This window comes from Cyrtonyx montezumae, unplaced genomic scaffold (assembly GCF_038088225.1).
Source record: "Cyrtonyx montezumae isolate F1298 unplaced genomic scaffold, pur_monq_1.0 scaffold_29, whole genome shotgun sequence".
Classification (NCBI taxonomy): domain Eukaryota; kingdom Metazoa; phylum Chordata; class Aves; order Galliformes; family Odontophoridae; genus Cyrtonyx; species Cyrtonyx montezumae.
Genome location: NW_027072033.1, coordinates 6426703 through 6487877, shown reverse-complemented (window position 1 = coordinate 6487877; position 61175 = coordinate 6426703). Strand labels below are relative to the sequence as shown.

The window sequence follows — 61175 nt, the reverse complement described above, 5'->3', positions numbered from 1 at the left end:
GCAAAGACTAACCTCCAATGGAATAGACAGAAGATGCATTTACTCCTACGACAGACAGTCACTGAACTATTACAGGAGAGCTGTGTTCAGACACTGGTTTGGTTCCATAAACGCTGCTGAGAGCCGACAGTGCCACGTGGAGACCTCAGTGACGCAGTCTGTCTGCTTCTGCTGAACAGCTACACTGTGAATGAGGGAATTCCTTTACTATGGAGATCAATGAATATGAAACCATGCATTTAAAAAACTTATCTGCATACTTTACAATCAAGAAGCTCCATCTTGATCAGAAAAACAGAAAAATCCATTGAGTGGTGCAGCACTTGAGATGTCTAAAATAAACACGTTTAAAGCCACTGCTGTACTCTGCTATTAGTGCAGACTTTAATACACCATATGAAACAATTTCTTATGTTTGAGATGGGCAGGTTATATAGTTGGGCCCCTCAGAATTTTAAGGGTGCAAGGTAAAGGATTTGTCTCTTCAAACACAGTAAGCTTTTTTTGGCAACCTAGAGAGAATCCAAAGCTCAGCAAAAAACTTCACAAGCTAATGATTTAGGAAGACAAAACCTGAATACAACTCTTTCCACCAAGCTGAAACAGCAAGGTGTCTCAGTCCAAAGATACTGAGTAGTGTTTCAACAAGTGTTTTCTGAAACTCACAGGTGAAATGCATTAGGTTTGACTGAAAAGTTCCAAATACTGCTGACAAGGAGTAGTCAAGTATCTGCAATCTCCAGACTCTAGTTAAAACTTATCACGAAGTAATAGGAAGGGTTTGTTATGTCAGATTTCTGCTGCACACACAAACAGCATCCTCCTGGTGAACTGTGTTCCTCACACACAGTTCCAAAAGCATTCAAAAGTTACAACTGCTTGAAACCAAGGCTGATGCTCTGCATCAGGGTGACAGAGCACTGGCACAGGCTGCCCAGGGGGGTTGTGGAATCTCCTTCTCTGGAGATATTCAAGACCCTCCTGGATGCCTACCTGTGTGATCTGGTGTAGGGAACCTGCTTTGGCCGGGGGGTTTGACTCAATCTCTTGAGGCTCCCATCCAACCCCTATGATCCTATGATTTGGAAAATAAGGCATATCCTCATCTATTGCTGCATCTGTGCACTTCTGAGTTCAAGGCAGTAGTCTCAGCAACAACAGAGTTGCTCAGAAGTTACAGCTCTGAAAGTGTTCTAACACTGTTGTGTGAGTAGACTATGGGCACATCAGGGTAAGGGTACTCTTCCCTCCTCCAGCTGAGATGATATTTTAGCTCAGACACTGATGCCAAATAATTCAGTTGAAAATGCACGAGATTAGAAATTTTGGGATGTTTACTAAGAGATATGAGTTCTGTCAATAGTACACATCAAGCTACTTGAAGCAGTCAGCTGCTAAAGGTACTGAAAACCTAATGCAGGTAATCCTATCGAACACTCACTTCTGAAGGGTTTTTTGTTTATTGGTTTGTTTTCAAATAAAAAAATCACCAAAATTTTAGAATCACAGCACAGTTTAGGTTGGAAGGGTCCTTATAGATCACCCAGTTCCAGCACCATGCTGTGGGCAGGAATGCTTCCCACAGGACCAGGCTGCCCTGAGGACCTCCAGCATCCCAAATGTGTTTTGAGCAGTCTGTGCCAGCTCACAGGGAGGTCCCCTCCATCCTCACCTATCTGAGAACATGTGATGAATCTAAGGGGTAAAACTTGGCATTCATACTTAGTATGTTAACGCTCACCCCGAGATCATGCTTCAGATTTTATGATTACCCTAGTTAAATCCATACAGATCTTACTTTAGACAGGAATGCTTCTAATCCAAACTGGCAACACTTGTGAAGAAATACTGACCTAGTTGTACTACGGACACTTCCTAGATGAACTCCTATAACACGAGGTGCAGAACTGTCAGAGGACATAACTGCCTTAACACAAGCAGAAAATCCTGCACTGCTCATTTTCCAACAAAGGATGAAGGTTTCTACAACTGATGTGGAAAGCTTCCCACAAGAGAAATCCTACTGACTGAGGACTGTAAGTTGCCAATTAACCATAGATGCTGTAAGAAACACTCTCTAAGAACTATGTGCAGTGGATGCAGCACAAGACATTTACCTATTCAGCTCCTGTTACTCTGTTCCAGGCATTTCTGATTAAATTCTGAGGAAAAAAATGCAGCTATGTCTCAATCCATAGAGTCGTATAATCCTTAAGGCTGGAAAAGACCACTAAGATATGTAATTAAGGAAAAGCAGTCCAAAAAGATACTTTAGTACAGCAAAACATTACAGAAAGCTGACTAATTTCTCTGTCCAACCACAAAAAAAACAAATTAGTACAAAACAATTGTTTAATGCCTTTGTGCCAACTAATGTAGCATGCACAAAACCTGGTCAGTATCAAACAATCACTGTCTGGTAGTTTCAGCAAACAGAGAGGTCCTCTGAACAGAGAGGCACTGTACCAGGGAAGCCTGGGTGAGTCGTGCCTGAGCTCTTACCTGCATCTCATCTATGTTTTTTTCAGATAGCAGTCATGCTGAAAGAAAATTACCAGCAAGTACTACAGTACAAACCAAACAGAATGACAACTTGATGGCACAGGGTCAGAAGCAGCTGAGGTCTGCCCAGAAGGCTGAAAGGACAACGCATGGAACCTGACTTGCAGATGCGGTATGAGAATGCATACAGCTGGACCAGGAACTCACATCATTACATACTGAGACCACAGTAACTATGATCTCATCTGGATTTACAGATTTCCAAAAGAACACACTTCAACTACGCTGAAGTAGCCAAAACACAAACATCTGAAGGTCCTGTTGATGTACAGTGCGCCTAGAACTTTGGCTGATACAAAGAAACTCGTCCGCTAAGGCACCCCGAGGCAATCTGACAGTGGGTTGGAGAAAACTTTGTTGTCAGTACCACATCATTGTGAGAATACAGAGAACGAATTTCTTTCAAGGGACCAGCTTCTTTGGGCAAGCAGTCAACAAGTTCGCTGCAGTGTACATCAAACCCCAACAAGCGGATCCCAAAGCCGTGTGGGGATGAAATCATCCGGCCATCAGGACTGAAGCAAAGCTCTTTGATGTAACCCCGGCCAACATTGGCCTCTTCAATGCAGTGCGTCAATCGCAGGGAGCAGCGAGGTGAGACAGGGCGCACAGGTGCTCCTTCCTGGAATTCATAGACACAAGTCCACTAATGGGAGAGAGAGAGAAAGGAACATTGAAAGAAGGTAAAGCACTGCCAACACACATTCACTCCAGCTGTGCATTAAGGAACCGACAGAGCAATGACCAACCCTGCTTCTTATCTGCTGTTACTCCACAGCAGGCATTTACTATGAGATGCGGAGAACCAGCAAGTTGTTTAGCATCTTCTGATCATAGAATCACAGAATAGTTTGTGTTGGACATTTAAGACCATGTAGTTATAACTGCCTGCTGTAGGCAGGGACACCTCTCTCTAGCCCAGGTTGCTCACAGCCCCATCCAGCCTGGCCTTGAGTGCCTCCAGGAAGAAGGCATTCACAGCCTCACTGGGTAACATGTTCCAGTTCTTCTCTGGCAGAAGAAGCAGAAGTTCAGCATCAAAACTTTTTTTTTTTTGGTCTTAGTTTCTAGATACAATCTTTTTCACCTGAAAAGAACAAAGCCTACTTCTCTGGGAAAGAGCTTGCTCTAATGTAGTACAACATTTAAATGAAATCTATAAAAAAAAGTAGAATTCAGTGTTGTGGAGCTTAGAATGGCCTTTTGTCATGTTATGCCCCTAACTTCAAAAGGGGGAAAGTCTTGAAACAAGACAAAAATGCCACTGGAAGAAATGCTATGAACAGGTCTATATCCAGCTTGTTACCTGTGGGGCAATCAGTGATTTTAATGCTTAATCTAATTATCTAATCTTAAATCAAATGTAAAATCAATTCAATTTACTAACTACATTTACATCATGTCTGAATCTGAATGCCCCACAACAAGACAGAAGAAACGTTCTTTGTTTTGTTCACTATCTTCTTTTGAAGTAAACACAAAAGGAACAATACAAATTAATACTACCAGAAAAGAATACTGCAGATACAAGGACTCTGGCACGTTTTAACTCAGTCAGTCAATAGTATGAACTAATCCAATACGACACTTGCATTTTCAGAAAATTCTATACAACGTAGTGGTCTGATGGTAAGTTTACAGAACCAGTACTGAAATCTCTACCAAGACTCCTATGCTTCCACTCAGTCTGCTACACATCTGTAGGCTGCCAGTACAAACTGAGGCTTCCTTCAAAAAGGAAAAGAAAAAAAAATTGTCAGTTATCAGATTGACTAAACTTCTTAAGCAAGTGTTTAATTGGTATTTAAATAATTGTTTGTAATTTTGAAAAAAAAAAAAAAAAGAGTATAAAATCTGCATCTTGGCAGACTAAACAGAACAAGTGTCAGAATAATAATACTGAAATAAACTTCAAAGAAAAGAAATTATTACAGGATGACTGTCCAGTGGAATATGAGTGTTCTGAGGCTTTGGCTAGTATTTGAGTTGTAAGTGAGCTTGACTTAATCTGCAAGTTACTTCCCTAAAAGCAGGTACTCCCAAACAAATCCTGCAGGCACTAGCTTTTTGTATACCATTCATAAACAAGGTTTTTGTTTTTGGTTTTTTTTTGCATTATTTCAGACTGCTTGTTTGTTTTAGTAATCTCAGCCATTACATGGTTCTTCGTAAATAAAATCTGGGGAAATAGGAAATATAATCCAAAACCAGCCTCAAAGTCCACCATAGCTTCTTCAAAGCCCTGTTTAGGGGAGTGAAACCTGCAAGCTGTGAGTGAGCTCAAGATGGTCTTACAATTTAGTATTACAAATAAAGACTTAGAATGGGTTATGCTGTGAAGATCATTGCACAGAATGGCTTAGGTTGTAGGGGCCTTAAAGGTTGTCAAATTCCAGCCCCCATGCTGTGGGCAGGGTTGCCACCCAGCAGATTGGGCTTCCCAGGACCCATTCAGCCTGGGCTTGAACACTTCCAAGGACAGGGCACCACAGATACTCTGGACAGCTGTGTCAGGGCCTCACTGCCCAGTGAGTAAGGATTATGGAGAGCAAAGACTGGATGCAGGCACAGTGAGGTGTTGGGTGGTATGTTTCAACAGCTGTGACAGTGGGTCACCTCCACCCATGCAGATCTGCATGACCAAGGCAAGCAGGCTCTTGCTCATTGCTGGCAAAAATGCATAACTAATGGTGGTGACTATGTCCAAAAATAGCGTGTTGTAGCTGACAGTTTGCTCTATCAAATTGTGTTCTTTGTAGCTGCTGTGGTTTCCATAAAAGTAAACAGGGGGCATTACTTTTGGAATAACCAACACAGATCAGCCAGTTCCTTCAGGGACATGAAGTCTCTTTCAGCATTCTGTAGTCCCCATGATGCAGCCTCATGTGACTCTACTCGGAAAAGCAAGAACAGGTAGCAGCCCTCCAGCTTTTCCACGCCCAGTAACCTCCTCCTGTTATCTTGAATGTGGGCACTTGGTAGACAAAAAACCTCTTGGATTGTCCAGGAAGCAAAGGGGCTCCTCAGTGACTCTCAGCACAGGAGTCCCCAGTAACTAACACCATTTGCATTTTTGTGGTGGATACCCTGCTCCACTGCAGAATACACACGCACCACAGTTTTTAAGAGGAAAGTTGGGATCACTTTTAAAAAATTACATTAGAAATCACTGTTGTTAATAAGGTTCAAACCTATGGTGTGGCAGTTTTAAGCAAATGCAGAAATATGCTCTGAAATTTTTTCATATCCACCAGAAAGCATTTGTCAGCACAGCAGATCTTCAACACTGTGACTCTGAAGGATACGCAGAACACTTGGAGGCCGTTAAATAATTCGAGGTTCCCTGCTCAACTTAAACCATACTCACTACTGTACAGCTGTGTAATCTGTCTTTTCCAAGTTCTTTTCTACTCTATTTGAGCAGGTACGTATTTTTAAGTCATACATTCGAGAGGCCAAGAATTGTTTGAAAACATTTAACTGATCTGTACACTGTAAGAAAAAGCTAGGCAAAAAGAATACTGAATAAAGGAGTCTTGTACAGGAACTCTTTAAAGCAGAAAAATATGTCACAATCCTGGTTTAATAATTATTAATATCTGCCTACAATTGAACTTGCTTATTCAAATGCAAATTTACCCCAAAGTCATATTTTTCAATACAGCTGTATGACTGACAGAGCTTACTCAACAGTAATTGCTCAAAACATTTTTGTTTTACCTCCTGGTCATCTGTATTACTTGAGCACCGAAGAAGGGTAGCCCACCCTTTTGGATGTAGCTGTAGGGATGTAATGCAATTGCCTCGGTCTCTCTCTCCAGGAACTTCTGGTGTTAAGACCTCCAAACTATTTCTAGGTGATCCACCTAGGAAGGGAAGTCAACTGTAAGTCTAAAGGAATTGTGTACAGAAGTTTCACCTTTCACTTCAGTCTACTGCTGAGACAAGGTGAAGGGTGTGCCAGCCTCATCTGACTGCCAGAAAAGATTTCAGCTTTATGAAAGGACAGATGAGAGACTACACTAACAACCAAAGCTATTACCAATGGGCTCAGCTCTGATTCCTACTAGATCCTTTTTTGAAATTTACCTTCCAGGATCCGTGTTAAATCATCCCATACCGTAAAAGCCCTAACTTTTCACACAAATACATCATTCAAAGAAAATCCTGAATGCCCTTTTCCTAAGAGCTACCAGTTCTCAAACTTGTACAATGGCCTCTTCAAATTCTGCTAAGTCTGCTCAGCTGTGGGTCGCTTGCCTCCTTCCCCATGCCCTGGCTTAAAGAGATTTTCACAGATAACTCCTGCCCTGGGGTCCAGATAAGCTTCCTTCTCTCATAACTGTTTGAACAATTCACAGCCATAAGTAACGAAAGCTTGACATTACTATTATTTTATATTAGCAAGCCATTTGCAAAAGATTTCTGAATATTTGTGAATTTGACAAATTTGTGCTGAACAGTATTCCTAGTTCTGAATTTAGGTGGGACTTGCTTTGTAGCAAGACTTCCAAAACCATTCTGTCAACATTTAGGATTAATATGCCTGTTCTTTTTCTATGCTGTTGATTTCTCATGGAGAAACAGCATGTGCATATTAGCATCACTAAGGGAAACAAAAAGCCAAACACAACTATGTTCTGCTCTGTTGTTTTCTTTCTCCCCAAAGGTCGCCCACATGAGGGGTGCTGGAGAAAAAGAAAGCAACAAAAAAGAAAACCAAGGAAATTGCAGCACACATGGTTAACAAGAAGAACACACTAATATACAATAAAATCTCACTGCTGTTTTCAGATTTATTGGAAAAAAACCAAAAACTATTAGATCTCCAGATTTTGGCGTGCAATGACACTTCACTGGTTTTACAGAAGCCATAGTAACACTTCTAAGAGCTACAAAGAAAAACAGCATTTCCCTTCTAAATTCGTTGTGTCCAAAAGAGCATAAGTCCCTGATTTCTTCTTTTATATTTATGTTTTCTTACCTTCTCGCTGTGAAGATCTTGACATCTGCTTCTCAGACAGAGGACCCGAATCATTCTGCTGACATGGGGAACCAACAGCTCGAGGACTGGATAGACTCGAAGATGTTATATCTGTATACATTATCAGCCATATGAGCAAAAAAGCTGAGAATAGCCCACATACTATACTTGTCCTTAACTCTCCCTAGCCTTGCTAAGTGAAGGAAAGGCATCTTATTAACAGAACACCTTCCCAAAGCTCCATTTGCAGTCACAAAGCATCGTTTCGTTGAGCCTCACACAAATTAAATGCCAGCATATCAAACACTGGGAACAAGGAGGAAGGTGCACTCCTTGCTTCTGATAAACTCCTACTAGGAGCTGGGATATGAACTTTTCTCCCATACAATCACAGACACCTAAACAGTGGAGTTTGTCACTATTTTACTGTTACTGCCACACAACAGCTGGGAACAGTGAAATTTTAGAACACGTGACCCATCCAGGTCTGCTGATTGAGAGCAACTGCAGCACCACTCAAGCCTAAGGTGACGAAGTTTCAGACTATGTACTACAGTACTGATACAAAAAATTGCCTTGCCTCAAGCATCACATATTTTGTAAATATACACACACGATTACCATCACTATTATCTTTCCTTTTTTTTCTGTCTCAGTACACTGTTTTTACCTCAACCCACAACTATTACCTCTCTTTTTTATTATTCTCTACCCCAAAGTACAGGGAAGGGGGAGTGAGTAGATGACTGGGCAGTACCTTATCTGCCTGCCAGGTGAAACCACAAGAATTCTATCACAGAGGCCTTTACTGACATTTCAACAGTATTCACCTGAACTTGATGCAGTCCTCCTCGCTCTTAAAATGGGGTAGCTGCCAACTTCTAGAGTTTTGTTCAGATCAAGGTCATGCAAAATTAGAAGATATCCAGAGGATGTTGAGATCAGCATTTTGGAACAGTCTGGTGTCAACCTCATTCTCATAAGGAAACGGGTGTGAAAAAACTTCTTGTGGGGACACCCATCTTCAGTGCACCTGGACAGAGGAGAGAAAAGAAAATAAAATCAAGAAATAATTGAAATGGACTGTGACTCAAGTCCCTAACAACATCTACAGGAGCCCAGGACACGCTAAGCATCTTTGCCGATTCTAAAATTCCTTTTCTATGTTGTTTTATCTTATTTAGATCAGATTTTAATACAAGTCAGATTTCCATACTTATCTCAGCAGTGAAGAAAACATTTTCAAAAAGGAAAAACTACACTCTGGAGTGTCAGCAAAGAAAACTCTCATTTTCTGGAGTATACACCAAGGTAGTGCAAAGTCTTGGCAAGGATTCGATACTTAACAGTGCAAGTGTGCTTACATACCTGTTTGTGTCCCAGATGATCACATTTCCATCAAATCCTGATGTAACTAGTAGTCTTGTATTGGTGTCATACTCAATGTTCTTAACCCAGCTGGTGTGACCGTGTAAAGTGCACACTTTTGTGTTCAACTTCCTCAGATCCCAAAGTGCTATTGTAGTGTCATCAGAACAAGTTGCAAAAAGTCGATTATCTAGAAACCTGAAAATAGGAGAGAAATACTGTGGCTAAACTCAGTATGAGTCATCTAGGACTTAAGCTAACTCAGGAAAAACAGAGGATGCAGAAGACAATTAACACATAGCACCAGCATATATGACAACAAAAAACAGTTAAGAAAACAGTACTGTGCTACTACTTCATATCCGGACATCTCTAGTAACAAGACAAGAAACCCGCAGAACAGCAGCAGCCTCTTTTCATCCTCCATCCCCCCTTATTAAGATTGTACAACCATCAACAGGACAAAGGCACACAAAGAAACTCTGTGACAACTAGAGCAGTCACCCATCTGGATGACAACACTCACCTTCACTAAAACTCAGTCTTTATAAAGCACAAATGTCCTAAGAGCAGCCAGCCTTGATGTCCCTGGGAAGATGTTCGAAGTGACTGCTTTGGTAGTCCCTTATGCTTTTCACCTTTCCTACCAGATCCCTTTGCTATTAAGAAGAAGCAATGCCAGAAAACACACAAATTGTACGTGCATTTCAGACTACACAAAAACGTATCCATTAGTAAGAAATTAAATCATATTCTTGACTCTCACTAATATCCACACACCTACCTTCACTCTTCCCCTAGCACTCTTTCAAAACACTTCTTCCTGTTGACCACCACAAACTTAAGTTTCCTCTACTGAAACCACATTTTTAAATAAATGTCACTTTTGTTATTCCTAATGGAAATCCTTTCTGACCCACTGCCTTTGCTGAAACAGTTTGTACCCACCAGCTTTAGTTAAATCCTCAAACTCCCCCTCACTTTGGAAGGCTTGTCTTTGCTTGACATAGTACTTGGCGTCTGACTGAAACAAACATGACTGCAATGTCTCATAAGATCCTGGCTTCACAATAGCAGGCAGAACATAGCACTCATGACAAAGCTTGTGACAGAAGCTAGTTATCAGAAACTCATTTCCAAATGTGGCCTCTCTGAGCTGCACAGAGAACTGCGGACATCATCCCTGCTGGAATACTGATGTTATCCATGCACTGGTAAATGAATAAAAAATGAACCTAAACCCATTTTTCTGTTTATTCCCTGCGTGGATCAGATGATCCCAGACTCCCTTTCCACGTTACAGATAACCTGATTACAACTTTGTGCAGACTGCTGAGACAAACCACGATCCTGAACACACTGTCACTGCCTTTAACGTTTTACACAGGATGTTTAACAGTTCTTTTCTGGGAGCAATAATCACCTTGATTAGCTGTCCTGTGCTTTGCTTCCTTTCCTAACCATGTGGTTTACGCTACATACAGTGCTGTTGCCTTGGATGTTACAATATTAAAATCTGAACACAGATATTATTTGCTTAATTCCCAAGAATCTTAACTAAATTTCAGTCCTTTGCACATCTTTTGCTTTAGAGCTCATCTGGCCTCACAAAGCCCTAAGACGCTGCTCATGGTGGCTCAAGAGCCTGGGGAATGAGCTACGTAAGCCTCCTGCATCCAATGCCTTTCTATACCACAGTCTCAATAGTGTCTATAAACAAATGAGAGGCTTTGGCTCCTATTTTCCTTTACCCGCAGTACAGCTTGTGCATTTGAATCTAAAGGCAGACATATGAAATTGTGTTTCTCAAATTAAAAAAAAAAAAAAAAGAGGAGCTATACATATCAAAATACTGTTTAGAATGAGAACTTTAGATCACCTTTGGAAATAACTATGGATTTGACACAAGCTACCCAAATTTACTGAATCCTTCAACACAGATGTGCATTTGAGGATAAACTCTGAATTGCAGTATAAATGCAACATTCTGTTATGATGCTGCAAGAATCAGAGGTGTAGTGCTTTGTACTCCACAAGATATTTGCAGAGTACTTCTGCATCCAAGAGTAATTCTGCCCTCCTCTCTGATGCACGAATGAATGCATACCCCATGTACAGTGCTCTGAGTGCACCACACATTCTGCATTTCATGGGTCTGGAGTTCTAAGAGATAACAGGCTTGTCACAGTGTCACGTAAGATCAGAAAGTGGAAAAGAGGTTGGGTCACACTACTGAGATTAATGCATTTAACAGATTAAGATCTTAGTATGTTCAGGTGGTAGTTCTTTATCCTGGCCATCCTGACTTCAGACAAACTTGAATGTATGTGATCACTCCAAACTGAGGCAGTATAATGCTGCCTGGCCACCTTCAAGCAGTTATGTGAGGAAAGAACATCTGATATAAAAACCATCACATAAATGGACAGGAACTACAATCAACACTAATCTTTACTAGAAAACAAATTGAGACAAATCCTTACTGCAGACAGTGCAGGTCTATTTAAAGAAACACTACATAAAGAAAAAGCTTCATTTTGAAAGAATAAATAGTTTTAAAAATGAAAAAGTCTTCATTTTGAAAGACTGAAGTTATTTTGCTGAGAAAATTGGTAGGTAAAATTATTTTGCTTGCATTACACAAATCAAAGTTTATTAGAGAAGCAGCTCTGCAGCCATTGCAGGATGGCAGGAGGTGCTCCAGAAGTTCCCTGAAGCCCATGGAGTATCTATCGCACAGGAACAGATCCTGGACTGGAGCTGCATCCCACAGAGAAAAGCCCGTGGTCTAGCAGAGATCTGGGCAGCTGCTGCCCACAGCTGAACCGTGCCCGAGCAGTCCATTTTTGAAAGATGGAGCTATGATACCGACCTGTGTGGGAGCAGCACTTGGAGAACTGTAGCTCCTGGAAAGCCCTTGCAGGATCAGTTTGGGAAGTGCAGTTTGGGAAGGACAGCAAGGACCAGGAGCAGAGTAACCACAGAGCAGAAGCACAGATGAGTCTGACCACAGCCATGTTCCTCATTCCCCTGCACTGCTTGAGGGGGCAGACAGAAGACAGTGGATACAAGGGGAAGATGGTTTCAGTTTTCTTTTAGTTTTCATTGCTCTAGTCTGTTATTAACTGGCAATAAATGAATCCCCTCTATGCTGAGTCTCTGTTGCCCATGACAGTAACTGGTGAGCAATCTCCCCTTCCTTATCTCAGCCCACAAGCTCTTCATCATTTTCCTCCCTTGTTTCGCTGTTGAGGGGGAGTGAGAGCAGCTGTGTTGAGCTTGGCTATCTACCAGTGTTAAACCACAACAGCAGCATGCCTGTCGAATGCCAAGTAACTATAAGGAAAAAACAACAAAACTAAAAGCACCAGTTTTTAAGAACTGAGTGAAACAAACTACACCTCTTCATGTATAAATCTACCATTCCCTTTGGTCTTGAACGATGCATGCACCCCCACTTCACTCACCACAAACAGGCTTCAGAAGAAACAGAAAAAGACTTAGGGAGTTGCAAACAGTTTGGAATGAAAAAGGAGACAGATTCTTTGAATGGATAAAGTCCTAACAGAAAGTGTGTATGATTCAGGCGTATAAAACCAACTGTCAGAGAGAAAGTCGATAGAGATTAACGGTCCACTGTTTCTACAGCTTAAAGAACAAAAGAAACCAGAAAACCTCAATCCACCATGTTCTCAAACCCTTCTTAAACACAACCAGAACAATTCTTTTGGAATTCTGACATGGAAAGGGCAATAACTAAATTTAAATAAGCTGAAAAATTGACCAAACCCAGGGCAAAACAGGTTTACTCCATGTGATCATACGCACACCCCCAACATGTGGAAGGGTAATGGAAGAGCAGCAGTACACAATTCCCTGTTCTGACACGTTTATGAAGACATATGGCATAGGGTGTCCCCCAATATCATTTAAAGGGCTGGAATGGGTTGTCCAGAATGTGGTGGAGACCCTAACACAGAAGGTGTTTCAGAGATGTGCAGACCTGCCACTAAGAGGCAGATGGTGAAGGGACTCAGTGGTCAGGTTGATGGCTGGACTTGATGATCCCGAAGGTTTTTTTCAGCATAGTTGATTCAAAGATTACAAGGAAAGCTTAAACGAATATATGTAACACTGCACTAATGACATATTACAGAATGAATTAAGCTTCCTTGTAGGTAAGTTTATGGCAACAAATGCAGACATCCAGGAAAAACACAGGATGTCGATATTCTAGAGACAGAAGAAAAAGCTGCATTTTCATGTTTGTGTCAAGTAGCTTTCATTTTTTTTTTTTTCTGAAAGACATCCAACTGATGTAAAATTTCAGTCTATTTTAAAAAGATGGACACTTTGTGAAAAACATCTATATACCTGAAGAACGTGTGAGGGCATTAATACCTCACACTTCATTCAGAACACTTCCCTCCTGCAAAGTTCTGAATGTCTTTTTGTTTAGTTTCAGTAGAGTGAAGAGAGGCAGCAATGTTGTTCTCGAGGTTATAAAACTGTCTCAAGTACACATTCATAAGTGAAAGTCTATCCTCAGATCCAGCAGATGTAAAAATAACAATTAAAAAACATCACATGACAAACACACAGATAATTCAGATTCCTGTGTTTGCTGTTTCCTACTTCATCCTGAGAAACAGTCATATGATTTAAGCTGCAAATGCTGAGGTTCAGTCAGATTGCAGAAAATACTTCACTTTCCTGGCTCTTCTATCCTGTAACTGCATTTAAAGCAGCCAATCTTTGGAAATTTCCATGCAACTAAGCCAATTACTCTTACAATTCAAAGCACCAGCCATACTCATATAAGCATCTTATCTCATTACAGCTTTGAACCTGCACTCCAAATAGAAGTCATATACCACTTGCTATGCTCTGATTTACTGCATCCATTCATGGCACTCCAAAGGCCAGTTAAGATAACAATACTGTTAACACCCTTCCCCCAACAGAACTGCAACTCTTCCACCAACAGGAACACCCGGCAGCATTAATACCACCATCACTGCTTTCAGATTTCTCCTCCTTCACAGCCTCCAGTGAAGAAGGAAAATGGCACAAAACAATCTGCAGTCTAGCAGCTACAAAAAAACCCCAAAACACTCTACCCAGGGCAGTGCAAACTTACTACACAAACTCACTACGCTCTCATAAGAAAAGCATCTACAGTAAGAGAAAAATGAGATATTTTCCTCCTTCTGACCAACCTGATATTATTTACACAATCTTCATGAGCTTCAGAGAGAGTTTTGATGTGCTTCGAAGATATTGGGTCAAAAAGCAGCACTTCAGTCTGTTCACAAGCAACAGTCAGCACAGACCTGCAGGGGAGTAGAACAGAACAGAAACATTTGCATTGGATGAACGACTACAATGTCTGTGCACACTCAACAAGCTTCCTGTCTCTAGATTCATGGAAACATAGCTTCAATATTACATAGCTTGGTTTCCCTTCACACTGCAGTAGTATTGTGACTGCTATTAGACACCACTAATTCACAAAGTAAAGGGAGCTCTCCGACAAAAAGTGTTTTCTAAATGGAGTGGTGCTGTTACTGGTCAAAGACAACAGGAAGGCACTGGCACCAGTCCAGATTTGGCATCAGCACAGACTGAGAGTGTAACCAACTTATGCACACTATTTTTTTTTTTTTTTTAAGATAAATTTGGAAACAGACGTTAAACCATGTTACCACTACTAACCTAAGGACACAGAAGTATGGAGCAAGACTTAATATCTTACTAGTCAACTAATTCATATGGAAGAAACAGGACAACTTTTATGAAAAGCAATATGAAGGTCTTCATCCAATTTAAAAAGAAGTCTTTTCTTCCCCATGTACGACTTCCATGTGCCCACTAGCAGCTTTTCATGGAGATGAAAACCAAAGACCTTTCCCAGATTACACGTTACTAGCGAGTGAATGAGATCAGCAAGAAGTTCACAGTCAGTTCAGAGGTCCCAAACAGGCACCAGAAACACCAACCATTCATAATTTGGGCAGGCTGTTTGGCCTGCCCTAGAGCATCAGTATCTACTTGCATTAAATATGTTACAAATGCCCAAAACATCATCACTACAGTGACGGTTAAGCTTGTCCTGCTAGAGTGAAGGCAACCTCCATGAAAGTTAAAATCCTCCCCCAGCAGCAGAACAGTCATGGGGCGGATCTCACAGGAGCTACACAAAGAGCTCACAAGCACAATCCTGGTCATGAGCTCTGAGCACTACTTCACAGCGTCAGAAGAGAATGGGCAAGGAACCGTAACACAGCTCTGCTGAGGAAGGCTACAAAGAAGTCTCAAGTCACCCAAGGTCAGAGAAGGCCTGTAATTGCTCTGTAACTACTAAGTTGAATTGAACCACCATAAAAGTAAGAAAAAGTAAATGAGGTCTGGGCTGTTTGTTCCACCTGACCATAATGATCTGATCTTAATGTAACTGTAGTTCAGTGCCAGGCTGCTAGCTTATGCCTAACACCACCTGTGGCCCACTGCGGAAAATGCTAGCCAGCCACACAAAAGGCCAAGCCATGGAAGACATCCCTGTGTCACCACTGGGTTTATTTTCAGACAAGAAAGGTCTGTGGCTTACTTCACAGTGCAGCTTCACAGACACCAGGTGCATGGGAGGACAGGAAGAAGGCATAACTACCTCTCATGCCGGAAACCTGCAAAAATAACCTTAACCTACAGAACAGGTAAGAGATTTCAGTTGTGACTACACACACCGAGGACACTGTCGAGATCTCTCTCAGATGCAAAGCCTATCTGCCAGGGAAACCTAGTGTGAAGCCATACTGCAAGACGCAGTTACGCAGACGTTTCTGAACTGAGCTCGCTCCATTTTGGGCTGCTGTGCCAGGACCTCCCTCACCCTCACTCTGACTGACGCCGGCTCTCACCGCTGTTGTCCGCAGCGTTTGAGAAACCGCGAGCAGGGCAGCGCTGCACACGGCCGTCACCTGCAACGTCCACACAACCCTAAGGAACAGGAAAAAACCTATCTCGCGTTCCGAACCCACCCGACACGCAGCCCCGACTCGCTGAGCTCGAGCATTAGCGCTGCCGCCGCTTTACATACGACGGCCTCCCGCAGCCCAGCGCGGCCGACAGCACCCCTGTCCGGGCTGCCCCCACAGCTCAGTCACCGCGCGGCCCCGCGGCGGCAGGAAGGCCGCGCCGGAACGTGGGGCCACTGGAGCACGCGGCACCGCCGCCCCCGGTCCCTCCCGCGGGTTCCAAGCCCCGATCGACGAGGGCGAGGGGCGCGGCCCCTACCCGTCCGGCGAGTACTCGAGGTTGAAGACAGCGCCGTGCGTGCGGGTGCTGAGGTACACGGAGTCGGCGGGCTGGATGGAGCCGTACAGCCCGGTCATGGCGCGGAAGCTGTCCCGCGCCGGGTCCACGGCGGCGCTACGGCCCAGGCACCGCCCGCGCAGCCAAGCGAACAGACCGCCATCCGGCGCCGCTCGCAGGGAGGCGGCGGGCGGCGACTGCATGCCGGGCGGTGGCGGCGGGCCGGGCCCAGGGGCCGCGGGGCCGCCGCAGGTCCCCGCCTGGGCCGCCGCCTCCGCGCTCATCTCGTGCCGGGCCCGGGCATCGCCTCCCTCCGCCCCCTCCCGGCAGCACCGCGCATGCGCTGAAGCTCCCCTCCGCGTGACCGGACCGAACCGTACCGCACCGCGCCGCAGCGCCCTCCGCCGGCTGCAGCGAGGGCGCCGAACAGAAGCGAAGGCCCGGTACCGCTTGCGGCTACAATCGGGTTTTAACTTTTTTTTTTTTTCACTTTTACACCTTCAGAACAACGCGCGAGAACCGCAGCCTCAGGTGTGATCCCTGCCCGCCTCGCAGGGCGTCCGGCCCATGCTGTAGAACTCCCGGTTGGGGCGCAGGTCGACAAAATGCGCGATGCGATTGGACATGGCAAAGAAGGCAGTAATCATTGCGATGTCCCATGCGTCTTCGCGGTCAAAACCGTGCGCCTCCAGCTTCTGGAAGTGCTCTTCTGTGATGTCCTCTGCCCGACAGACTGCAAGAGCAAACTCCAACATCGCCAGGTCCCGGCTGCTCAGGTCTGCCAGCTTCCAGTTCACAGTGACCTGAGGCGAGGTAGAGAGCAGAGTGAAAACGGGCTGCACACCAGGATGGCACCAGCACGCCACAACGCCAACAGCAGGCCCCTCTCTGCATAAAAGGAAGGATTTCTTTTCTGAAGGCGCAGTCATGCTTTAGAACGGGTGTGGTGGAGCCACCACCATCCCTGGAGGTGCTTAGGAATTGTGGAGATGCGGAACTGAGGGATGTGGTTCAGTGGGCATGGTAGGGATGGGTTGGCAGTTGGACTCCATGATCTTAAGTGGTCTTTTCCAAACCTAATAATTCTGTGATGCTTCAATTCTCTCTGCTATCACTGGGAACCACACAGGCTTAATGGTTTCAGCTGTAAGCAAGGAGACAGATACATTTGAGAAAACCATCCCTACTCCCCAAAAGGACCATGCTCCACTGACCTGGTCAGCCAGGGTTGGCTGTTTGGAATATATCCGATGAAGCGCTCCATGTGCAACCACACAGTAGGGACATCTGTTCACAGCGCTTGTAGCTACAATGATGAGCTCCTTGTCTGCCTTGCTGAGTCGCCCTACAGGGAGAGAAAAAATTTAGGGCATTTTGTTAGCAAAAACATCCACTGCAGCAAGTATTGTTGGGGCAACATGGAAGAGAGGCCTCTGGGCATGGGCAGCAGGCACTGCAGCCAGAGTTCCAGAAAGCATGCAAGGAGGCTGCAACTACTGATCCTAATTGCCATCTGGACAATCAGTTAACTTAGGTCACTGCGTGGGAGGCACCTGATTAGGATGAAGGACACATAAGAATAATAATTCTACACAACCTGAAAACTCGGAGGAGCAAAATTACTGGGTAGTTAGGCAGAAGCTCAGTACTTCTCTGTACATGCTTCAAGTATGTGTGGCTGGTGGCAGGTAGTCTCTGTTCATTGCTGCTTTTACAGAAGACTGTTCTAGAATCAGGCTTGTAGATTTTGAAGGCAGTGGGGAGGAAGCAGACAGGAGCAATGAGGTACCCTAGGACTGTGCCTCTGAGAACTTCTGGTGACCACCAGACAGACGAATCACAACTTTTTCAGTGACTTCTCCGAAGAAGCTCTGGCTGTGCTCTGTTATACTTGGAATCAATACTAGTCATCTGAGATCCTGGATGTCAGCTTTCATACTCTGCCCTTTTATCAGATAATTAGAAACAGTATTTTTTGAAACCACGGTTCACACTGAAGGGTTCCTCCTCATTTCTACAAAAGCTGTTGCTTTACTGGACTTTCCAAATATTTGCACAGGGCAAGTAAGACAGTGAAAGATACTTCTAAAACCTTTTAAGGGAAGAGAACCATGAGAGAACTTCTTGCTCTGAGGCAGCTCAATTATAGAAGATGACAACTCTATGATACTTCAGGATAAGTGCTGAAAAAGGTCTAATGCAAGATGTGACTCTGCAGAGTCAATCAGAAAAGAAGCATGGGAAAGAGAGCAGAAAAAAAACAGACCATTGTATAGTTTGGGCTTCACTCTAGCAGTGCAAGCAGAAACCTTCAAGCACAAACTGTGCATACTGCAGTGAGAGAAGCATAATGTTGCAGTTTGCTGCCCACAAGGACTCTGTCTGCAAGCTCTTAACTACTTTAGGGCTAAGGAGCAGCCTACTCAACAGCCTGTTTTACAAAATCCAGATCTTAGTGATATAAGACCCTTACAACAAAAGCAGCAAGAAGCCCACACCACAGGAAGCAGGAGGAAGGAACAAGCAGTCCTGAAACTGTGTTTTTTTTTGAAGACTTGAACACTGCACAACGTTCCCTGCACAGAGCCTGCTCCAGATGTGCTGCTGCAACCTCCCTCACTTCCACACTCGAGGGATGCCCGGAGGCCACCTGCTGTACAGTTGCCCATGTATATGGAAGCAGTATGGTCTTCTTTCTGCATCTACAGGATACTGGGAACTACCTGCACTTGGAATCATATCCATAGTGCAGCATGTCAGGGCCCAGCAAGCACATTAGATGACTTTTGTATCTGGCTCACAACCAGCTCCTAAGTAAGATTTGTCACGAAGAAAGAGCTTGAGGAAGCCTGAGCAATGGCCCTGGAACCTGTCTTTGTGTCAGCCCCTTAGCTGTGGCCAACCCAAGCTACGAGGCTGCAGTGCCTGGCTGTGTAACCCCACTGATGTGAAACTTGGATGAGACACCATGGCCTTGTGCAGGAAATCTGGACTCTTGGCTGACCGTGTTCACTACTGGCAGACTTACTGTGCTCCCCTTGCTCAGGCAGTGTGAAACTGCAGCACTATTCTCAGTGCCACTGCCACTGTCTGCCCTCAGCTCCTAACTCATTTCCCTCAGGCAGCAACCTGTCCTTTCTTTGTTGTGACACAGAGCAGAGTGTAGCGAGACAGCTCAGCTGTTCTCAGGAGCTGCTTCTTAACCACAAGCCATGAGATGGGATAAGGGATGGTGAGGAAATAAACCTGAGCATGTCAGAGAAGTTGGTCGTAGCATTTTTTACATCTTATAGAGGTAAGGGCAATTTTGGGGTGATTGTATGGTTTACCTGTCTCTTTGTTCATGATCACATTGTAATAAGCAAAAAATGCTCTGAATTCAGCAGGTCGGTGAGACATGGCTTTGAACACATTGGGCAGAAATCCAGTCTGTTTGAGGAAAGAGAAATCAGTGAAGAGCTGCAACTTAACACAGAGCACAGTAGGCCACATTCACACATTAGGCTTAGAGAACTTGTTAGCACAGCTGGAATGTAGTACAGCAACATGGGGAATCTCCACAGACCCAGGCTCCTTGGGCTTAGCTTATTTGCACACATGACTGAAATGTAATTGCACTGTCCTTAATTAAACACTGCTACAGTTTCTTGCACTTCATCCACACCAGCAATGACCACAGTCACATTGCTCTCAGGGAACATGACACAATCCCTTCCAAACCTTCTTGGTTGTCATCTGCTCCACCTCTCTGCACATCAGCTGCTATGAACCTTCGACCAACAGAGTAGAGTGCTCCTGGAGCCCTTCTCCAAGTTTACAGGATGCAAGACAGATGAATCAGCCCAAACAGCATGCTGTCTGAGGTAGGAGCATACCCTGAAGGTGTATGCTGGCACAGTGCTGTTGCGCCGAGTACAGGATTTCAATCACCACTCAGTGCCTGCTTGCTAAGTGCTGTGAGATTCTACTGCACTTCTGCAAATTCAATTTTTGTTGTGAATACTCCATTTGTTCGCAGGCCCTGCTAGCCTATGGGCTGCTGTTTTGAAGGTGTTATGAAAAGACAGAGTAGCTCAAGTGTGGCGGACTCCTCTCACAAACAAATGCCTGTACATTCCTCCTGTCTCACACCTCTGCTAATTGTTAATTATGGGGAGGCTCGTTCCCTTTAATCCACTGCCTAGGAACCTTTTACCATAGGGGCTGGTAGCACTTTTAGGAATTCCAAGCTTTCCATGCTGATTTGATCCTATCCACAGGTCTGTTCTGAACCTTCCCTGCATTTGAAATCTGTGCTGACTCTTCTCACTATACAGTGTTTGCTATGACTCCTTTCACTCATAGGCAAACTTCCCTGAGATTACTGTGACTGCAACAAAACAAAGACACAGTTCTATATGTGGTTTCCCATCTAGCTGTGGATGAAAAGTCAAAGCACAATAGCAAAAATAACCCTTGATCCTTTTAACATTGTCATAAAAGCTACTGTCCCCCACAACCTTTTTTTCTCCAATAAAAAAATAATATTCACAGCAGCATTTCATACGAATGCTGATGCTCTCCCAGAAAAACAAGAGCGTGCCAGTGCTCCTGCCTCCCTTCTATCAATGCACAGCCTGAAAGCACCCACTAGCCTGGATAACCTAAAGGCTGACAATCTTTATGCTGCCATTTTGAGCAGGATTCCCATCCTATAGATTGGAAAGAGCTTCTGAAATAAGTGCTGGTTGCCTTGGTCTTGTATGAGGACTGTGCAATATCCAAGTGGCACAGCAGTGGCCTCCTACAATCCTACAAGTGGATGTTTGCCACTGACAAAATTTTGCAGGAGTGCTTTTTACCTTCACTTCTACTTCCTCCATGAGCTCCATGATATCATATGGCATGTCCTTCTTATTTGGCACTGGGTATCGCCCAATAGGTCTGACAGAGCTGTCGTCTGTGGTGCTGTACCCATGGCACTGGGCGGCCACATGGGGCCTCCTCAGGAGTCCACTGGCGGCCAGGAGAGGCAGATGCTGCTGGGAGAGGAGGGAGGAAAGTCTGTTACTTGTAAGGACATCTACTACTGTCTTGGGAGCTGGGGAGGGAGGGAGGGAGTGTTTCTCAGCTGCTGCGGCAGGACTTGAGTGCCTGTCTCCCTCAATGCTCCGCTGGCATGGGAAAAGAAAACCCAGCCTTCCTTCTGGCCTAGCACTATGCTGCAGAGCAGACATTGGGACAGTATGACCCTCTCCTGCTTCCTGCACGCCCCTGTCAGAGGGCAGACTGGGAGTGCTGTGCCATGCAGTCCTTGCTGACTGCAGGCCCTTCCAGTGCACCACCACTGAACGTGAAGCACCTCTCAAGCCTCAAAAGTTTTCTTTTTTCTGTATCAGCACTACAGATAAAACTCAGGACTGTGTTTTTTTTTCATTTTCTGATCCACCTTACCTCAGGGAAACTACCCTCCCTCCTGCAAGAGAGGAAGTGGCTCAAGATTTGATGACCACCATTCGAAGATTTGGGCCACCAAGTAGACAAATACCACCATCACACCAAAGCCACTGGGAAGGCTTGGTGCTGGCAGGGCTGCACAGCAGGAGCACTACTTCTGCAGGAACTGTGCTCCCACAGTTGGTGTGGATATGCTGAGGGTATTTCTCTGCTATGGGCCCTGGTGGCCGTGCAGTTCTGGGTGCAGTTGGACGCCAGCCCAGGGCTGTTCCAGAAACGTCCATGTACTACCAGTAATGAGGACAGCCAAAAGAGCAGTGCGAGGTCAGCGTGCCGCCAAGCGTTAACAGCACCAGAGCGGCTGTGCGTGATAATGGGACCGTTGCAGCAGCACACGCAGGAGAGCCAGCCTAGAATGAAACCGCTGAGGATAAGCAGGGAGACAACACAGCACTGCCACGCGCAGCGCTCGGGCTTCGTGAGCTTCAGCCACCTGCACGCCCAAACCAAAGCGAGGCGCGGCGACAGCGCGGGTCCGGGGGAGGGGGGGGGGGGGTGTGTATCGGAACAAGCGAGGAACACCGCCGCGGCTCTGCCCCGACGGAGGCGGCGGGCGAGCGGCCCGCACACGCGCCGCAGAACCGACAGAGGAAGCGGGCCCGGCGCTCGGCCCTTCGCGCCGGCTCTCAGCGGCGAGGGGCGACCGGCTCCCCGCACTCCGCCGGCGGCTCTCCCCCCGCGGCTCTCGGCTGCTACTCACGGGCAGGCCGCGCAGCACGCGGCCGCGCAGCGCGGAACCGCTCATGGCCGTAGTCCGTCGCCGCCGCGGAGCGCAGCTGGGGGCCGAGCCGGGAGGCCGGGCCGAGCCGGCCCCGCCCCGTCCCGCGGCGGCGATGGAGAAGGGCGGCAGCGCCGCGGCCGGCTCCGCACCGATGGAGCTGGGACTAGGACTAGAGCCGGAGCTGGAGGCGGCGCGCGGGGCGCTCGGGATGCTGCGGCTCGGGCCGCCGGGCGAGGCGCCGTGCTCGGTGGGTGCACGGGGCGGCCGCGCCGGCGGTGTCCCTGCCCGCGGCCGCGTCCCTGAGCACGCCGTGTCGCCCCGCAGAGGAACGTCTTGCGGAAGCGGAGGCGCTGGGAGCGCGTGCTGGCAGCGCGGAGGCGGCGGCGGCCGCAGGAGCGGGAGCGGAGCAGAGCGCGGCGGCCCGAGGGCAGAGGTAAGGCGGCGCGGGGCCGGGCCGTTCCGGGCCGGGCCGGGTCGGGGCTGCCCTCCGTGCTGTGCCCAGCAGGAGCCGCCCGGCAGCGCGGCGTGGCCCTGGCGGAGGAGCGGCTCCTGGAAGCCCGCGCAGCGGGTCCGCGGCTCTGCGTGGACCTGGGCGTGGCCGACCGCATGACGGCGAAGGTACGTGCCCGGGACGCGGCGCGGCCACCGGCGCGGGCGCTGCGCTCCGTGCCGGGTGCCCGCGGTGACGCGGAGCGCGCTGTGTCGGAAGGAGACGAGCCGCCTGGCCGCGCAGATCCGGAGGCTGTACGGCGCCAACAGGCAGAGCGAGCGGCCCTTCTGGCTCTGCCTCACCGAGTTCGTGGCGGGGTCGCCCATCCACCGCGAGTGCATACGCATGAACGACGGCTTCTCCGGGTATTTGGTGAGAGCTGCGGGCCGCGGCGCGCCCGATGTGACAGCCTCGGTGGGAAGGACGTTCAGGGGTTTGGGAAGGACTTATGCTCTAAGGAGAGGTTGGGCGCTGGAGCTGGCTGCCCGAGCCCTTGTCTGGCCAAATGTGGGTGGCAGTTGGACGTTGACTTGTGGGCTTTTCTCCCCATGTTCTGTTTTTCAGATGGATACAACTCCAGAAAGTTACCTGGATCTGTTTCCTTTAGATGCAATTGTTTATCTCACTCCTGACTCTGAGAATGGTAAATATTTTTCTTGCTTTAGGGGAATGAAGGCAAAGATGTGTCCTCGAGACTTCGTTTCCCAGAGTTTCTCATGCATCGCATGGTTTGGTTCTAAGCATTCGTTTTCTCTCACTGCTTGAGACAGGTATTTCTTAGATCTGGCACTCAGTCTGCCCTGGGAAGGAGTGAGATTTTGAGCGAGGGTTGCATCAGTCTGCAGCAGGCTCAATCTAAAAACTCCCTAGATGCCTACAGTTCGTTATACTGCCAGAAGAGAAGTGGAGGTGTTGTGGCAGTTTATGTGGTGCAAAGGCCATCTTTCTTTGAAATAGCATCTACACCTTCTATTGGTTCATTGGCTGCTGAAACAGACTTTCTCCTTTTTCTCTATTTCTACCTGGCCACATGTTCATGGGATGCAGATCCCTTTCTTGGTTAAAGAGCTTGCAGCTCTGATAAGGATCTGGCAAAGGTGGGGGGAGATTTTCAGAGGTGATCCTGGCAGTGAGGAGATGTCTGTGGAAAAGGTTAGGATTGCGTTCAGCAATGAAAAGTAGCAGTGCATTGCCTCTAGAGCTGCATCTCCCAGCCCACATCTGCTTTCCCCTTGTCATGCTGCTAGCAAGTTCAGGCAGATGCTTCTGCCTTAGAAGCCTCAGCTTCCTGCATAGTCAGGGTGAAGGGTAACTCTGGCTTTGGCTTTCTCATGTAAGTTGGGCCTTTCCTGACAAATGGTACAAGGCATGATTTCACTGTTGTATGGTGGTGTGTGTATGTTTATCTTATAGTCCTTGAAGATATTGATCCCAAAAAAGTATACGTCCTTGGAGGCCTGGTGGATGAAAGTATACATAAGGTGGGTAGCTGTTGGAACCTGAAGGTCTGGTCTGCCCCAGACTCAATTGAGAGCAGGGACATCCCGGTGGCAGTTCTCACTGCTGCTGCTCTGAAGCATTGCTGCTGTGTTACTGTCAATTTTCCCACCAAACTCCAAGGTTCTGCCTGGCTCTAGCACCAGACTTACACCACAGTGGTCTGAGTGAAATCAGCCCCTGTACACTTTCCAGGTTCATGGGTGCATGTACCACAAGTGATGAGCATGCTATGGATTTTCACCTACACCAAGGCACACAGCATGGGCAACAAACAGGAGGAGCTGGAGGCAAACTAGATTTAGTTGCCATTCCTATGGGAAGTGGCTGCAGAACATGTCCTCTGCAGAGCCTAGGAAGCCCGATGGCCCTGATGCATCTCTCATTTTTGCCCTTGGAAAAGCCAAGGAAGAGAGAGTTGTCATTGCCCATTGTACAGCTTCACCTCTACCTGAGCTGAACACCTTCTGGCTGAGCAACCCATGAGCAGGCCATGCTGGAAAAGACATTCCAGGAGAGCCTGCCCAAATGCAGAGGCCAAGCATTGTACAGCTCCCGTTGAGGCTGCAGCCAGGAGAGTCAGATATGAGGGCAGGACCTCAGAGTCCTTGACATCACTGTTGGCCCCAACACAGGGTTAGGCTCTCAAGCAACACAAGCACAAGTATGTAAGGGTAGCCTGGACTGCCAGGCTGAGGCCGATGGGATGAAGTTCATCAAGACCAAGTGGTGTATCTTGCACCATGTCTGCAACACCCTGAGGCAATGCTGAAGGTGTGGAGTAGAGTGGCTGGAAGACTGTAGAGGAAATGGACCTGGGGGTGTTGGACAGCGCTCAGCTGAACATGAGCCAGCAGTGTGCCCAAGTGGCCAAGAAGGCCAGTGAAGTCCTGGCTTGTATCAGAAATAGTGCAGCCAGGAGGAGCATGGGAAGTGATCATCCCTCTGTACTGAGCCCTGGTGAGGCTGCACCATGAGTACTGTGTTCAGTGTTGTGCCCCTCAATAACATAAAAAATATTGAGGCCCTGGGGTGTGTCCAAAGAAGAGGAGTTAAGCTGTGAGGGGTCTGGAGTAGCAGTCTAATGGGGAGCGGCTGAGGGAGCTGGGATTGTTCAGTCTGGAGGACAGGAGGCTCAGAGGAGAACTTACCACTCTCTACAACTTCGTGAAGACAATTTGTGGTGATGTGGGGTGTGGCCTTTGCTCCATGGAACTAGAGATTGGACAAGAGGTAATGGCCTCAAGTTGCACCAGGGGAGGTTCATTCTGGGTGTTAGGAAATAATTCTCCAAGACAATGGTCAGGTACTGGAATGGGCTGCCCAGGGAGGTGGTGGAGTCACCATCCCTGGAGTCGTTCAAGAAATGTTTAGATGTTGTACTGAGAGACATAGTTTAGTGAGGAAATATTGGTGATAGGTGAGCAGTTGGACTGGATGATCATGGAGGTCTTTTCCAACCTTGGTGATTCTCTGATCTGCGTGCTGTATAACTTGTTCTTGATTCCTTTACAGAACCTGACCCTGCGAAGGGCACAAGAGCAGTCTTTGCAAACAGCCCGCCTCCCAATTCGTGAGTATATGGTAAAATCCAAGAACACAAAGAACTACCACTCGGAGACTCTGGCAATTAACCAAGGTGAGGGGCTGAGCTGTGTCCTATTTCTTTGCTCAGGTAGCTGAGGCAATTACATCCTGAAAGGTCATCAGTAATGTGAGCATGGTACTGAGTAGTGGGGGAAACTGTGATAGCAGGCATTTCTTTTATGAGGCCTTGTCCCTACTACTGCCATTTTGAAGGTCTCTTGTTTTTCTGTATTGGCCTGTTTTGAGATGGACTGCACCACTCCAGCTTTGCATGAAACAGCTAACAGTGCAAGGAGTGTGATATTGCTAGAAGTTGCTTAAGAAGTTGTTTAAGAGTGGCCTCCCTTCCAAGCAAGGGAGGACAGGCCTGGGTCAGTCTGAATCAAGGCAGGCAGAGCATGCAGCAGGTTAACAAAGGGCAGCTTGCTTTGGTTGACAAAGCCCCTGCTTTCCCTAGTCAGCTTCCCAAAGTCATCATTGAAACGTGTATGTTTTGCTCTCAGGTAAGCTACCTCACACATTTTTGCTCATGAGATTTAAAATTAAAGGTGGAGCTGGTTCCATACTACCTTCCTCTGGCATCACCTGTTGTCAGTTCCTGATGTTTTGCAGCCAGGATGTATTACAGCTTGCTTTTGTAACAATATCAGAGCATGTTATATCTTTTTGTTCCCAACAGTCTTTGATGTCTTATCGACTTATTACAAAACCCAAAGTTGGCCAGATGCTTTGAAAGCTGGAGTTTCTTCTGGAAAAGGCTATGTGCTTCCGGATGGAGAGAAATAAGTGAAAATACCTCAGCATCACAGTGCACAAGAAAACTTTTATTTCCTGAAAGTTCAGAAGCTGTGCAAGCAAGAGTAGCAAACTGCAGGTTTCAAGAGGAGGCACTAGTGAATGTGTGCAGAGAAAACAGCTCTGCTTATATTTCCTTACATACAGACCTTGGCAAGAGTAACAGATTCTGCCTCAGCGGTACAGTGCTGGAAATGACTTTTCACCCTGAACAGAAAACAGATGCCAGCTGAGCCCTGAGATCAACAAAGAGTTGGTGGGAATTTTTTTTTTTTTTTAACAGGATTAAACAGGAATAATTGTTGAGCACACCAGTTCATAAAAGTCCTTCCCACTGAACAGGACAGTACTGTTCTGAGCACAGGATGGGAAGCAATCCACAGTTAATAGACTGTGCCCAGATGCACCACATCATATTTTCTTCACACTTGTACTGAAGACGTGGTGTCTTGCTGCGTTGCTGGAGCCTGCAGTGAATCCTGTGCATGCTGGTCACAATCTATCTAAAGTAAAGTATTTAAATTTCTGTTGCCTCCTTACAGTAACCAATGTCTTGTCTGTCATTACATGCTAGTATGTGAGGTTCACTAACCCTGTGGGCCTCCTGGAAAGTCATCTGGCATTTGGCTGCACTCTGCATTGAGCAGAGAACACTTCTGATATGTATAAGATAACATTACTTCAGCCGCTGTCAGTAAAAAAGCCCTGCAAATACATAGAAAAGCCAAATCCACTATGAGCAATGGTCTAGACACCTCAAGAAAGACTTGGGAGGACTTTGCAGGTAAATTCCTATCACTTTTGCCTCCATTTCCCCTTTGCACCAAAGGCCTATGACACCAGCAGGAATTCAGTACTCATACTGTAAGCAGGTGGCTCCTCCCCATAGAGGCTGAACTTGTGTTTGCAGGTGCCTGCTGCTTTACTGTGTCCTATGGGCTCTTCCTGTTTGTATTCACATAATGTGTTCATCAGCTGTTAGAAGGTAACTAGATGTCACTGCAGCTCTTCCAAGAAAGCAAGGGCAGCATTCTGGCTTCAGTGTAAGATCTCAATTTCCAGATTCAGCCCCTGAATTTGCTGAGCATCATCATACGCTAGCTGAAAGCACATGCAGGCGATGAACTGTCAGAAAATCCTGCTTGGCTGAACTATTCAACTACTCTGCCATGTGGCTGAAAGCACTTTGACCTTTGAAACCAGGATAGCAGGCTACCCGTGGTTAGGCAGAGCAGCTGCAGATGACCCATCCTGGACAGGTTGCTGTGCAGCCTCAACCTACAGCAGGGGTCTACAAATGAGTGGTCTTTAAGGTCCCCTCTAGCCCAAGCTGTTCTGTGTTTCTATGATCTCTTTAATTTGGGGGCCCTTAGTGCCACTAGGGCATCCATCCAGCATGTCACCACAGCCCCCCAACCCTCTTCAGCTGTCTCCATCTTTCACGTGCTGCATGTAGGGAGCTAGCCTCCCCTGGAACTAGCTGGGAGCCTGCTGGCTGCCTGGGCAGCCCCCTCCATACCAAGCACACAAATGAAGGGACTTGCTGCAAGCATCACCCTTCCCAAACAAATCCCTGTGTCAGACACCAGCAGTCTGGGACCTGCTGCAACCCTCTTTACCACCAGATTGCTGAGGATGTGCTCCCAGCACTAGAAAGCACACATTCACTAGAGGTACTCAGTTAGGATATGTTTAAGGATTAACAGCTCATATCTAGCTAGGGTACCTAGCACTTTATGCAACTATTGACAGGAAGGTCAGGAAAAGTGGTGTGCCTTCAAGGGAGGCTGGCAAAATAGGTTATGTCAACAGCTGCAAAGTTGGCACTTCTGTCTTCAAGACTTATCCCCTTTTTTGGAAGACAGGAATCATTAGGTAGCTATATCATGGCAAGGCTAGCATGAGGATGGGGTGGGGAGGGAAGAGCTGCTGATTAGGGACTTTCTTCAGCATTAACAACTGTAAATAGATAAGGCTGACACACAGTAACTACAGCAGAAGGAAAGGATATGGTGCTGCATCCCCAGCCTAGAACAAACTTCTCTGCCTTTGCAAGGAGAAGCAGATAAACAGTGTAATTCTTTTTCCCAAAGTGGTTTCCATCACTGTTCAGCCACAGAGGGTAGGCAGAAGAGTCCAGCTCTCCTTGGTGGAATGTGATCTCACTTTCCTTCAGAGCTTGCTTGGTTACATCTATGCCTGGGGTGTGTGCTCCACAGGTGACAGAGAAGGCTAGGACAACACTATCTGACTGGCAAGATGTAGTGGGGCTGACAGACAAATCCCAGGCTACATACATAAGCTATGAAGTGCTCTGTGAGTTTGCACATTATGCAGAACTTGTGTACATGGCATGAGATAAAGCGAAGCTGGAGTGGCACACACTCTGTTCCGTGGCCACCCCTGAACTAGGCAGCTGTTGTTGGAAGTTGACACATGGAGATGCCCTTCCATGACCATTTGCTGAGCTGTGGGGGTTAAACGTCCTGCATGGGAGAGCCCGGTGATGCATGACTGAAACCAGGCAAGGCTCCTCCACACTCACTAACTGGCCTGTCACAATAATGGAGGCACCCTGAACTGTTGCAGGAGGCAAAACATGGCAGTGGTAAGGGCTGTGTGCTGGCGTGTCAGAAGCGTGGTACCCAGGTCTGGGCAGCCCTGCCTGTGAAGCTGCTGGTGAACAGCCTGCACTAGTTGGTGATAGGTGCCCACCACGTCCATGAGTGCAGCCCTGAGCTCCTGCTGCCTCTGCCTGCATAGCTGGCAATGCGTCACCTGGAAGCAGGCCACTGCCAGCTGAACAAGGTGGTCAAATGTCACCTTCAACACCCCCTGCAGCTCTTCAAGTGGACGCTCTGTTTTCAGAAGCTCCTTGCAACTAGACAGCAGGTCCTGAGAGGCTGAGCCAAGGGCATCTTTACTCTCAGCAACCTGCTCTGCACATCGATCTTGCAGGTGGGTTGCTTGGTTCCCAGAGAGGTTCCCCACAACCTCCTGGAGCTCTGTAGTGTAGGCTAGGAAGCAGGGAAAATCTGCAGGGCTTGTCCATGCTTGGTCCTTCAGTTGGCTGAGGGCTTGGACTTCAGGGCCCAGCGCCCTGTCCCAAGCAATGGTAACAGGGTAACTACCCACAGGGGTCCCAGGAAGGCTGCAGCTGGTGGATGGTGGGGTAGTGACGGGCTGCAGAAACATGTTGCACGTGGGAATGGTAGTTTCCTGCTTTCTGTCTTCATGAGGCCTATGGAAGCAGCTGACATAGGACAGCTGACAACTGCACTTGTCCATCCCAAATTGTGCTGATGTCTTCTTCATCACAGAAAATCCCAAATACCTGTTTGTGGTGGATCCAGCAGCAGCCTGCTCATCCTTTTTGTGATTAAAGCAGAGGAAGGAGCTATTTGAATCCCCATAGTCTCCTTCTGTCTTCCCCAGTGAGCCCAAGGAAATTGGGTCTGGGATGGAAAGCTCTCTGGTTCTGAGAGAGTCTTTCCCCGCTGTGGCAGACTGTTCTCTAAGAAAAGGAGTCTGAACAGGCCAAGGATGCTCACAAGCCACATCTTCTGCATCTTTTCTGGGCTCCCCTTCAACCATCCCATGCTTACTTTCCAATTCTTTCTCAAGAGGCAGTATACCTGATGATGTCTGCATCTCCTTTCTGACGGTATCATCCCCCACACACACAGTGGTCCTCTGTGAGTCCAAAAGCTCTAGCGGGTCATGTCCTCTCTTCTGAGGTGGGTTAGGTGATATTAGGTCTGACCTAACCTGAAATGAGAGCAAGGAGAGGCAAGCTATAACCCCTGAACTGCTGCTGCCATTTGCTAACAGCTGCGTTGCATCTGAAAAACCCACATGATTTTTATTGTGCACTTTCTGTAAGACCTCCTTGCTTAGTGCTTGTCTGATTTTTGCCTGTGACAAGGCACTGTCACTCCTATTATCAGCACAGCTGTCAAGATTAGCTTTTCCTTCTTTACCACAGGGAGACAGGACAGATTCCTCACATGCCACTTGCCTCCGAGCAGTGGGAAGCAGATCCTGGTCCTTGGCCACCCTATGGGGAAGGGCACCACAAGATGAAGCAGGCAGAGTGCATTCATTAGCAGGGCAGGTAATCTCTTGGCCCTGGAACAGGGGGACACTGCCGTCCTCGTGCTTAGGTTCCAACACATCACGCTCCCTTTCCAGTCCTGCTAGCTGGTTCCTGGTGATTACACAGTTCTCATCACTTGGCCACTTCATTGTGGGGCTTTCCTGGATAGCACTGCTTTGTTCCTGGGGAAGGTGCTCGGCCTCCTCTTGGAACAGGGAAGTTTGGTGTACAGGATGTGCAGGACAGAGTTTGTCCAGGTCTGCAGCAACATCTGCACTCCCCTCTGCACTCCCTGCCCTGTGGTCACCTTGCAGGCGAACAGCTGAAATGGAATAAACCACCAAATCAGTCACTGACTTCGTTTCCATGGTGTCAGGCTCCATTTCCATCACACCAGAGGATGAGTTTGTGCCAGCAGTGTCTCTCTGGGCCTGGGGGGCAGGTGTTCCCATTTCTGTGTCCTTCTCCGAAGAAGGTGGATCTGAGGTCTGAGGAGGGAGCAGTGATGTGGGTGGCCAGAAGCAGCGGCTCTGCTGAGAGCTTGGTAAAGCCAATGGGAAAGTGACCTGTGAAGTGTAATTGGTTTTCAGAAAAGACCTTCTCTTCCTCAGGCTCTTGGAATATATCAGCTGCTTCTCCTCTCCACATTTCTCTCTTGCTGTCTGCCATGATAACAAGTTTTCTCCCAGGCTGTAACATCCTGATTTCTTTAGGATGAAGTTATCCTCTGTACTTTCTTGGGATGTTGTCTGGCAGCCTGCTGGCAAAGAAAGAACATGTATGTCAGGAAATGGCCCCAGGGTGCAGAATACACATACATCTTTCTCAGGCACCAAAAAGCTCTTAAGTCCTGCAGTTGCAGATGGAAATGTTTGGCAGTAGCGCCTGCCTCCCAAGTGCCAAAGGAAAGCATCTCTTATGGTCATGTACTGACATGGAACGAGCTGTGTCAAAAACGACAGAAAAATAAAAAAGGTTTTGACCTGTAGCTATGAATACTGAAGACGAGGATTAGCTACCAAGAGAACTGGATATTCTTTCACTTTGCTTCTGCTGGAGTGACTTGATCTGACTGCATATAAAGCTGTAATTCTCAAGTTAAGTTTGGTGACACTAGCAGAATTCTATTGTGTATAGTGGCAGATTGAACAGAAACACTATCAGAAATCCCCAGCCTGAGTATGTAGATCATAAAAATATCCAGAGGTTACAGTTTTATGCCTGAACACTGTATAGTCACTACACATGAATTCAAAAGCCAACATGGTTATAACTGCACAAAATGAATTCTGACGTTCACTTAATGCTGATAGAACTGGTTAATTCAGAGTGGGAATCCTCACTTTTCTGAGAAAACACAATTACTAGGGAGCGACCCATATAGCTGATCAAGCCTCTGACCCCTAGGTTACTTTCGATCTTTGGGTTTTACAACTTCTAGCTGTCCCACAGCAGGAAGAAGGGTGTGAAGGCAGAGCCTGGCAGCAGAAGTGCCAGTCATCAAGGCACCTGCCTGTACAAGGGCACGTATCTTTCCTGCACTCTGACTTGGGATGCATTACCCTCTTCAACACCAAAGACAGCCTATGCAGAAAGTTGCACAGAACTTAGTCCTGCAGCGCGTTGGCTTCCAAATCAGGTAGTAACATAGCTTCCTATTCTGGGATGCCTGCAGAAACCTCGAGACTTTCCAGGTCATTTGAAAACTGACTTTTTCTTGGATCCAGTCCTTGGAGGTGATAACAAATCTCCCTGCAATGCTGTTGCTCTGAGCCCTGTACGCACAACCACTGACAGCCTTGTGAATTCTACTTGAGAAAGAGCAGCTTTTTCAAAGGTCCTTCAAAAATCTTGGGAAAACTCAGGAACAGGATGAATAGCTGGAAGATGATCCTTACCAGCAGGGTGACATGGCAGTTGAGCATCACCCTAGCCCAGGAGGACAGAAGGAGAGGACAGAAGGTGAGTGAGGGTTTACCTGCCAGGGAACAAGGAGGACTGAGCCTGTCGGCAGCATCATAGAACTCCTCCTCAGAGCTGGTGTCACCAAAGCCCAGGGGTGGCTCCAAAATGAGATCACTCGCTTCTGCCACCTGCTCTGCTCCCCAGGGTACTTCTTCCTGGGCAGACTTGTCTTTCCAAGGACTTTTTTCATGGCTGTGATTGATGCTGCTCCTCTCCACACTTCCTGAAGGTGATATGCTGCAGCACAGGCTGTAATAGCCCATGGAGTTTCTCTCAGACAGCTTGTTCCCCAGCACAGACACATTAATGTCCACTCCTCTCTGCTCAGAGGGACTGTGCTTACACCCATGTTCCTCTGCTTCTGGAACTTGCAAGAAACAGAAGAAGTCTCTGGCTTCTGCTCTGCCAGAGCCTCCTGCAGCACAAACAGGGAAGAAGCTCTTGTCCAAGCTGTTCATCTCGTGCACAGTAGGTGTGTAGAAGTGGAAAAACTCTGGCCTGGAGGTAGAGCAAGCTTCCAACTCATCTTCTTCCAATGCATCCATTGAGTCACTTGAGCCACTTGTCTTAAACCCTCGACTCTCTGTGTTGGCTGAATCAGAAGCATCAGATGTGCTGTCTGTTGCATTGTCACCCCTATCATGTTGGTAATTTCCTCCAGTCTGGGGCTCTGTGCTGTCCTTTTCCAGACTGTGAAGCTCTTCCAGCTTCTCCTTCTCACACGCAAGATTGGTGCTGCTATATGCTGCAGGTGTGCCCAAGCAGTGCTCTGAGGAGGAATCCTGCTCCCATGAGTCCTCGGAATCACTGCAAGTTCGAGATTCATACCCTGTGATTTAAACACATCTGTCAGCCTGTGCTGTGTGGTGGCATGGGGGCACAGTCAGAAAAGGGTTAAAAACTTGGCCACACAGCAGTGATTCAAAGCCAAGATAGCTCTGCCCACACTTGCTCATCAGTAAACCATGTAAAGATGCAATCTGACCTGCAGGGCCATAACCTGTGAGTGGAGGCCTGGTTCTGTCTGCCTGCCTGCTCTGTCTGGTTTTACATTAGAGCAGTACCAAGGGGAGCTGCAGAAAAGCAGACAAACAACTTGCAGTCTGAAGACTGTCTGCAACCCCTGTGGGACCAGAGCTATTCTGACAAGGGACAAGATAGCACGACTGTCCCTCACCTGGCCTCAGCGCAGAAGAGGTCGCTCAGGAGTTGGGTTTAAGAGCACAAGTGCCCAGTAACATGTTTGCATTCCACTGACAGGCCTCTCCCTGGGAAGAGCTGTTGATTTCTGCCACTCTGCCCCAGCCTAATACATCTGGGTTTAATGGAGAGCTGGCAGTGCTGGCAGTGAGCCTGACACTCAACGTTCTGCAGATGTCATTGCGCACTCCCAGGCTACCATACTAGCATGGCACTGTTCCCAGGAAGGAATGACACTGCTACCACTGGATCATCAACCCACTTCCTCCCCATTCTTTGGCAAATTAACCTTCTTCAGCTGAGACACGGTGTAGTTGCTGTCTTTTCTCTCCCCAAGTAAATATGGAGACATTTGCATCCACAAACAGTCTGTAATAGCCAACGATGAGGCAGACAAGATCTTTCGCACTGTTTGATTCCAGCAGCAGAGTCAGCAGCTTTTTTGGGGGAAGGAAGGGAAGGGGAGACAGAAAGCAGTCACAATCTTAGAACAAACATGGCTTTTACCACCATTTGCTGATATATGGCACACACTGAAAAGACACTTCCTCTCCCTCATACTGCCACAGCTGCACAGCACTGTTTCCATATGAGAAACACAGAAAGAAACTGTTTTTTGTTGCATTTTGTTTCTTAGGTAAGTCTCAGTGATAAAGCACAGCAAAAATAATTGCTTTTCTTCAGTAGTTTTGTATTCTTCCTAAGAACCTTCTCTTCTGAGGCTGTTCTAAGCCTTTTGCACTTAATGATGCCATCAACTTATTGTTAGATTATTGAAAAACAAAATAAAAAAAAAACAACAACAGTACAGCCGCCCTTTTCCTCTGCCATGTGCTGGCTGCTGTGAGAGCACCACCCACCTTCAGATCCTGCAGGTAGATTTTCACCATGCTCACTCTCTCTGACTCTTCTGTAAGCTCCACCCTGCTGATGTTTGTGAACTCTGCCAGACTGGTTACAATGTTGAGCTTACTATTGATTATCTGGCTCACCCCGTACTTGGCACCCACCAGCAAGGCGACATACGATTCCCTGTCCTGTAGCTGAAAGGAAGAAAGATCAAATCTTAAGACAGAACCAAAGCAGGAACCTGTTAGCCTGGGCTGGGCAGGGACTCCTCAGCCACCCACTCTTGTGTGGTATCCTAACACTGGGCTCCCATTACAACCAACTGGGTGTAGCCAGCAGCAAGGCGAGCATCTCGGTGCTTACAGGCTGCCAGGTCATGTGCTCCCATGTCTCCAAGACTGGCAGCCCCAGAGCTGTACCAGCCAGCTAGCAGATCCAAAGGGGCAGCCAGCAGCGGGCTGCTACCCTGGCTGCTGTGCCAGGTGGGCCCAGTGACACTGACTGGAGCTGGCTGGAAACTTCAGGCAGCATTTTCGGTTTTAGAAGACATGTCAACACTTCGTTGGCATCAGAAACTTGAAAAAATGAGTTAACTCCATGCCCATGCTATTTAGAAAAAAATACGTAAATTTGCACAGGTGTGTAAAAACTAGTGCAAACGATAAGCAAGGTCCTCTTTTGGTACAGGCCCACCTACTGCTCAGTGCTCTGTGCAAGCAGCTTGTGGCTCACTGCTCATTATGGACCAGTGCAGGGACTGGCAAGAAACCAGGAACCCTCCAGCAAGAACATTGTTCTGCTAGTCTTGCATCAACAGCCAATTTAGAAAAATAATTTGGAATTTCTGCTTTACATAAGGTTTGCTGTGGCTAAGACAGAGCCTTGTTACAGTTAAGATGTGAAGAAAAAGGGTTAAAACTGCTTGTGGTACCCTGTCCTTCCAGTTATTGCCCAAGTACTCTGCATGAGCAATGCGCAGTGGAGGCAGTAAGACAGTATGACAAAACTCAGTGACAGCAGTTAACAGCACTCATACCATCAGGGTGGCATTAAAGATCTTCCCATTGTACATCTTCAGGTCTCCCAGTATTTGTAAGTAGTTCAGGCGCACTTGGACTGCTGCAAGCATATGCTTCATTTTGCAAGAGAAGAAATATTATTAAAAAACGTGACAGAAGAGTGAAGTTTGCCAGGTAGCCTATAAGCTAGACAGTGTTCTTCATACAGGATTCAGTATTTGACCAACATGTCTAGCTTGCTTTGCACACGCTACAGATCTGAATAGGACAATACTACATTACCACCATTACCATCTGGCAACTGTACAAGCAAGCCACACCAGAACACATAGTGCAGGGAAATTAGAGTGTGTGCTGCAGAGAAGCTTACAAAAAAGATAAGAAAAAAAGCAACTGGTCACACACTGAGGAGACCCAAAGAGGAAAGACATGCCCTCTTTGGTACTGAGAAATGCAGCTGGCATCCCAGGAGGCACCTGGAACCCAGGCCATGTGCACTACCTTCTGACGAGGGTCCAATAGGACCTGATTCCGCTTCATGTGGTAGCTGATGGCTTTCTTTATATCCTTTCCTCTCATGTTTCGAAGCAAAGTTGGTGAGATGAAGTTTTCAATTCCCCAGTCTCTTCTGTCAGAAAGGTAGAATCACAAAACTCTTTGAGTAAGAAGGCACCTTTAAAGGCCATCTAGTCCAATTTGCCTGCAATGAAAAGGGTCACCTACAGCTCGAGCAGGTTGCCCAGAGCCTGGGCCAAGCTGACCTTGCATGTTTCCATGGATGGGGCTTCCATCTCCTTTCTGGGCAACCTGTGCCAGTGCCTCACTACCCTGCCAACTTGTAAAAACCTTCATCCTTATATCCAATCCAAATCTTCACTATTCTAGTGTAAACATATCCTCCCCTTCTCCTGTCACAGCAGATCCTGCTAAGGAGTCTGTCCCCTTCTTTCCTGTAGCTCCCCTTTAGATATTGACAGGCTGCTCCCATGTCTCCTGTAGCCTTCTTTTCTCCAGGCTGCACAGCCCCAGCTCTCTCAGTCTGTCCTTGTAGGAGAGGTGTTTCATCTTGGGATCATTTTTGTGGCCCTTCTCTGGATGTGCTCCAGTGATTCCACATCTCTCCTGTACTGAGGACTCCATCTCTGGATGCAGTATTCCTGGTGAGGTCTCACCAGCACAGGGAAGGGGAGCCAAGGAAGCTCCAGTTGTGCTATCCCACAGATACAAGGGGCATGCTGGAGGGCAGCAGCAAGGAAGGACGAAGGCTCAGAGTACTCAGAGCATCAGGGTGCTGAGATGGGTCAGAAAGGATCATGCAATATGACTGCCACCCTGGAATTCACTCCTTTGTGCAGCTTATACCGCATGTGGAGATGGGACTGGAGAAGCACACACTCTCATGCAGAACGCCTAGTTTTCTGCTGTCACACAGGAGACCATCTCAGTCCACATGATAGTCTTGGCTGTCTTTGCCATGAAGAGGATGAAAATTCTGTCTCTGCACTCACTTTACTTTGGTTACAAGATTATTACATTTCAACATCTGTGGTCCCTCAGACCCAAAAATATGGCACATATGTTTTGCTAAAGAGTTTACTCAGTTGAAGTGTTAAACATCTAGGAACTCAGAATGCTGCACTTGTCTGAACTTGCTTGTTGTGCTCCACTGACTCCACTGGTTGAGTTTCCCTGACAACACACATGGAATCAGTGGTGCTGCATTGGCTGGTGGAGCAGTTACAACACAAATGCCCATTTTTTAATGACAGGCCATGACAAATTCTTGAAGTAGGGATGGTTTTCAGAGCATGCACAACGTAATGACAGGTGAATGGATCTAGGGCACCAGCTGTGCAAATTTGGTGATTATTGCATCTAAACTACAGCATGCAAATCTTAATGGCAGAAGCAGTCCAGGTAAGCATGTACAGTTTATACAAGAGATTTGCAATTTTATGTCTCTGTTTGTAGCTGCAGATTAGAAACTCCCTCTGTCCAGATGTTATGCTACCCATATAACCCAAGGAGTTCAGCAGGTTAAAGACAGGGAAGTTCATGCAGTTACCTTACATTAAAACAGCTGTCAAAACTAACAGACTGTAGTCTCTGTGTCAGAGATGGACTCCTGCTCAGAACTAAGCACTGGGCTAAAAGTTGGTTACCGTTGCCAGGCTTAGCCACAAAATAGCAGAGAAAATCTGGAACTTACTCAATATACTTCAGAGATACTTTCTGTGGCTGAGCACAAGTACAGATCCGTTCCTGTATCTGCAGAGCAGCCAGACGTAATGCCACACTGCATTTCATTTCCACAGCAAACCTCTCCTGAAGCACATCACTGCAGCTCTGAAACAAACAGAGCTGAGTTAGTGTGAAGTTTAAGAAGCCAGAATAAGACCTTTGGTATGACTGCAGTGGACCATGTAGAGGGAATCATCAAGTTCATATCAATCTCATTCCGTTAAAAATCCAAGTTCAAGTCAAATGCTTATGCTCAGTGTGTCATACTCATGTTTAGTTAAACAGGCTAAAAGTACGCTTTAGTCTAAAGTGGAAATGAGAACTGGATAGAAAAATATTTATTATTCTTGAATTATGGAATGTCTCAATTTCACCTGTAGGTAGAGATATTCAAAGGCAACTGGGTCTTCCTGCAGCAGGTCTAAGGGGTCCTTTGGGACAAAGCAAATTCTGAAGAGACATCGATAGTCATGGGATTCTCTTTTCTGGACAACCTGCAATGGACAAATACAGTCAGCCACAACTGCTGGAGTCCCTCCATAAATACTAGCTTTCATGAGCTCAAAGAAATCATTCCAAGCCACTGGCAGGTGGAAGATGGTGGATCAGCCACTATTCTTAGCAAATACAAGGAGATGTTGATAGTGTCTGTATTTCTAGCTTTGATTCTTTTTCTGCTTTTCTCTTCCTCCCTGTGGTAGCATCAAAGTCATCTGACAGCACAACTTAATTAGCATCTTTTAATCTTATATGCTTGCAGCACACTCATGACAGAGGCTTCGAGGATATGTAATCACAAAGGAAGGGGCAGATTTCTCTGCTTTTAAGTTCAGTCCTAAGACACTGCAGCCCAAAGCAGATACCTGAATCCTAATCATTATGTTCATAGGTTCATAGGTTCATTAGGTTGGAAAGGACCTACAAGATCATCTAGTCCAACCATCAACAACTGTTAACACAGTGTTAAGGCCCCTGGACTGTATGTTAGCATATTTTATTCTGGACAAATCCAGTACAGGCTCATCAACAGAACCTCCACAAAAACTCTTACACATGTGCTCAAAGGGAGAATGATGTTAGCGCTTTAGCCTCTCCGTGTGATGGCAGATCATCAACCAGTAGTGCTCACTTCCAAGCAGGTACACTCTCCTAAGTTAGATTAGCCCAGGACTACTAACAGAGCTAACCTGTTCAGAGAACACAAATTTCTATTAGGATTTTAATCAAGGTTGGCACGTGGCTGTGTGTTCCAAGTTGGAACTACCAGTTATTTTAAGACAGACCCTGTCCACAGTGTTGATCTGACAGGTGGTTAAAACCACATCTGTCCCACAATTGTTCTACATGCTCTGAGCTGTACCAGCCCACGAGTACTGCTCTGAAGGTTCTCTAAAGGGTTCAACTCAATAGAGTTGCAGCTGAAAGTGCTGTTTCTCAGCGGGCTTGGGTTCACACAGAGAGAAGAGGCAAGAACCTCTGAGGGCAGGGCCAAGACCACTTCTTGTGACACCTGCAGAGCAACCCCCTCTGCACCTCCCTGGCCACAGCTCACTTGTGCTGGTTGCCCACAGCATGGCTGTGAGGCCAGACCATCAGTTCTCCACACCTGCTCAATAAGCTCCTCCTCATGCAGGAGATGGATCTTTGCTGCGTTGTACTGCTCCTCCAGGGTAAGGGCAAAATGCATGATGCTCTGGATGGAAAGCTTCTCCTTCAAGGTGAGAACAATATCCTGGGAAGGGAAAGCACACAGACAGTCAAACAGAATTTAAATACAGTTACTGTAGATGGAAAGTCTGAGTGTGGACAATTCTGGCCAGCCTTGGAAAGCCATGTGGGACAGCACTGGAAGAGAAGCAGCTAAACTTAAGCTTTTCTGTGATACCAAGTGTAAGCTTGGTGGTTACCAGCTGCATTATCCCATCAAGACAGCCAAGTAACAAAGGTTTCCATCAGCAAATTTGACGTGTTCTGGTTGTGTGGAGAATTCTGTTGCTACACTAAGCACTGTGGAAATTACTGTGTCTGTTTTTGGCAAACAGAAAACATTAGATATGGCTTTACTGAGTACAAATTAGAAAAGAATTCCTACAACTTGCTCAGTCCTTATGAGGTAAGCATAAATGTTTAACTCATCTGTTATCTCAAATAACAAAGGAACTTTGAAAAACATTTATTTCAGAAAGTATTTTACAAATTGGGATGATTCTGTGAAAATAGCAATGAGGGTTTCCACTCAGTTCTTGTAGAGGAAAGCTGTTCCAGGTTAGAGATAAGCCAAACATGAGTAATTAATCTATCTTTTACAAGCAAACTCCTTGCAGATGAGCAATTTACATATCTCCTTTCAAGTCACCGTTACTTCCTTAGTAGCTTCATGCTTTATTTCATTATTTACTTTCTTTTCTTCTTCTTTTTTTCTTCCTCCAGATGACAAAGGAATTTTACAAGATTTGCAGGGACTTTATTGCACAAGAGATCACAATGATTTACTATAAAGTCTGGATGAAGTAGACAAGTTCTTTTTCCAGAAACTCTTAATTGCACTACAGATAAAATCTTACATTGCCCCTGAATATTCTTTCAATCTGATTCCAGAATGTTTGTTTATTAAACATCTTTTTATCAGCAGCTTTTCCCCAGCACAACATTACATATCGTTTGAACAAATTATGCCCTACCATCAACATGCATAAGCAAAGCCCATGAACTCCAATAAAAACAGGCAGGAAAAACACAGTTTGTAGGCCTTATTCTAAACACGGCAATTATGGAAAATGTTACATTAATGGATCTAGCAATCAGCATCTTGTATTTTGAAGAGAATTATTATCAACTTTTCTGCGATGCTTCCAATCTTAGGAAGGTGGTGCTACTTTTCATCTGAAGGAGGTCATTACTTTTCACATTTGTGAAGGGAAGATATTTCCACCAATGCAGGAGTAAGGCTGGAATATGGGCAGGAACTTTAAATAACAATACAAAATTGAACTTTTCTGAGTTCATACAGCACTTAAACCTGGTCTCCACTCTCCATGTCCCAGTCAGGAGAACTGCTCTCCCTTTTGGGTATACACATCATCAGTGCTATACTCAACAGCCTACTCCTATGTATTTGTTCAAGTTGTTTCCTAGGAAAGCAAAGTTTGTATGGACAGATGCTGATCTGTCAGTCTTTCAAGCAAGCTGCCCTATAAAGATGGGAAGTGAAGGAAGGAGGAGGTGTCCCTGATGAGCCTGCAGTCTTAATTAACCAGGCTTAACAAAAACAATTACCACAAATGAAGCTTAAAAGAGATAGGAGAGATAAAAGTGGATCTCAAACAGGGACAAGAATGCAAGCAGAGATTTGAATGTTTGGGAGCACTGTTCCTCCTCTCAAGACAGCAGACATCAACATCAATACTCTCCCACGCTGCCTATGCTCTATTTCCGTATGGGATCTCTTGCTCTATGTTTTCAGAAATGTAAATTTCCACGCTGAGTACAGCATTTCAGAGACTTAAAAGAAGAGCATATGCTCTTCTACCTGTGCAACCTGGGCTAGAGAGCTGCTTTGGCAAGGGGGGTTGGACTCAATGATCTCTAGAGGTCCATTCCAACCCCTACAGTTCTGTGATTCTGTCCTCTTGCTCAGTGTAATGGTTTAACTGAGTGGATGGCTAATGACCACACAGTTGTTCACTCCTCTCCCCATTTCCCAGCGGCATGGAGGACAGAATTAAGAGAAAATAAATAAATAAATAAAGTAGATTGTGAATGTATATAACAAGTGACACACAAGCAATTGCTCACCACCCCCCCACCAATGCCCAGCTAGCACCCTGAGCAGTGGAAGAGTGCAAGATAACTCCTACCCCCTTCAAAAGTCCTTCCACATTATATCACGTTAAGGAATATCCCTTTTGCCAGTTTAAGTCAGATGTCTTGACTCTATTCCCTCCAAGCTTCTTGGAGCACCCTCCACCAGCCCTTTGCTGAGAATGGCCTTGACTCCATACAACTCTGTTTAGCACCAACTACAAATAGTGGTGTGTTATCAACATTGCTTTTCTTCTAGAACCAAAACATAGTATGATACCAGACACTCTGAAGAAAACAGTTCTGTTCCAGCTGAAACTAGGACACTCAACTTTAATCAGACTTCAGCTGTAGTGGTCTCATAGCCAAGATCCTACAAATTATGTGAAAATCAGTTACTAAGAAGGAAACTGAGAACCAGAGTAATGCTTCCCCTTTAGGAGTGGCAAGAAAAATCCAGCCTGATCATCAGCAGCCAGCAATCCAATTGGCACCAGCTGGCCGGTGAAACCAAGAGGTTGTAACTTAGTCTACACGCATCCTTACAGCTAGATTGAATAGAGGTTGTGAGAACAAAGACATCAGACATCAAGCATCATTACCTTTACAGTAGTGTTTGTCTCGAACCTGAAAGCTTTTGTCTGCCCATTTTCCAAGTATACCTTGAGAACATTTGGCATACAAAGAAGAGAATTCCCCTGTGGAACAAAAGAAACAGCACTAATTACTCCTTGGACATCAGGCCTCTTGGCACCAGGCTGCTCTGCCTGACACAGATCCTTATACAAATCACAGAATCACAGAATGGTTTAAGATGAAAAATATGTTTAAAGATCATCTAGTTCCAGTCTCCCTGCAGTAAGCAGTGATGTCTTCCACTAGAACAGGTTGCCAGAGCTCCATTCAAACTGGCCTTGAACACTTTCAGTTGTGGATGTTGATCCGCAGCTTCTCTGGGCAACCTATTCAGTGTCTCACCACCTTCACAGTAGAACATTTCTTCTTTATGCTAATCTAAATCCACCTTCTTTTAGTTTAAAACCATTAGGCCCTGGTAAAAAGTCTCTCTCCATCTATCTTTTAAAATCCCATTAGGTAGGGAAAGAGTGCTATAAGGTGTCGCCAGAAACTTTTCTTCCCCAGGCTGAAAAACCGTAATTCTCTCAAATCTTTCCTCATAGCAGAACTGATCCAGCCCTCTGATCACTTTTTTGGCTCTCCACTGTACCTGCACTAAGAAGCCTATGCCCTTCCTTCCCTGGGAGCTCCAGAGCTTAATTGAGTACTCCAGGCAAGGTCTCAGAATGTTAAAGGAGAACCACCTTTCTCAATTTGCCGACCATGCTTCATTTTATACAGTCCAGAACATTACAATCTTTCTGGGCTGCAGCCAACATTGCCACCTCACATGTCATTTTTCACCTGTTAACATCCACACATGCTTCTCCATAGGGTTGCAATCATCACCCCATCTGTTCTGATACTGGCAAATGCCCCAGACCACGGGGGCCACACCTCTTATTTCATAAATTTGGATGTTTTGAACTTGGTGAGGTTTGCACGAGCTGACTCCTTATGCTTGTCAAATGAAAATCTTTCTCTGCTTTTACAACTTTCTTTTATATCAGTAAGCTTTATTTCCTAATTGCGCTCCTGAGATAGAACAAGAGAACAAAACAAATACTTTACTATAAAAATACTATAAAATACTGTAGCTAATTCAAGAGCTATACATGGCTCAGGTATTCATTGTGGCTTGCAGAAAATACATACAGGCATCAGGCTGTGCTAAGGCCCCACAGTGACACCTTCCCACTGGCAGCAGCCATGCCTTCAACTCAAGAGCTACTCAAACCCTCCATACTACAACAGATACCACTTCTATGCCAGCAGAAGGCTGAAAGATTCAGCTAAACATACAGCGGTACTACACTGAGCATCCCCCTGAGATACATTGCTGCAACCTCCCAAAGAAGAGGATATGTCACCAGAGATTCTAGAAATATGCCTTAAATGTATTAAACAAGACAACGACTCCCACAGCAAAAGCAGCTCCCTTGTGTGCTCTGGGAAAGGCACCATCATTCTGGGGCTATCTAGAGCTGTAGCCTTCAGACCTCTACATTTTTTCTTTAGTAGAGGTCATTTGCACATTCATTCTTGTTTTCAGTCTTGGTCTTGTTCAGTACTGAGAAGGATTACTCCTTCACCCTTGGACGTGTCAATCAGCAGCACATCTTTCTTATGTTCTTGAATCAGCAAGTTTCCCCAATCTGCTTGTCATGATAGTCTCAAGGCTGAGATCAGCATTTTCAGGATTTTCTCTCCTGTGTTTCATTTGCCTTGCAACACCTTATAAATATATATTTACTTATAAATTAGGTATACCACCGCTTTTCTAGTCAGATCCAATCAACTGGCCAGAATATGCAGATGAGTTTTTTCTCCTTTTCTGCAGGCTCTGACAGACTATTTTGAATTCATTCTGAAAGCTTCTGCTACCACTTCAGTCTGAATCCCAGTCCTGTTTTGTCTGGTACATGGTTGATTTACTCCAGGATACAAATAGACCCACAGTTTCTTAGTAATACACTGAGGCTGACCTCATCATCCCAGGGGACCCTGATCTTACATATCATATCATTCAGCTATATGGAAATACATACTGAGTCTGCAACATAAAATGGAGGCTTGATAGCAACAAGGCTCATCAACAATTTATGTTCCCGAACTGGGGTTTCATGTTTCAACTGCAAAAGGCAGCTTCTTGGCTCCTTCCAGTTGTCACAGAAATCATTTAGCAATGCTCCATTAAGATCACTTAATGAAACAGGAGTCTCTGCAGTTTTTTTCAGGGTCATAATGTCTTTTTTGCTTGCTGTAATACAGCTTTCGTTGAGAAGGAGGGTAGTTCTGAATCACACAAGCAAAGCAGCTGTTGCCTATAGTGAATCCTGTTTTTCCAAAGAGGCCATAATTTTTCTCCTGCACTGGAGAGCAGGCCAGTGAAGGAGAAGGGGTCCTGACATGCCCAGAGTCAGGACATGCAAGTACCAGAGAATTTGTACTGTGCTTGTCCAATAGTCTTGTGACATTCACGGTTGTCACTGCTGGCTGCCCCTCCATCCTGATGCATGCAGAGAAGAGTTTGAGACAGTTTTGCCTGAGTTGGGTCAGGTCAGCTCCCTGCGGTCAGAGACAGGAGTGCTAGCGGCTGGTTCATCATCACTGCACAGTCAAATTAATAAATACATTTATAATTAGATCTGATTTTATATGATTTTATCATCTGAACAGCACTAACCTGTAGGTAAGGTTGAGGCACATTTCTTCCCAATCACTGAACTTTGTTACACAAAAGGAAAATATTTAAGAGCTGTTTCTACTTCAGAATCATCTGCAAGTATTCTCACTGCTTCCTTTTTGTGGGCTCACATCTACCCAGCTCATCTGTTACCAGTCCTAGAGACCCAGTGATAAATTTGCAGCATCTTCTCAGCGAGCCACAGTCTTGTTTCACATCAAAACAGATTGCCTCATCTTACAGGTGGTCACAGAAGCCATGAATGCTCTGCAGGAGACCTTTCAGTGGCTAGGAACAACAGTGAGCTGCCACTCTAGCTTGAGAACTTATCGTGCTAAATTGAACTACAAAGTAAAGTTAGCTGTACCAAACACTCTGAAGAGAATGGTATCTGAAAGCTGCTGAAGGCTGGGAGGGATAATCCAGATTCTTTGGCAGAAAAATAACTGGTATCAATAGCAGGATTTACCTCTTATCTTTAGTATCAGGATTTGTCATGCCCAAACTTCATTCCAGGTTTACTGTGGAGAACCCAGCAACTCAAGAGATGACTACTAACTACATACCACAGCAACAGCAGCACAACAGTGTAATGCTGGCAGAAAGTTCACATGGTGGCAAAAAGACAGGATTAGTATGCACACCAGTTTTTCATTAGCCCAAGTAAGCAAATCCCTCTGGAGATGCCCGTACTTCCCCCTATCACCAAGGAACCCAAGAAGCAAGCTAGGACCAGATGATCGGATGCATACCCAAGGCAGACTACCACAGTGAGGGTGGAGCCACTTTGGGGCTCCCAGTTATACTGACCCAGCCCAGCATCTGCCAAAGGATGTGAGCTGTTTCTTCCCAGTATGCAGAGCTCAGGTGCAGCCATGCCCCACTGACCTGAGCGTGTCCATTCACCAGCACTTCCTCTGCAAACCGCACTTTCACGGGGTTTGTTTTCAGCCTTGCCCTCTTCTCCTCAGTGAGAAACGATGACTTCGGCCCACCCTGAAAAAATAACAATACTGTTGTCAGCTGAGCCTGTTGCAGCTATGTTAAGAGCCAATGGTCCACTGTGAAGGCAGGGGACTGGGGCTGATCCCAGTATTGCCCACATCACACTACTTCACACCTACAGGAGCAGGTGATGGTAGGAGTCTCTAACCTTCCCATGCAATTCAGGATTGCTGCAGGACTCTATCAGGACAGTGACTGCCTTCAGTGCACAAACCCAGCTGTGCAGCAAGTGGACAAACATGCGATATGTGTGTTCTTAATTTGACAGCATGTTTGCACAGCTGCTGCATTTAGGCATCTGCCCAACTCCTGCAATGAAACCAGGATTCTGCAGAAAGACTGTTAAATACACCAACATTCAGGGCTGCACGGTACTATAAATGATCACCTACAAAGTGCCTACAGTCACAGAACAAAACCCTCGCTCAAAATATCACATGAGCACAGCAATGTATGCAGCACCTCCAAGCTCTGATGGGATTTTTATAAGACATATTCTTATAGTGCAAATGTTTACAAAACCTTCTGCAAGGATAAAAAGACAACTTAATGTCCTCCCACTGCTGTCACAGGAACACAGGATTCCACCATGACACCTTCACAAGAGATCTCACACAGAATCACAGGAAGGGACCCACAAGGAACACTGAGTACAAGCCCCTGCTCCATGCAGCAGCACCCAAACCCACACCTATGTCAGGGTTCTCAGCAGTGCACAATGGCCTGCGAAGAGTTCTTCCAAATCCCATAAAAGGTTTCCCTAATCTCTTTTTCTATGGAAGGCAGTTGCATATCCCCTTTCTGGCTGACATTCAGGTCCTGTAACTCTCATTTTCTGCAGGTTCTCCAGAGGCAAGGCTGGTGGGTGATACACTAGACAAGGGAGATTTGATTAAACAAGTAATGGGAAGCCAGCGTTTACTGTCTAAAACTTCCCTGGATGCTCTGGTTTTGCGTATATTTGTGGAATGGGAACACCTGGGGAACTGTAAGCAGTAAGAAGATATTTAAGAAGCTTTGTCCTTAATGCATCTTCACTAAGTGGCTAAGAAACCTCATGACCGTAAGCCTGGGAGCTCCAGCAACTCTTTTGAAGGAGACATGACATTCTTCCAGTTTCTAAAAATAAATCAAAACACAAAACCTCAAAACAATCAAATTAAAAATGAAAACATTCACCAGAACACATTTCTAGAATTAAAAAAAAAAAAAGTCCCCTACAAGCCACCTTCATACACTGCAAGAAGCCAAAAAGCACACAAACCCGATTTTGTCCTAGCTTTGCAGCTCAGCTTTTACACACATTGAAATCCGTGTTGGCACACACATTACACTGGCAGTACATCTCTGCTGGTGATGCTTATACAGTAGGAACAGGCAACCTGCACCAAAGCTTTGTATTAAAATTTGGCTTCTCTTCCCAAAGTAGGACCAGCACCAGGGTCTTAATAGAGCAGGGGAGGACAACCTAAGGCAGCACAAGCAGGTTTATTTGCTTGGGAGCGATCTGGAGGAGTAAAAATGAGGGGAGGAATTTACAGGCCATTGCCTTGCTCACCTCGATCCCAGACTTGCTGAACTAAACAAGGGGAAATCCTCAGGCTGTAGTGAGTAGCCAGGTGGAGCCCAGAGAGAAAAAAAGGGATAAATATTTTTCTGCATGCAGAAAGAATGTGGGAAAGCATTTGAGGTTTGGGAGAATGTCAAGAGCTTTCAAGGAACCACATGGGATGGTGGGGAGGTTGGCCCACACTGCCATTTGCCTTACATATCCTGAGATACAGGTAGCTTCCTTGATAACCCCAGCACATGGGTAGCACCTGGACTGTACCTGGTGATCTGGCACAGCCCATGGTGTGCTGGGGGCAGTTTCCTGTGGCCCTGGGGAGAAGGGCTCCCCATGGATGGGCTCTGTCGGCTCCTGAGGAGCAAATGCAGAACCACGGCCAGGCACATTCTGAGCCTTGTGCAGTGTGGGTGCCTCCAGCTCCACATCGCCCAATGAACATCCACACAAGACAAGTTCTGCAGGGGTCGGGGGCCCTTTGACTGGCGGAGCTGTGAGGCATTACCACTATTTCTTGTCAAAAGAAACTTGCATGCACAAAGGCCAAGGTCCCCTGCAGCTCCTGCATGGTTTCCATCAGGCCTGAGCATCCTGTGTGCCAGCCTGGCTGCCCAAACTCCTTAGGGCTGCTCAGGCCAGGAAGCAGAGCTGCTGAGAGTGCTGAAGAGAAGCCACTTACCGACGTACAGCGCAGGACAGTTAGGAGGAGCTCATCACCAGCCTCCCTGTAACAGAGGCAGATGCAGTCAGCCAGAGTCAGTAGCTGCCCGCTCTGTTGTAACCCCTGGAAAAAGTTGGTCCCCACACCTCCCAGCATTCATCCCCCTGTCTGTGCAACATGGTCAAGACCATACCTGATGATGTCAGCCACTCGTTCAATGGACAGGTCCTCCACCAAGGTAGAGTTTATCCGGAGCAGCTGGTCACCTGGCAGCAGCTTCCCATCCGCAGTGCTCCCTGTGGGCAACCAGCCTGCTGTCAATCATGTGACAGTGGACCTTCCACCAAGTTCTCCTCTTCCCACCCAGCACCCAATTGCTGCAGCAACTCCGAGTGGCAAAATAAAAAAGGAGGGGGGGGTTGGGGTTCTGTTGTCAGCTGATGCATGCAGCCCATATTCATGCCACCTTGTCTCTGGCCCCAAATGCTGCTGCTGAACTACCAAGGGATGCTCTCATGCTCATCTTGTTCACTGTCAAAGCCCATCACACAGCCCTCACACGTGGGTGCCTTGGAAGCCATAGGAATGCTCACAAATGTTGGAATTCTGCAGAGTGACTGAGAGGAATCCCCAGACTGTCTGCAGCACCGCTCGCTGGGAGAGACTGGTGGAAAGTCTAACAGAAAACCTCTTTCTCCACTTCTTACCCATAGAGATTCCCAACTGATTTAGCCCCGTGTCACATGGGATGCTGATAAGAAGAGGTCATAATATTGACACAGTCTGCTGCAGGTTGAGCCCAGGCCACCCTCTCCACACCACCTACTCTGCCCAGGTTGGGCATGTTCTTTCTCTATGCCACACTGACACCAACAGGATGCAAAGCAGATACTGGTGTGTATCCATAAAAATAAATAAATAAAAAACAGAATTGCAGTTTTTCATTCTAAACTGCCAAAACAGATTAAAAACAGAGTTAAGCCCTATCCTTTTGTAACTGGAAGAGTTGATCTGCTTGACCTACGCAGAAATTGGGATGGGCTGCCTGTAGCAGTGATCTCTCCTTGCTTCAGCATTTTAAGTCCAGACACTATTTTCAGCAATGTGACCTCAGCGTAAGAACTGTAAGATTAGATAAAACTATTTCTTGTCATTTCAGATTCAACACCAGAAAGAACTTTGCTTTCAAGCATCTCATGTCCTGCAAGGTCAGCTGAGTCTGAGTGCAGTCAATACACTAACGGGGAAGCTGCACAGATTTAGTTTTCAGATTTAGTTTTCCTCTGCGCCATCAGAAAGAGAGAGATGTCCATGTGCTTTGCATGACACAGGATGCCGGCTTTTTTCCTCAGTGTTCAACAAGCTAACTGAGGTATATTGGTAGGAAGGTGTCAGAAAGGCCACGTGGGACAGCTCAAGTTTCTGCACAGGTGCTTGTAAGGAGAGGACAGTGGTGCTTACCTGCAGTGACAGATGCAATTGTAAGAGGAAGGTCTGGACAAATCTCAAAGCCGTAGTGATGGAGGACCAAGTCTTTGTACACTGTGACAGTGAGTTTGACACGGCTGGAAGTCTGGCCACTGCCATCACTGCTGATGTCTGTCACGGACACTCTGCCACTGTGAGACAAGAAGCCAGTGATAGTAAGATACAATCAGAAAACACCTTATCAAAGCGTACACAGATCCCTTGCTTTCAATGGGCTGCTCAAACGCACAGAAAGGTCAGAACTTGTTTAGGTACCTATGGGTGAAAACTATTTTTTTTCTAGGGAATGCATATTTTCAAATAGGAACTGAAAAATGAGAGAGATCTGCAAGCAGTGGCTTTCCATGTCCACTGGAAACAAGCCCATGCTGTCTCTAATCAAAAGTGATCAACAGATACCGCACTCACAAAAGGTATGTTTACCTGGATGCACCATCCCGAGAGCGATGAAGCCATTTTGCTACCATTTGCTCTATCCTACATGCTTTGCGTGTCTGGATTAAGTTAGTCTCCAAATCTTCCATTTATCTGAAAGTGACAGAAATAACAGGAAAGCAGTATCACAAAACATCAAGAACATCTTCTAGACACTGTTCAGAATTACCAGCTCACAACTCCTCTGTAACAAAGAAATCAATTAGCACCCTGGGGAAATCCCATGCTTTCAAGGAGTATGTTAACACTTTTAATGCTCACAATGGTTCTTCCTGCCCATCTATCTCCCCTACCTGGTGCATTAGTGTAGTTCACGGTGGTGGTTAAAGTGCATTAACTGCTAACAGCAGAGAATGAGCTATCAATCTCTGCAGTCCATTCTCATGGTTTGTGGATCCTGTGATTCAGCTCTCTCAAGAAGGAAAAAATGAGGTTTCCTATGACTGAGATCTCTAAACTGCAAGGTTGCCAAGGACCACGTCAAGACAGCTTTATATCTCCAAGGAGGCAGACTCCACAAGCTCTCTGGGAAACCAGAGCCACTGCTCAGTCACCTGCACAGTCCTGACATTCAGAGGGAACTTCCTGAGCAGTCTGTTCCCACTTACTCTTGCACTGCCACAGGGTACAACCAAAAAGAGCCTGGCTCTATCCCCTTTGCATCCTCCTATCAGGTATCTAGAAAAAACAATAAAGTCCCCCTCCAAGCATTCTGTTCTGCAGGTTGAACAGTCCCAGCTCCTTAGCTTTTCCTCATAGGAGAGATGGTCCTGCCCCTCTGCAGGAGTCTCTCCAACAGCTCTTGCCCAGGGGAGCACAAAACTAGACGTGATACTCCAGGTATGGCCTCTGAAGCTGAGAAAACCAACGGAGTAACTTCACATGCCAATGTCAAGCAAGTATTCCCTTTATTTACAGTGCTGGGTGCATGGGGATCACTCACCAAATGTGCAACCCGAAGAGAGAAAAGACTATATATTTAAAGGCAAAGCATATACATATTCATTACATTCCAAGGACATGGACAGACATTCCAAGAAAAAACATCACTGGTGGTTATGGGATTAAAGCTAATAGTCATTTTTGCTGTAAATATCCAACCTTTAAGGGGGGGTAGCCTAAACTGGTTCCCACTGATGTTACTCTGAGCTGAGGCATCTGCTTTGCCATTTTATCTTCAAAACCAGGACATCTATTCTACTTTATTATCTTCACTTGACAACAAGTTCTGTGGCCCCCGTGTTTCATTCTTGAGCTTGCATTTATGCAAGCTTCCTGTCATTCAGATTGTATCCACTCAAGTTGTTCTGACAGTATTATCATGATTCACCTCAGTGGTGCTGAATAGAGGGGAAAGATGACTTTCCTTTGTCTGCAGGCAATACTTTAACTAACACAGCTGAGAAAACCAATAACCATCTTGAAGGTAAGGGCATCTTGCTGGCTCATGTTCAATTTGGTGTCCACCAGGACCTCAGGTCTTTTTCTGCTGAGCTGCTTTCCAGTTGAGTGGCCTCAGCATGCCCTGGTGCCTGGTGCTGTTCCTCCTTTTGTTGAACTTCAGAAGGCTCCCAAGAGTCCCATTTCTTCAGCCTGTCAAAGCGCTGAGTGGCAGCACAGTCCTTTAGCATACCAGCCACTCCTCCCAGATTTGTGTCATTGCAAAGCTGGCAAGGGTACATTCTACCCTGCCATGTAGATCAGTAATGATGGTACTAAACAGGTCTACTCATAGTACAGACTGCGGATGTACACCACTAATTACTGTCCACCAACTGGAATTTGCACAACTGATAAGTGCTCTCCGAGCCCAGCCATTCTGCCAGCTCTTGATCCACCCATCAGCAGCTTCTCTACAAGGCTGGTGGGAGCAGCCCACCAAGTCTGGACAGACAATACCCACTGCTCTTCCTCATCCATCAGGCTGCCCATTTCATCACAGGAGCTTTTCAAGCTGTCAAACATGACTTTCTCTACATGAATCCATGCTAGGTCCCTCTTGTCCATCAGATGCCTGGAAGTGGCTGCCAGGATGAGCCATACGATGGTGATGACCTTCTCAGGGATGGAAGGGGGGCTGAGCAGTCTGTAGTTTCTCAGCTATTCATTTTTGTCTCTCTTGAATATAAAAGTGATACTGCCTTCCCTCCAGTCTTCAAAGATTTCTAGTGGAAGAGGCTGGAACAATTCTCCTGCAATGAGAGACTGAGAGAACTGGGGCTGTTTGGATGTTAGGGAGAAATCCTTTACTCAGTGGGTAGTGAGGCCCTGGCACAAGTTGCCCAGAGAAACTGCTGGTGCTCCACCCCTGGAGGTGTTCAAGGCTAGGTTTGATGGGGCCCTCAGAAACCTGGTCTAGTGGAAGACATCTCCGCCCACAGCAGGAGGTTGGAACTAGATCATCTCAGCATCCATTCTGTGTTTTTATACCCAAACCATCCTATAATTTTTTTAGTTCTACTGAGCTGTGACACTGGAAACATTTGGCTCAGATATAGTTAATTCATTGTGACTTTAATGACACCTGAAAATATTACTTCTTTTTAAGATGCAGAGGCCATGTCAGCTTCCAGACCCCAAATTCAACTGATCACTCTACCATTCCCCCATTAAAACAGCTTATCTGTAACTTTAACATTGTGGCTTTCAAGTTACAGAAAATGTGAAGCCACACACCACTCTGACTATTCATTCAAATTCTGGAAAATACCATGGGCTGCAGGAGAGACAAAATGAAACAGAAAATGTCTGCATCTATGATAGGTCATAAAGTTTTTTTTTTTTTTTTTGTATTTCAAATATTGAAAAAGAAACAGAACTTTTATATCCACCTTTTACACCGTCTTTTGCTCAGACTGCAAGATTTGTATGTCCCCAGATTTTTTTTTTCTCTTATGTCTTCTACTCAGACAACAAGCCCAGATGGTGGGCTTCTTTTATGGTGAGATTTAATGGTGGGACAATGCAGAGGATGGTGGCTGATGGTCCACCACAGAAGCTCCGCTGCGGCCGAAAATATTATTAAGTTCATACCAGAACAATAAGATATAAATGATATGGGTGGAAGCTGTCAGATGAAACATGGTAATTTTGTCTGAACACAAACCGAATTTCTATTCCTTAGCACTTCCTCCAGTCCTCTTAATTCACTGACAACTCCTTCCTTCCCTGGAAGTCATAATGGCCCCTTTCACTTCTCACCCACATAGCAACGGACAGAAGAGGTCACAAAATTCAAGCTAAGCATTCTCTTGGCTGCTTTTTGTTATGCAACACAATAAAAATCCATGCCACTCCTTTGCCCCAAGAAGCTCTCCCTCTGTCTGAATGCTGAGAAGTCTGCAGCTTCAGCTACAGATGCACCAAGACCAGTTACATGCTGGTGCTTTGTTACCCCTACAAGCAGGTCCATCCTCTACTGCTGACCCATTTTCCTTCTCTGCAGAAAAGACAAGCTATCACCTCTATTCTTTTGTTGCTCCTCACAACATGGAATTTCTGGAGAAAGCCTCCTACATGACAAGGGCAAAAAGCTTAAAGAATAAACGTAAGTGCTCAAGTAATCACCATAAATAAATTAAGTAAGTTAAATAAATTAAGTAAATTTATTTCACCAGCATTGTGAATTGTGCCACAGCAGCAGAAGTCCCCTCCCACACCACACACCTGGCTGTGAACAGGCTTCCTTTCCCACAGCCTCCCTTCTGGCCACCACACTGGCAAAGAAGGTTCATACATTCTACCCCTGCTTCAAATAAGGGCAGCCTGGATCTGATCACATAGGACTTGAACTTTGTGCACTCCAGTGACTCAGGTTCTTACTACCCACACAACAAACTTCAGCACATGCACCATGGTGCTGGTGGCAAGCAGCTCTGCAATGTCTAACAGTTTTAACTGTGTGGGATGGCAGCCTTTGCTCTTCTACTGCACCCTTCCCAGATTGGCACCCTGCAATGGCATATACTACTAAGACAGCACCAGCAAAATTATTTTCTTCTGCTTCTAAGGGCTCCCTTGCACATGAACCTCTCTGCAAAGCTTCCAAAATTTCTTGAGGGCTCTTACAGGGCTCTGCAGGACATGTGAGGACATCCAGCTATGGGCAATGAGCAGCAGCATCTATAAGACTCATATGCAAAACTTCGAAGTTCCCATCCCAACTCATTACAGATCAGCCACTCTCACACAGATGTTCCCTGAGTGCCCACTCTGGAGTGGTGCTGATGGCTGAGGTTTCAGAGTTTATTTGAATTTCTGAACCTTGAAAAGAATGCAGTTGACCTTCACTGTGGCAATAAAAACACCCTTGATAAATGATCCTAGATACATCCTTGTGAAGCAAATGAAGAATTCAATTCTTTTGTTCTAAATTTATGGCTAAATTTATCATAAATTTTTTCTGACTACTGGGAATGAGCGGCTGTGACACACACTACTTTGAGAATACGTGTATTTATGGCAGATGCAGTGTAACGAAGACACTTTCTTTCTTTGTAGAAGATATTTTACTGCCCACAAAGCAGATAATTGCAGTTTGCCTTACCACTCCAGCTGCCAGCTCTGCTGATGATGCCAATGCAGAATGAAGTCAGACTTGGCAGGTGGGACCCAATTATTCCAACTCACTTTCTGTGGGGTTAGGGAGCAAGTCCAGCTACGCAAACATTAATGAACTATTCCTACTTCATTTGCGTATTTACTGAGGGAGGAAAGGCCTTCAAGTCTTCCTCCTCCTCCCAACCCCAAGCCAGCCTCCCAGCCACTCTGAAGCAATGCTTACAAGCAGAGGTAATCATGACAGCAATCATCTCTGGAAGCTAAGCTCCACCTAACACTGAACAATGTGAACAGAAAGCCTTGACATGTACACAGGACTGCCTGGCCATGGAAGATACCAAAACAGTGCCTCTGGCCACTCAAGCAGGCCAGGGACCCCAGTGCTGAGGAGAAAGCTTCCTTCACAGTGGTGTCCACAAGTTCTAAACATGCCTCCCTTGACTGGAAAAGCATTTAGGTTTGGAGTACAAATTTGTGGTGCTGTAAATATGGTGCTCTGCACTGCTCCCCTCAGCTTTTTGTTTAAATCAAAGGTATCTTCTCATGCATGGTCAAAACCTGAGCACTCAGATCTTTAGGAAAGCCCTCTGATGTCCCTCTAGCTCTTAAAATAGCCTAGTCCTCTTCCAAATCATTCTCTGTGGGGCTGCTGAGAGTCCCCCAAAGCAGAACTGATGGCACCATCACCACTCAAAGAGCTAATTAAGTGTCCATGTTCCACCTCTTTTCTTATCCTCTGATGGATGGCTACTTCCAGATCAGATCTCTTGGGCTACAAAGTAATCCCAATGATGCTGAACTTCAGCAGTTCCCCTGGAGAAAGAAGAGAGATGTCTGTACCTTGCATGCAGTGCTATGAAGATATTGTATTCTACAGCTCTGGAAGCCACATTACAGAATAAGTTGTGAAAAAACAACAACAAATGACAATACAAAAACCAATACAACAGGCCTGCGCACTTCATCATGCCTTTGATGCCTTCTCATGGCAGATAGAGAATGATGTAAACAAGTCTGTGATCCTGCTAGTGTCCCAACATCAGCTACTGTGGTTGGAAAGGCTTCTGCAGGCAGCCCTCAGTACCAGAGAATGATTGATCTTCAGACTGCAGTTCAGAGACAAAGCAGGGCTGGTTCTTGCAGAGGCTCCAGCTCACCAGACATGCTATTCCCCAGCGACCAGTTGTCTGCTGCATACTGATCTAGGAAGCAGACAGTGGAGCAGTAGCACTCTCTTTTGCAGTGTGGCATATCATCTTGGCATGGAGAACAGCGCTGAGAAATCCTCTAGTTCACACTCAGCCTCAGCTGCCCCAGTTTTTCCAACAGTGTTCAGAGACAAAAAGAAGGATTCTGCTCAGACACTCACTGAGTTCATCAGAACTAATGAACACTCCTAACTCTGGGGAAACATTGGAGATCTTGGGGGGCATTCCAGGATCCCTCAGGCAGGGGAGCACTCTGCACCTGGAGGAGCAATCAGGTGCAGAACCAGGTGGATCCTGGTTCAGAACAGGGAAGGACCCATACAGCCAAACTCCTGCCTCTGTTGACCAGACCCGGGATTTTGGTCATATAATGGGTCAGCTACAGGTCAGAGCTATCAGTGGAACTGGTGATGTCTATCCCTGCTCCTTAAACTCTTGCTCTCCTATAAGCAGCACTGCAGGGTAATGCCACTCTGCCTCCCAGGCAGGCGGGCAGGCAGCAGCAAACTCAGCTAATTCATGACATACTTCATTGCAAGTCTGGGCTGCCCCATAAGACACATTTGGCAGGACTGGGTGTCTCTGCAGCACAGCCTCAGAAGGTCAGCCACCCTCAATGAGACACTGGGACAAAACAGTGTTTTACAATCTTCCATGTACTAGTTTCTAAATATGTTCTCTGAGATATGATCAGAGGACAAAGCAGTATCAGAGGACCAGGATCAAACCTTCCCACCAGAACCTAAGAAAGCCTCTGCCAGGAATATGATACCAGAGACTCCCAGGGCCACGCTGTCATCATCATTTCAGAGAGATTGAGCTGTCACTGTTATAGCTTTCACAATCATACAAACCTTGCCAGATGTCACTAACAGGATTTAGATTATCCTCTGTATCCTTATGTCAGCTGCTTGCCTGATCACCTGGCTATAATTTCTTTGGTACTGCAGAGCAGCCTTCCAACAAAGACTCCGCAGCTGAGCTGATGCCCTCGGTGTGACAGTTCTGAGCATTTTTGCACAGCTTCTCCATGCCAAGGAAACGCAGCGAGGACCCAGAAAATGAAAAGCACGAGGATTGTGAGTGTGCACTGAGTCACAGGCCACACCATCACATCCAATACAGTCCCTTGTACAATCTGTGGCTCATCTGGTGCCATGTGTAGCCAGAAACAAAACCTGTGCTGTGCTGGAAACATGATCTGGTCTGCTATGCAACACCAGGCAAGCCCATCATCATCTAATTCCTGCTCCAGCGTGCACAAGCCTTCTCTAGGTGCTCAAGCAAGCAATCATCATTTGACTGCCATACTTTCAGCAGTCATGTGAGTAAGTTCTGGCTTCTCAGCTGTTGTCACTAACTAACTTAGGCAATAGCATCAAACAGACTTAATCAGTTTTTCATATAGCTATTAGGGCACCACGGGTTTTACATTCCCCCAAAAAAACAAAAGTACTTTGCACAGATCGTACAGCACAGCTCAAGCAAGGAGCCAGCACCACATCCACCCATCAGCCCAGAGATGCCTCCCTTTGGCTGCTGCACTCTGTTCTGCTCAGCTGGCAAGGGCCTGACCACTGGGTCAGAGGCTGCCCTGGCTCTGAGGATGGGCCAGTAGCCACACTGCTTAACACTGGAGTCCTCCTCCCAGAATAATTGGAAAGGAGGAAAGCTGAGAAATCATGTGGGAAGAAAGCCATGAAACATTTCAGCAGTCTGTGTCAGAAACACAATGTGCTCCAGCCCCCCCTAAAGCGCTTTCAAGCTGCAATATTTCCTGTTTTACTTTGCATCTAAAATGGAAAGATCTTCACTGTTCAGCTTTTCTGTTTTTTGTTGTTGTTTGTTTGTTTGTTTTTTAATATCATGGAAAGAATTATCACTCCTCCTTGCCTTTTAATCCTAATGGAAGCCTAAAAGCAGCTGCTGCCAGGAAGATAATCAAAGAAATGAAAAATAAAACCCCCTCCACCTGCTTTAAGTGCAAAGTCTTGACCACAGCAGTACTGAACAGTTGGCAGCCCAGGGAAGTGAGGAGATCATACTGCAGGCCCTGCCACTAGTGAAGCTGGCCTGATGCAAACACTGCATGCAGATGGGGACTTCCAGGAATGTTGGGGATATCTGAAGACACACCTCTCTTTACAACAGAAGTGCCCAGTGGAGCAGCATGACCTGGGGACAAAGCATCTATGGAGCAGAGAAATGAATTCATGTGACCCACTCAGCCTGCAGACATGCTGTTTGCTGCTGGAGCACAGACCCAGTACTGCTTAGAACCAGTAGAGCTGAGGCAGGGTGCCTTCCATGCCTAGCCCGTGAGCAGAGACCTGCCTCAGCAGAACAGAAGGAACAGAGCAGCTGCTGATCATAAGAAGGACGAATCTGAAGGTCCCAGTGAGCTACATCATCCACAGCAGCTATCTAGAGTACCCACCACCTAAGAGGCCTGGAGAATCACTGTCATTTGGAATCCTGAAGAAAAATCCAATTAGAGACAAGGAGGCGGAAATGTATCTGAGAACAGGAACGAACATCAGAAAAGCAAGCTGACCATGCGGAAATAGTCACTGTCACTTACTGCCGGCCAGAAGCTACTGCTGAACATAAGCTGTTGGCTGCTGCCCACCCCAGCCAAGCTGCATGACACTGCCAGCTGTTGGCTTTCTTTCTGAAGCAACAGTTTAAGAACTTTCTTGTAGACCTCACAGGCTTCACGTCTGATTTAGTTTTAGAAGACAAGATTGTGGATATATGCATTAGACTTCAGGCACCAAATAACAATCATATCAGCAAGTGCCCTAGGGGAGAAGTAGCAGCTTCATGGTCAATTACACACAAAATGAAGAAAATTATAAAGATACTGTGCAAGGAGAAAAAGGAGAAAAAACAATGACTCTCATCAGCCTTCACTTCTAAAACTAGACTTGTGTGGACAAGAACGACAAGTATATTAGGAATGCTCTAATTGCCTGCCTTGGCTTTCCAAGAGTAACTCTCTTTTCAGCTCAGTGCACTCAGGTTCCCTTCCCCAGTGCTCAACCAACATGCAATCAAGCAGCTACCACAAGCAATGTCTTCATTCCACTTGCAATTTGCACATCAGGGAAAAACAAACAAACAAACAAAAACAAAACAAAACAAAAAAAACAATTCAGTGCAGAACAATACCTCCTAGCGCTGGTCTCCATGTCGTGGTGCAGACCTTCAAGCCACAAACATGTCTCTGGAGCTCAGCACTCTGGAGTACTTCAAAAGTCTTCCTGACACTGTTAGTGCAGAAGACTTGCCTCATTGTGGACAAGCTTGGGACAGGCAATGCAACAGGCTCCTCCATATCTGGAGGTGATCTTGCACTTATGATTTCACTATGCTTGAGGACTGTATGTGGGAAAACAACTTCTGCACAGTCTTTTGGCAAGTGCTGTGAATGAAGTAAGGTGGAAGTGCATGCTCTTGAACAATACTGGCTTGTGAATTTCATGCTGCATGTAGAGCCACTGCACAAGAAGCCTAGGACCTGGTCTTCAGCTTTAACAATGCCAGGCTTTGTGGAAACATTACAGTGCAGGTAGCTGAACAGCATGAAAGGCACTGCTCTATTTGCTAGCAGATTGCTCAGGCAGTAATGTACTAAAATACAGAAGTGAAATCAGGATACATTAGTTAGCGGTATACTTGGAAGCATGTGCCATGAACCTGCTAGCAAAAGGCAAACTAGGGAAGCAAAGAAGTCTGTATAGCAAGCTCTACATATGGCTGCCAGCCCAGCAGCACTCAAAAGCTGGCATTTCTGCTGCCCAACCACCCTCTCCCACAGCAGTCGTAACCAGCATAGCCTGTGCCTTAGAGACCTTGGTAGAAACAAACTTCACCTGCCGTTTCCCAGAAGAGATTACCAACTTCCTTTAAGCTCCTTCCTCTCCAGAACATTCCTGCCTTTCTTCTCATTCCAGGAAAGGTCTGTTGCCACATGGCAATGTCTACCATCTTATCTGCCCAACAGGGACATCCTCTCCCTTTCCACTGTGCTTCATTCCTTTAGTTTGTTCCACTGCCCCTTTGTTTTTGGTCTTCTATCCCAGTTTGGTGTCTGAGCCTCACCAGAGCTGCACTGGCGAATTTGGAAAAGCGGAGGTGGAGCAAGGGCAAGGTGCTTCTCTGGCTGCAATCACACAGAATTTATGCAGAGAATGACATTCCACCTTGCAGGCTTCCAGAGTTTTGCTTCTGCTTTGATTTTTATCAGGTAGTATAATAGCCCTGTTAGCAGTTCATTCTTTGTCATGTTACAGAGTGCACCCACGTGAAAATGAATACAACAAAGCAACAAAGGAAAAATGCGAGAAGTGGTTCACTGAGGGCTTTCTATGAACACTGATGACCATTTCATCTCCAGTTCTGCATATCATTCTGATAGCAGGTGTGCTCCTCCAGAAGAAATAGGCTTCTGAGATTAAAAAGTTTCCTTGCCATTTCTGGTCACAAAGCCCCTTTGGACCACTCAGCCTTATCAACAGCTCACAAACTGGTAAATCTGACACACAAATCTCCCGGGAAGGAGAAACTTCAGACAGCTTCCCACTGCCTTAGTTAAGTGCATATTCAACAAGGAAGCTACAGATGTGGCTTCGCGGGGAGATAGTAAAATGTGAGGAAGAGATCAGCACGTACATTCAGAACAGGTTGCCCACGCAGCGAAACACACATGGCTCCCTGATCCCACCTCCTGTCCTGTGCAGAGTTTTGCACAGAGACAAAGCAACACCATTGCCACGGACATAGAAATGACCTCTGCAGACCAGTGCATCTGTCACCTATGTGCTAAAGCCACTCTGACTTTACCTTCCTCAACCTCCTGCAAATTTTTCCACCTAATATTTTCCAATTGTGCTTAGAAAGCTGGTGTCATCAGCTCAGTTCTACGACTGAGGCTTTTCTTTTGTGGAAGCAACTATAGCTCCA

The 61175-nt window shown here is 46.2% G+C and overlaps 4 protein-coding genes across 5 annotated transcripts; 1 reads left to right on the top strand and 3 right to left on the bottom strand.

Moving 5' to 3' along the window:
- Positions 1 to 1911: 1911 nt before the first annotated feature.
- DCAF10 (DDB1 and CUL4 associated factor 10) lies at positions 1912 to 16527 on the bottom strand. Its single transcript, XM_065740638.1, has 7 exons — positions 16208 to 16527; positions 14134 to 14247; positions 8915 to 9112; positions 8377 to 8579; positions 7547 to 7657; positions 6283 to 6428; positions 1912 to 3208 (listed from the first exon to the last, which is right to left on the bottom strand). Exons 1-7 carry the CDS (start codon positions 16507 to 16509, stop codon positions 2840 to 2842), a joined length of 1443 nt encoding a protein of 480 aa, XP_065596710.1. The 5' UTR covers positions 16510 to 16527; the 3' UTR covers positions 1912 to 2839.
- Positions 16528 to 16692: 165 nt separating this feature from the next.
- Positions 16693 to 22498, bottom strand: LOC136051287 (uncharacterized). 2 transcript variants are annotated; one of them, XM_065740643.1, is made up of 5 exons: positions 22422 to 22498; positions 21067 to 21243; positions 19555 to 19654; positions 17440 to 17570; positions 16693 to 17028 (listed from the first exon to the last, which is right to left on the bottom strand). In XM_065740643.1, exons 1-5 carry the CDS (start codon positions 22464 to 22466, stop codon positions 16753 to 16755), a joined length of 729 nt encoding a protein of 242 aa, XP_065596715.1. In that variant the 5' UTR covers positions 22467 to 22498; the 3' UTR covers positions 16693 to 16752. The 2 variants fall into 2 exon arrangements, with proteins under 2 accessions (XP_065596715.1, XP_065596714.1); XM_065740642.1 differs by having other exon boundaries at positions 21067 to 21246; positions 22422 to 22481.
- On the top strand, positions 22450 to 27337 carry TRMT10B (tRNA methyltransferase 10B). The gene is made up of 8 exons (XM_065740641.1): positions 22450 to 22689; positions 22767 to 22875; positions 22948 to 23060; positions 23152 to 23304; positions 23497 to 23575; positions 24346 to 24413; positions 25945 to 26068; positions 26696 to 27337. The coding sequence occupies exons 1-8, from the start codon at positions 22465 to 22467 to the stop codon at positions 26800 to 26802; spliced, it is 978 nt and encodes a 325-aa protein (XP_065596713.1). The 5' UTR covers positions 22450 to 22464; the 3' UTR covers positions 26803 to 27337.
- A 760-nt stretch (positions 27338 to 28097) lies between these two features.
- Positions 28098 to 50531, bottom strand: FRMPD1 (FERM and PDZ domain containing 1). Its single transcript, XM_065740645.1, has 15 exons — positions 50431 to 50531; positions 49981 to 50138; positions 48713 to 48815; positions 48538 to 48583; positions 46175 to 46282; positions 42585 to 42680; positions 39788 to 39913; positions 38556 to 38675; positions 38150 to 38286; positions 36442 to 36568; positions 35958 to 36053; positions 34933 to 35115; positions 34362 to 34509; positions 32886 to 33701; positions 28098 to 31667 (listed from the first exon to the last, which is right to left on the bottom strand). Exons 1-15 carry the CDS (start codon positions 50529 to 50531, stop codon positions 29368 to 29370), a joined length of 4665 nt encoding a protein of 1554 aa, XP_065596717.1. The 3' UTR covers positions 28098 to 29367.
- Positions 50532 to 61175: the final 10644 nt, after the last annotated feature.

Bases quoted from the DNA above. Each gene is read 5' to 3' on its own strand.
- DCAF10 (XM_065740638.1), bottom strand. From the start codon at position 16,509: ATGAGCGCGGAGGCGGCGGCCCAGGCGGGGACCTGCGGCGGCCCCGCG. The intron at 14,248-16,207 runs GTAGGGGCCGCG...ACTCCCCTGCAG, and splicing joins CTCGAGTACTCGCCGGACGG to GTCTGTGCTGACTGTTGCTT. The intron at 3,209-6,282 runs GTAAAACAAAAA...CTCTCCCATTAG, and splicing joins GTAATACAGATGACCAGGAG to TGGACTTGTGTCTATGAATT.
- TRMT10B (XM_065740641.1), top strand. From the start codon at position 22,465: ATGGCCGTAGTCCGTCGCCGCCGCGGAGCGCAGCTGGGGGCCGAGCCG. The intron at 22,876-22,947 runs GTAAGGCGGCGC...TGTGCCCAGCAG, and splicing joins GCGGCGGCCCGAGGGCAGAG to GAGCCGCCCGGCAGCGCGGC. The intron at 23,305-23,496 runs GTGAGAGCTGCG...TCTGTTTTTCAG, and splicing joins ACGGCTTCTCCGGGTATTTG to ATGGATACAACTCCAGAAAG.
- LOC136051287 (XM_065740642.1), bottom strand. From the start codon at position 22,466: ATGAGCGGTTCCGCGCTGCGCGGCCGCGTGCTGCGCGGCCTGCCC. The intron at 19,655-21,066 runs GTAAAAAGCACT...TTCCTCAAACAG, and splicing joins TGGAGGAAGTAGAAGTGAAG to ACTGGATTTCTGCCCAATGT. The intron at 17,029-17,439 runs GTCAGTGGAGCA...ACCTCGCCTCAG, and splicing joins AGCCAACCCTGGCTGACCAG to GTCACTGTGAACTGGAAGCT.
- FRMPD1 (XM_065740645.1), bottom strand. From the start codon at position 50,531: ATGGAAGATTTGGAGACTAACTTAATCCAGACACGCAAAGCATGTAGG. The intron at 46,283-48,537 runs GTAAGTGGCTTC...TTATTTTTTCAG, and splicing joins CTGTCCTGCGCTGTACGTCG to GGTGGGCCGAAGTCATCGTT. The intron at 36,569-38,149 runs GTAAGTTCCAGA...CCTTTCTGACAG, and splicing joins GTATCTCTGAAGTATATTGA to AAGAGACTGGGGAATTGAAA.